Below are 71862 nucleotides of genomic sequence, written 5' to 3' on the forward strand. Positions count from 1 at the left end.
GAGAGGTGGCACTAGAGTCAATGATCCATGGTGTGGAGGAAGAGGTAGCAAGAATGTACCATCACCTCAATGAGCAATAGTAGCAATCGATGCAAATGTCTTGATTTGTTGAATCCATTCTTTTAACTAATTTAATTCGTCTTTAAGACAAGCTAACTACCACCAGTTATAGAAGCAAGGTTGGCATCAGAAGGTAATGCTGCTGTAGAACTCTGAGCAGAGGTGACAGTAGTGGCAGAGAGATGTGGAGCCCATTCCGGCCTACCATACTTTTCCTAACATATATCAATAGTATATTTTTCTTACCATAATATGTACATTGACGCATGACATGGTTATGTGGCAATCCTCTGCCTCGACCACCACCACAACCTCTACCAGGAAAACCAGTACCACGAGACCATGACCACGACCACCACTAGTTGAACAAGAACACAATTATCTTTGGTGGAAGTAGAATCAGATTTGGTGAAGGAGGGAGATACAATACGCTGAATCCAATAGAAAGCTTCATTCATGGATGGAATCTTCTCGCCTGCAAGTATCTGGTTTTTTGACAGGTTGAAGATCAAAGTCCAAACCGGACAAAAATTTAGCCACTAAGGATTCAGCACGTTAAGACTTCAAGCCTTCAATATTAGTAGACAAAACTTGATACACATTGAGTTCCACCCACATGCCTTTTAAAGAACTGTTGTAATCACTAGCAGATTTACCATTCTACCTGAAGGAGAAAAACTTCTCATATAAATCGAATACCCTGGACATGTTTTTGCCTTGCAAGAAACTCTTTTTGAATTTGTCCCAAACACCTTTGGCTGTGGTTTTGAAACATAGCATATATATCCGAACAGAGATAGGACATGAGGCAAATCCAACAAAAGGTGGGCTCAACGGCCAGCTATAGATGGGTAGGGGTTAGCTTATTCCCAAACGAACCAGTCCATCCATCGAAGCTTTACGAGCAAGGGAAGGTAGGTAGGCCCGGCCCCCATACGTAGTTTGATTGTTCCTCACTATCCACACACTGTGCTATTAGACTCCAACGTAGAAGAATTGTTTTCCACAAGGTCCATGGGACCCCCTTTTTTTCTTTTTTCAGGAGAGTTTGTTACGGTCAGCATGCAGACCAGCGCGGGTGGGCGCCACAGCTGTCTTCCTCCATGTGATATCATGCAACAGGTTTGGAACCCTTATTTACACGATTTATAAAATTAGAACCCGGTCAATCGGAGTACCTCTCTGTAGCACAAACCAACCGATCGAGATGTATCGTCGAAGAGGTCGTCGATTGGAGTACCCCTCCTTAGTTTGACGCTTTTAGGCCTCCAGTCAGTCAGGGATTGACATGACACCGGATTTAGTGGGAATTCATTCAGAGGGTGGTCTACGATCAGCTCGACGGCAGGGAGAGAGTGGTCTATGATCAGCTCAACCATTGGGAGAGAGTGGTCTACGATCAATTGAGATCCAGTGTCTCGATTGAACACATAACACAGAAGCAAAATCTGATCTAACAAGTCAGATAAATCTTATAACCAATCAGAAGCAGAAGTATAACATCTGATAACAAATCAGAAGCAGCAGTAACTGATAGGGTCTGAGAACAATCAGACCCTCGGGAATGACTGGGCATGACCTTTTGTATACTAGGATTGAAGAGCTGGGGAGAAAGACTTCATGGAATATATAGGCCCACTTCTCGACTCGGAGTTCCGTTCGCTTCTATCACTATCGATTCGGGACATGGAAACACTCTTTATAAAAAGCAAATCCACTACTCCTCCGGAGCCCGGGGTACAGTGCCTTCATACTAGGCAAGAGTGTCTAATTCCTCCTCCCCCATTTTCTGAATCAGTACTCATGCCCAGTAGTTAAGAAAAAAAAAATCAAGGTTATCTGAGAGAATAATCAGAATTGAGTGATTTCAGAAACCAAGAGATAAGAGGGCCTGATCTGGTCCAAACTCTGATCAAGGGCCTGACCTTTAAATCCCCAAAAAGGAGCCCCGATCTGATGGGTAGATATATATTAAGATGGAAAATCCAAACCTGCCAGAAAAAGGAGTAAAACAGAGTACTGCCAAGCTGGTGGAGATGATCAACAGCATCCTATAAGATGCTTGGATTGGCTTGAAACAACTATCGAATGTCCTTTGTATAAGGGCCATAAAACTCCACAATATGGACAGAACTTGTGGCTTGATGCAGAATAAAACTCAAATCTGTCCGAAAAACAGAGTACCGCCATTATAATACTGAGAAAACCTTGATCTTGCATGGATCTTTCAATGTAAAAGCCAGATATGGGTAGTAAAAACCAGGAGACCTTAGTTCATCTTGATATATTCAGCAACCAAGGTCTTAAAAAATTAGATATAGCAGCACAGATGTTGCAACAAAGGGGGGGGGGGACACACTTAGTCGATTATCAAAACCAGAATCTGAATGGGGAGTGACGATCAACCTTGCTCTGATACCATGTAATAATACCAGAGCTCAGTAAACCAGCACCAAAGTGGAAGAAGATGAAGTGGAGAGAGAGAGAGAGAGTACATGCTCTTAGTAGGAACCCTACTAAGAATAGAAGTTTAGTTACAACGAAAACAAACTACTTGCTAAGCGTAAGTCCTAAGAATAAAAGGAAACAATAAAGGAAATAAAGCTAACTAAGCTAATAGACAAGGAATACCCCACGGTACACTGGTCCATGGACCAGCACCTTATGCTATACACTAACAATACCCATTTACAAGACCACCACACCTTTCCCAAATAATTAAGCCCCAAAAATCTGGCACCATCAAACACCAAATGATTTTCTTTGACTATAAATGTAGGAAGCTCACAAAATATTTAGTTTCAAAGTCGATTCTGGATATCATCCATTGCATGGGAAATAGCAAAATATCATACCCTTACCAATCGTCAGAGATTGATCCATTCCTTTGACAGCCAACTATTGGTGTCATGGATTTGGTTAACATCAGAAATTCTGAGTTCTTTACCATTCCTAATTATTTAATATTGTATTTGAATCTTTGGAGTCCAAACCACCAGTGATTCTCCACTTTACAGTTGGCCTAGATAAACCTTATTAGAGAACTAGGAGTTCCATCCTCTGATATTCCAACTACAATCCCTTCAACCATGAGTATTAAAATCCAAAACAGGTAAGAGTTTAAACTTCTAACGAATGGTGGGAATCGAATAATTGTAATAGGAATTTACACCTCGAATCAATAATTTGATTCACCCAAACTTATTAACTAGGAATCCTGCGCTTTCGGGACCCCACATTCAATGACCTAAATGCAGCTAAGGAACTACTCTTGTTTCAACTTTTTAGCAGCCCACATCATATGCATGAACCATATGCTAAAATAGATCCCATTATAAATTTTAGGTTGTTTAGTCAAAAGTACACGCAAGAAAGAGGTAATAAATAATGAAATTGCAATACATATCACTACAAAGAACAAGAACCTAATGCTCCAACCTCTATGTTAGTCACCATGAGATCAGTTTCCTACATCGTACCTCCTTTCTCAAAAGTTAAATCTACTCAACATTTTGTTCTATTAACATTTCAATATGCTCCCTAATCCACAAAAAGGAAAAAAGGGGGAGAGAATTAGGGAACTGCAATGTTCGTGAAAAATCACAATCAATGCTGAATAACATTAGTGGCTGTCTGATGGAAGACCTAACTTAGGATAGATTTTGCTAAAACAATCATCCAAGTTACTAGATTCGCTTTTCAAACATATATTCAGAAGGTTGTCCAAACTGAGCGACTCAGTACTTTCCCAACTAACAAAAATTCAAACCAGACCCTAACATCAAATTCAAAAGTTTGTCTAAACCCTGACATAATTAGTGTCAAAATTACAGTTGATTTCTCTAACATACACCCAGGAAATAAAGCTTTCATCATTTAACAACTGGAATGGCAAGGGATAGATTCACATTTCAAACTAAATCCATTCATGGATTCATATCTGGACACAGGACAGATCCAAATGAATCTGATCAACTTCAGTTAGAAAAACATTGTTGCACCTTTTTGGGGTTTCTTGTTTTCATACTTCTGCTGCCCAATCTACTATAAGTAGAAATCTCATGGTGAGTAATAATAACTAATAATGCAGAAGTCATCCACACAAGTCTGACTTAGTACCACATAATTCACAAGCTCATACCTCAACTTGATCTTCCTGTCCTACTGAATTGAGATTTTCTGGGACTGTTTCCATAGTCTTTTCTTTTCCATCCTTTCTTCCTGAAGATTCTGCTAAATAAATTAATGTACTTGTATAGAACAAACTTTTCAAATGACACACATACACACACACCCAAAAAAAGAAAAAGTTCTCAAACTAACTGCACTTTAACAAGAGATATGTACTTACAACATCTTTTTTTCTATCAATGGCTTCTCTGCTTCAATTTCATCAAGGGTTTCATACCTCAGAGTCCCTGTTCTGAAGTATAAGCAAGCGGCTTCTATACGAGAGGGATTAGGTCTCAACAAGTAGCAAATCCAACTGAAAAAATGTCTGTGAAGAAATTCACTATTCGAGTAATGTAGAAGTCGAACAGTAGAACTCAATCGACCAGAATAGAGGAAGCAATTTTAACAAATAAGCTTAAAACAAGGTTAAAAATGAGCGAGCCCTCAATCAACTGGGACGAGTTAACTCGATTCATAAACGCGTAAATCCCCTTTCAACGATTCCTCTAATTTACATATGAATTTAAGAAAAATTGCAGGGTCACGAACAAGCGACCATGAAATGATTCGACTGAGTATGAGCAAATGAGCGAAGGTCCTTGGAAATGGTAAACATGACTTCGGTCTTCAGAGTGGAGTTCGGGGGGGGGGTGATTGAGTTCAGTTCCTCTGCACGTATGTGCAGGTGAGAGGCAAGCATCAGTCCCATTATTGTCATTTATAGAGTGAATAGGGGTATTTATGGAAAAAGTACATGCGGTTAAATTAGGTATATATATAATAAACTTTATGACGAAAGAATGACGTGGACGCCACAATCTTAACACAAGATCCACGTGACATATAATGGGATATGTACTATTTTAGGAACTATAATCGGTGTCGGCTCTCCGCACCGAAAACACATGCAAATCCCCAATTTTAGGTAGAAAGAAAAAACGGAAGCAAGAATCTTTACCAAAAAAAAAGAAAAAAAAAAACAAGAAAATGTGTCGATGACGGTGATCGTTTGACGGAGTCGAACATCATAACGGCGTCATGCCTCCACGTGGACCATAATTAACTAAGAAAACTCCCCACAAAGTGCACGGGGCTAGTCGGTCATGATCAAAAGTCTGACTTTGACCATTCTTTTCAATAATGGATATAATATGATTTCATAAATACCCCCGTAATGTGAAAGTTACCATGGTTTCAGATATCGGTATCATATTGTTTGATACAAACGATACGTATCAATTTTGCAAGTGATCGATTTCAATGCTATCTGAATATCACATTAGATACAGCCAAAGGGTAAAATAGTTAAAAAAAATTCAATTTTAAGGAGAATTAGGGGCAAATTTATCTATTATGACCGATTTGGGCCTATACCAATCCAATACCATATCGATTTTTAGATTGACCCGTACAAGTTCCCATCCCGTGCAATAAAACCATGGTTAAGAGGATCTTTGTCCCCTCCAGGATCCTGTTCGGTCTAATTCCCCTTGTGCCTTTAATAAGGGAGGCGCAATGACCACCCTTTCTCCACCCTTTTATTATGGCCACTAGGATAACTGGATCGGACAAGAAACTAGAGAAGATAATTTTTCGATGGTTAAGACGCAAAATCGTCAAAAGCAAAAATAGGAAGATGAGAAGATCTGATTGGGGGGGGGGGTGGGGCTCTAGTATAGAGTAGTGTTAATTTCCTTAGCAGTTACGTGACTTCATACTTCTGTGGCCCTCTTCAGATATGACGTTTGTTCATTTTTTCTTTTTTGTATGCCTTTGCTTTGGTTGGTAATGAGTGGAAGTTGGATAAGATGGTTAGACAAATGCAACAATCAAAGTCTCATCAAGAGTACTTTTATAAATATTTCTACTCATTTGCTTACAATTATTGGATTCGATGGTTGGACATAGGAATGTAAATGGATAACCGAAATCCGAATCCGAATCTGCATCCGTGTCCGTTTAGGGGCATCCGTATTCGTTTAGAGATATCCAGGAAATAATCCGAATACTCCGATTAAAATCATGTCCGAAAAAAAATCCGAATACTTAATAATAAAAAATTAAATAAATAATGATTTTGACGGTTTTTGAAGATTCAATAGGTTATAGAATATGATGAAAAGAGAATCATGATCTAAGAGATATGGATTGAGAGTGAATTGTATCCACTAGGGGGAGGAAGGTCCGGTTACACAAGGCGGAGATGTAAACGGATGGTCAAAAATCGAATCCGATCCGCATCCGAATCCGTTTAGAGGTATCCGAATTCGGTCAGGGAATATCCGACTCCGATCACATCCGATCCGAATCCGATCCGTTTACATCCCTAGTTGGACAGTTTAAACTGTTCACTACTGAACCCTAGTGGAAGTGGTTTTCAAGCTAATTGAAAGCCTTTTTTTTTTTTCCTAATATTAACATGGGAAAATTTTTCCCACCATACAGCCAAAGTATTATTATTGACTTCTCACATTTCTTTTTAATGTTTTCTCTCTCCCATATGGATTATATCATTCCCTACATTGACATTTATGTGGCATGAGGGATTTTTCTCATTAGTATTGTGGGGAACTCTTTTCTATTAAATTATTCATATTTTAACAAAAAAAAAATTATAATGATCAAGACTAATCTTCAAAAGATTTTGCTAATGTGAACCTACGATGAACTTTCATAAACCTTTATCAAACTTTCAATTTTAGACGCATAAAATACTTAAATGAAAAGAAAGAAACAAAACAAGAATTGCTTTCATGATTGAGGGATGCAAAGGCGTAGAGCTACTTTATTTGGAGTAATTATTTTATAGACAATGAAATTATTTGGGATATTTAGAATTGACCAAGATATTGCTTTCTTTCTTTTTTTTCGTTTGGTTAATACCATGATATTGCTTTCATGAGTGAGGGATGTTGATCTCTTATCTTTAGGTATTTGGTATGACTAAGGTTTTTTTGTAGATAGCAATACAAAAGGTGGAACCTTAGCTCAAACATTATGGATTTGTACTTTGATAATGGCAATGATGATGAAGGTGGAGTATCAAATCAAATTTTTTTTCTCTATTTGTAATTGATCGTCTAGGTATACTTGGACGTAAATCTTGTACATCATTCTATCCAAAAAAAAAATATTGTACATCATTTGTAACTTGTTAATATATTCTTTTGCTGACATTTATGAGAAACAAAAAGATTCAAAGGTAGTGGTGATGGTAACAATCATCGTTGATATTGATACTAATATGGTCGATCCAATTCTAGATCAAAACACCATTCAGAAAAAAAAAATCCCAAAAAACCCATATCATATAGGTCAAGTGTCGGTATATCAACCACAACTAACACGTCAATCTATTACCGATTCCTAAAACCATGATGATAGGAGTTATTTTTTTATTTCATCCTCAAGTTAGTATTTAGAGCCTACATGATGACACTTATGTTTCTCTATTTTTCTGTTTTTTTGTTCATGATAACCAAAAAGTAAGAAATCTGTTTGTTAATACTGGTTCATTTTGTTGTTCTTGGGCATAAACAAGGATAGAAAAAAATTTGTTGAGGAATAAAAAAAAAAAGAAACTCAAATTTGAAGCTTCTTTGTCTCATAAATAAAAGGAAGAAATAAGGGGAGAGTTGCTCTTTAATGAGCACATAGTTATTTTGATGAGCAAAGCAGTAATTTAATATTCAAAATAAAACATCATCTCCACCGCCACCACCATCTCCACTGTCATCACCACCACCACCACCTCCACCAAAATTTTGGGTATTCAATGGCCTTTATTATTTTCTAGAAACAGAAATGATTGTGTATAACAAAAATGTTTATGTTTCTTTATGGTCCAGAAATAGAAATTATTTGTGTAATCAAATGCATTTTTTTACCCAGAAATTTGGCCCAATACTAGAAATACAAAAAGTCATTTCTAGAATAGAAACGTGGCCCAAAAACAGAAGTGTTAACATGCAGGCCCTAAATAGCTACTTTGGTCCAATATTACATTAATTGACACTAAATGAACAACCCAATTATAAACTACACCATTAGTTGTTTGCTTAGCAATTATGTGAAAAATTATATATAGACAAGTATTTGCCCCCAAATCATCAATGAAAAAAACATTATTTTAACATAAAAAGTATCACATTTATCATTCTGAATTGGAATATGGTATGGTGGGATCACTGTGATGCATGCCTTAGGGGCTAACCATGCATAAGAAACAGAAGGGGGCAAAAAGTAACATCCCAATTAAAACATGTTTGATTAAATATATTACTATATTAGCCTGTTACATACATTATTAAATACACTTAGAAATTTTTTTATTATAATTGATGGATTAATTTTACCAAAAAATAATTGATAGATTAAAGTTATATACAATGTTTTTTAGTCCAAATTTGTTTGTATCACAAACACCTAAGAACGATAAAATGAAGAAATTTTGAGGTTTCAACATTGCTTGGCAAACATTTATAGATAATGTTTTTTAATCTGCTATAGAAAGCACTCCAAAAGAAAAGGCAGAATTCATCTTCTCCCCTAAGGTTTATCTATAATATAAAGATTTCATTTTATCACATCTTTAAATAATAATTAACACATGATAGGTGCATGCAAAGATTCCATTTTATCACATCTTTAAATAGTAATTGACACATGATAGGTACATGCATTGGGGCATAAAGTTGATGAACATGTTGTTCAATCACTATTTCCCTTTTTGGTAAGCTTGTTCAATCGCTGTTCATAAATTATCAAAATTCTAGATTAATCTTATGCCCTTGTATTATGTATTGTCATATAAGTTATAAACTAAATTTGGAAAGTCCTGCAAGTGAAATTAACATGAATTTAACAAGAATAATTGATAATCAATGTAAAATATACTCGTGTATGGTAGACTATATAGTTGAAATAAGCCACTTTACTTTTCCTTTTAAAATTTGATTTTAATAAATTCATTTGAATATCTTTTTCTTTTTTTTTTTAATTGGAACTACAATCTGATCCAATAAGAATATGTAGTGTTATTGCAATCGACTGTAATGTTTTCTATGTGAATGGATTATGCATCAATCATTGTGTGGGTTGGGATTAGTAAATGAATGTTGATTGGCAGACCTTACTGGATAGAGGCTAAAGCCCAATTGAGAGTGATCTCCTAATGGGTATTATTGGTTTGCTATAGAGAAAGAATTAATAAAAGCAGATTCCTTAATCATCTTGCCTCCCTTAACTCGTCAGACTTAGGTTTTGTGATTGTGTTGTAAACAATGATAATGGATTTTATTTCTTATCCAAGAAAAAAAATAAAAAAGATAATAGTTCCTCCTCTTGCAGCGAGTCCATGCATTATGTCTATGGAGTGGTTTTTCATGAAGAGGCTAAGTAATAATTTACATTTATCCGTCATTGTTGACAAAGTCAAAAGAAAAAAGTTTTAAAGTTCTTATCTCCAAAGGCGGGAACTGGAACTAATGGGTTGAGTTGACCAGCAAGAGTCGGATTACATTCACATTTTTATAGTAAAATTAGAAAATATAAAAGAAAATTTTAATTTATTAGAATTAATTTTGAAGTAGTTTTGATACATGATAAGTTGTGTGGAAACCATTTGATTCAAATTGAAAAAGCTAAAAGAAGAAAAGATAAACCTAAAATGATTCTAAGAGAAGTGAGAAAAAAAATGCATAATTTAAGACTAATAACAAAGATGACTTTGAATAGAAGTCTAGAGATGTAAATGGATCGGATTCAGCTCGGATAGTGCTTTATTCACATTCGCATCCGATTAATTTTTGGACAGATTCGGATAGTGCTAAACGGATATGAACATGGATATGGATCGGATATTTTATCTGTTTACATGTAAATATAGCTTTTTGGATAGCTATAGCCTATCCGTATCCGTTTAGCTTTCGAACGAATTCGGATAGTACTAAACGAATACAGACACGGATATGGAAACGGATTTCGACTATTCATTTACATCCCTAAATAGAACCCTCATTGGATAAAAAGAATTCATGAATCTAATTAAGTTGAAAAATTATATACACACCCGATTAGTTTGTGCCGTCTTACATCGTTTCATATAACTTTTTTTCTCTAATAATTTCTCCCTTCCATCCTCTCAGCCTACCTTTGTTGAATGAACCAACATCGCCCCTTCATTGGTTCACTGGTCCACTTGGGGATTTCGGGTGACACGTAGATTGAAGGAAAAATATCACATCAATTTGCTTGCCCGTCAATTTCCTCAATTCCTCTAATAGAGGGAAGTGGATCCCACCTCGGGCAGGGGTAGGGTGGTTATTTTCGCCCCCCTTATTAGATGGAATTGAGGAAATTGAGGGGTAGACAAATTGAGGGGATAAAGATCCAAGGCTGATCGTGCTGTTGCAACAAAATGGTTTTGAATCGATTGGATCAAAACGATTTAGGCCAATTCCGATAAGAGTCGGCAATGACCATTCTCCTGATTCCGATTTTTAAAATCCCGGTATGAACTAAACTAGCAGGAAAGAACGTTGACGAGGGCGAGCACGTTTTCTTTGACCCATTTATTGACCGGAGGGTGGTATTTAGGAGCAAGATGAAATTCCGTGCCACGTCAGGTGACAACAGCATGGTAACACGTGGGTTCATTTCATAGCATATGGTCCCACGTCACGGGGGATGAAAGTTTGATGGCTGATGAAACCTCCGTCTACGTAACTAACCACAAACCACGTGTACCTCTTAAAACCACAACGGGAATACGAGAATATCACTGACTTTGACCTCAATATCTTCGAATTCACTTAAATACCCCTCAGAGGAGCCTTTCTGACTCCAATGCAAAAAGAATGCGGTAGTTATGTCAATTCACCACAAGAAACCGCCATATCAAGCCGAGGTGTGAGGAGCCAGACCAGACAGAGAGCCGTTCGTTGACTGGCCAGCCGACAAAAGCCATCACGTATTCACGTTCAGTATCGGAATTGGACCACATGGTGAGAATCTGGTGGTCCCCACCTCCTTGTTATTAAAATCGTTGAGTCTCGGCCCCTCTTCGTCTATATAAGAAAGTGTTTCTCCTACGGATTATACGAAAATCATCTCTCTCTTCGTCTGTACAGAGACTACAAAGTACAGAAACAGCTAGTTAGGTGACTCGTGCTACCTTCTTCTCCATTTTCTTCTTCTGAGTGAGAACCGACAAGTGATCTTCAAGCTTTATCGAAGTAGCTAGCAGTTGCAATCATGACTGGCGGGGGTTTCGCCGGTTCGGCGACAGCCGGTGTTGAGTTTGAAGCTCGGATTACACCGATCGTTATCATTTCATGTATAATGGCTGCCACCGGTGGTCTAATGTTCGGCTACGACGTTGGAGTTTCAGGTTTCTTTCTTTATTTCCTCAGATCCTTATGTTCTACTTTTGCTTCTTCTGTTCTCTGTATTTTTATAATTCTCTTCAACGTTTCTTATAATTTTAATTTGACTTCTACAGCAGAATTTGATTTTTCTTTTCATTATTTTTTAGAGGGGAAGTATTTTTCCGTGTAGGATTCTGAATGAAAATAGAATAGTTTTTGAAAATTTTGATATCGAAATTAAGCAATAACAATGAAGAGAAATTAAAATATTTCAATTTTCCAGAAAAATAACATATACCAAAAGTTTAACCAGGAAAAGCATCTTTTTTTCCCCAATTTTTTTTGGCGGAAACCTCCCTTTATATGAGAGAACAAAATTCAAAATTTGATTCTGTTTTAGAGTTAGAACCTCAAGTGAAGTGACATAAGCTTTAGATAAAAAAAAAGAAAAGAAAAAAAAAGTGAATTAAGCTCTGTTTTGGTAAAAGCTCTGCGTTCTCCAATTCACCAAACCAAAAACAGACATGTACTTTTCACGAAGAAAACGTTTCATTTGGAAGATAAAGAATCGCTTTTCTGTGGTTTTTTGAGATTCAAAAGGGAAGAAGGAAACACAAGAGCAGCGATTCTCCTTCAACTAACTTAATTAATCAAGTCTTAAATCAAAAGAAAAGAAAAGAAAAGGAAAAACTCTTTTCAAGTCTTAATTAGTTAATTAATCCTGAAATACATACAATTGCAGCATTAAAAAAAGAGAAATTGAAATCGTACTGTGTGTACCACTAATGCGCGTTTCCATAATTTTCCGTAGTCTTGTCGTTCTTTTTCCGTCATTATCCCTACTACACCCCAACCCTGTGGGCCCGTGTGGCTGCGTTAGATGAACGGATTGCTTTCCGTTTTCAGCTAACAAGTTCAGAAGGGCAGTTTGGTCAGACTAGAAAACTTTTGTAATTAAGGGTTCCCTGTAATTAAACATGTTTATTAATTTTAATTTTGTTGTTGCAGGTGGTGTTACATCAATGGATCCTTTCTTGAAAAAATTCTTCCCAGTTGTGTACCGAAAAACACAAGACAAAAACATTGACAGCAATTACTGCAAATACGATAATCAAGGACTGCAGTTGTTTACTTCATCTCTATACCTTGCTGGCTTGATAGCGACCTTCTTTGCGTCTTACACTACAAGAAGGCTCGGCCGGAGGCTCACTATGCTTATCGCCGGAATCTTTTTCTTAGCTGGTGTCGCCCTAAACGCAGCAGCGCAGGACCTCGCAATGCTGATCATAGGAAGGATCCTTCTTGGGTGTGGGGTCGGTTTTGCTAATCAGGTTTGTTTAATTATCTTAATCCCACACTCTTTTCTTCTATTTGGTGGACTGTCCACTTCGCCATATATAGATATATCCTAATTAAACACCACTCAATGAAGCCCTTTATTGGGAATGAGATGCAGCGCACGAAATGACCATCACACCCCTGATCATTTTCATTTTTCAAGGGTGCGGTGGGTCATTATGCACAGCCAGTGTCTGAGCGTAGGGATGGCATGTGTTGCACGACCGGATGGCGTTCTTTTTCGTATAATTATATGATATTCTTAAAGCATAAGTAACATAGCAGCATCTCATAACAATTGATAGGATAGAATGAATGGGGGGGGACACTATAGTTACTAAACTTGGAATCCAGCTCCATGCCGATTCTCGATTCTGATTCTGATTCATTCAAAATTGGTCGGAATCAACCTAAACCTTAAAAACCCTTTTGGGTGGCTCTCATCATGTGGGGTGCCACCCCCACATGGGTAGAGGATCTGAACTCTCATGGATCAGCTACTCTGGATCGGCTGGAATCGGAATCAGGATCATTCTCGACATAGCAAACATCTTACCTGCTTTTCACTCGTAGAAGTGAATTCCTTTCGAAATTTAATCAAACGCGGCAGCTGTGGGCCGGGTGTGGCCTTGCTTTGCTTTTCAAAGCATATAATTCTGCTCCTAATATGGACCACACTCTTCCAACTCCAACCAGCCCTAAAGAATATCTAGACCCTGGACCCCAAAAATGGCTCCTTTACTTCCAACTTTATTGGTTGGTGAAAACAAAATTTTCCATCATCGAGACACCTTTTATTTGAAAAAAAAAACTGTCATGAGGGATTGGTTTGAATTTTGTGTTGGTCACTTCCAAAATCGATATGATATCAATACGCTCTCAATATGGGACCGGCTATATTAAACAAATTTATCCCTGATTTTTTTTTTTTAAAAGGGTTTCTAACTATTTTACCTTTTGTTTGTACCATTTCATTGATATGGTACATATCCCGATGGTTGACTGAGCACAAACCGGGATGTGTGTGTGGCACAGTCCAGCTCTTGGACAAAACCGTATACTATTCCATGTTCCTGATGTTTATTATGCATAACTTCTGATTTAAGACCCATGTGGAATGCTATTAGAGGAGAGTGGTTAAGTTGCCCAAAAGGTAACCAGGAGAGATAAGGTTATAGCTAATAAACCTCATGGGGACCATCTTGGGTGGTTTTTAAGACGTGACTTAATTGATTGACTATTAAGGTTTCTGCTCAATTTCTGTTTTTTAATAAGTGAAGCGGATTTTTCAACCTTTTTTTTAATTTATTTTCTAAATGACTAACTTAGAAGGGAATCTTTGAATTTTGAATGTTGTTGATTTTTCAACAGGCGGTCCCTTTGTTTCTATCAGAGATAGCACCTACAAGAATACGTGGAGCATTAAATATACTTTTTCAACTAAATGTCACCATCGGGATTCTCTTTGCCAATCTTATCAATTACGGAACCAACAAGTAAGCCATTTCATATCTTCCCTTCCCTCTTCCTCATCAGATATTTTAATTTCTTTAGTTTTATTAAGCTGTTGACTATGTACTTCATCCGAATTTTTGCTTCTTAACTCATTAGTAGTTACGACTGACCATACGTATTAAACTTCATTTATTCCATGTAGTCAACTTTGGTGCTCATCGTTTACCAAAAAATTTTTGTTGTTTTTTTTAGGGCACGATGACACTTGGACCATAAATAACAACTAGTCCTATTATCTGCTGATGAAGAGATTACATCATTTACACAAAATTAAATATCTAAATACCAATTTCATAAGCATTTACCCTTTGGAGATACCCTTGCATGATTTGTTTTCTTATTTTTAAATCTAGGTTGATATCGATACCTGGTCGATATTGCTTTTAAGAAAAATCAAAGATATGCTTGATTGGTATTTCATATAAATTTTGATGGTGACCAATACCCAATTTAATATGGTGCATTGAAACCATGTTTGGGAATAGAATAGGGTAGGAGTCTGGAAAGCATGAGAAGTATGTGTGTGAAGGTAAACATTGTTAGTAAGACTTGTAATGCTAGAAAGCGAAAAAGGATTTCCAATTCAATTACCTAACAAAATAAGTGGCTTTAGAGGGATTGTTTCATGTAAAAGCCCTTTATAGGTGTAGGTACCAATTAGAGGGTTTCTATCAATAAGTGGGACCATGTGTAGTGATTACAAAGTTGGGGAAGGGATTCAGGAAAAAAAAGAGGAGCTAGAACTTAGACAGAAAATTTATGACTATAAATCTATTAACATAATCGAATTGTTAAATAAAATGGGGGCAAAAGAACATTACTTGGTCACACGTGCAGTGTGCAAAGTTACTGTCTTGTTTTCAACAGTAACAAACTCAGTCTTATCCGAACGTAATGTAAAATTACTATTCTGCTTTCATGAATTAAAAACCATCTATATTGATACCATTGCATGTGTTCTCATTGGCCTTTGTGCATGTAATCTTTAACTGTGATGCCTTAGCATTTTATTCGTCTCTGTCGTTGTTCTCTAGATTTTGGCTGTAAGCAATTCCCCGGGCAAGCATCAATCATCGTTAATTAACATTTGTCCTTGTCTTTGTAGAATCAAAGGCGATTATGGTTGGAGGATATCATTGGGGTTAGCTGGAGTCCCAGCACTTCTCCTAACTGTTGGAGCCCTCCTTGTGGTCGACACTCCTAACAGTCTCATAGAGCGTGGTCGCTTGGAAGAAGGTAAGGCAGTCCTCAGAAAGATTCGTGGCACTGACAACATTGAACCTGAATTCCTTGAACTCGTCGAGGCCAGTCGTGTTGCCAAACAAGTCAAACACCCTTTCAGAAACCTCCTCAAGCGTAGGAATCGTCCTCAACTTATCATCGCAATGGCTTTACAGGTCAGTATCACTAATAATTGTTCGGATTCCACGCAAAAGCAATAATCCCACATCAGATATGAATAACCCAATGTTAAAGCATATAAAGACTTGGGCAGGTAATTAATTTCTAAGAATGAATGGTACCCAAGTCCTTCATGCCAACATAAACCACATTTTCAATTTTGGGTAGCCGCGATTGTGAATCCCCATGTATTTTGATTCCCATCAATGACTGACCCGATAATTAATCAAACCTAACATCTTATTTTGTTGTTGGTTGACAGGTCTTCCAACAATTCACGGGCATCAATGCGATCATGTTCTACGCTCCCGTGCTATTCGACACACTAGGTTTCGGTAATGATGCATCCTTGTACTCTTCAGTTATCACAGGAGCCGTCAATGTCTTGGCTACTATCGTCTCCATCTACTCCGTCGATAAGTTGGGTCGTCGTGTACTATTACTAGAAGCTGGTGTTCAGATGTTCATCTCGCAGGTGCTCATAGCAATAATATTAGGGATCAAAGTCACAGACCACTCAGACAACCTTGGTAAAGTCTACGCAATTCTGGTAGTGGTGTTGATTTGTACCTACGTCTCTTCGTTTGCTTGGTCATGGGGTCCACTTGGATGGTTGATACCTAGTGAGACATTTCCATTGGAGACACGTTCAGCTGGACAGAGTATTACAGTTTGCGTCAACCTTCTCTTCACCTTTGTGATTGCACAGGCTTTCCTTTCCATGCTTTGTCACTTCAAGTATGGGATTTTCTTGTTCTTCTCTGGATGGGTACTTATCATGTCGTTCTTCGTGTTATTCCTTGTTCCTGAGACTAAAAATATCCCAATTGAAGAAATGACTGAAAGAGTTTGGAAACAACACTGGCTCTGGAAGAGATTCATGGAGGATGACAATTACATTGCAGATTTAAATGGTGACACAAAGAAAGATGGAAAAAGTTATGGATTTGATCCTTCTTCCCAGTTGTAAAGCTGAAAACAAGAAGATTAAAGACAAAATGGAACCCCAACACAGTAGACACGATCGGTCTCCCTCATTATATTGATTAGAGAGTGAGTTTTAGCTTGTAGTATATTTGCAGATGTGGCAAGCAATAAGCTTAAGCAACTGCATTTTCCCTTATTTCTCATGATCTGTGTGTATTAATTTTATTGTTTTATGACTATACTAAAGACCACAAAGAAATAACAAATGAAGTAAATGAGTGGTTCCTGGAGGTTCCCTCTAGGGTAATCTCCACTATGAAGTATAAACAGCAAATCCATCCGTAGATTTCTGTATTTGGCAGCTATATTGAACCTTTCTCATTGCATCATTAATTGTTCAAATCTTGATTATAATTAAACTATATTGTCAAGTCAAGTGTGAAATTGTGATTGAAACTTACCTGGCCTTATGAATCAAGGGTGTACAGCTCTTTCACAGACTCTCTCCTCATCCCTGTTAGAAAAAATAACACCCAGAATGACGATTTTGCAGAAGAAAAACGGAGAGAAAGAGAAGAACAAGTAAGACAGGACTTACGTGGTTCACCCCCAAGAAGGAAGGTTACATCCACGATCGAGCGATAGAACGATTACACTATTTCTGTGAAACAAAATACAAACACCTCACTCTCACATCTCTCAAATGGATAACAACATCAAAGCAGAAAACCCTAACCTAGAAAGTACAGAACTGCCCCTAGAGATCTACCCAATCTGGTTTGGACCTTAACCAACATATGTTGAAATACATATCAAATAGAAGATTTCAACGAAGATGAAACAACCCGCCGAAGAATCATCATAGCACTTTCTGGACTGGAATCAGGCTTCACCAATAGCACTCCTGTTTCCCCTCGCACCTTCCCATTGGAGGGGCATGCAGATACCAAACCCACGTGCCAATCCTTTGCTATAATTGAATTTGACTTCAAATTTTGAAAAATTTTCAATCTACATGGTTCACTACCCATATTATGAGAAGAATCGCCACAATAGCCCCTCACTAATTTTGAAAATACAAGGGCGGAAAATCCATTAATAAATTTATAAGAGAACATTTTGCTTATAATATGGATTACAAGAAGGTCTTCTGTATTTATAGAAAGGATTAATGCTTCAATCAGGTTGGAGAGGAAAAAAACTAATATTTTAACTTCAAAACGAAAAAAGATGGAAGAAATCGAATTGGAAGTACAAATAATGCAGCGGCTAATTAAATTATAAAAGACTGGGATGGGAATTGGGGATTGAGGAAGAAAGACTCTGTTGATTAAACTCCTAAGTTCTAACAATTAAAAGAAAATCTCATGAATTGATTGTTAATTTCTTTATAAATTAAAAAAAAATTTAATTGTTCTAATGAATGGATTTATACCATTCAATCTATGGAAGTGGGGTGATCCCCTTGCATCTCTTTAATTTGGTGAAAGTTTTGGTAAATTTTGGTGTCAGTTCTTTGTTCTTCTGGACCATTTTTTTGCATGTGTATGCTGAGAAATATGTCCTACTGGACCTGGGCCAAGTTAAAGGGTATTCATTCCTCTATGGGTCAGAATGGGCCTCAATAAGCTTGGGCTCCGTGGATGGCGTCCACCACCTCCCCAACAGTTAAAAAAAAAAAAAAAAAAAAACAGAAAAACAAAAGAAAAGAAAAGACTGAGGCTTCAACAACCTAACAAAGATGAGGTTTTAAAGGTCTAACACTAAGGGTGGCTTTGGTTTGATTGCCATTTCCATTCCTATTTCTTTAAGTTACTTTTATTTCTACAAGTGTTGGTATGATTTCTGGATCCTATTTCTTAAAAATAAAAGTATATTTAAATAAAATTTTGAAAAAATGTCAGGAATTGTTTCTATTTTCTTGGCCATAAATCGTTTCTACCTATATATCCGTTGTTGTAAATTGTAATGCACATGTTTTAAGGGTAAAATGATAATTTCATCAATTTTAGAAATAATCTGGCTAACAAACAGTGTTTTCCTCCCTTCTGTTTGTCCACCCTTCACTGGATTCTACAACTCTCATCTCTCTCTCTCTCTTTCTAATTTTCTTGGGGGTTTTTCTTCCCACAACTACACTTAGTGAAATATAATGTTTCACTATTTGCCACATGGTAGTGCATAGATTAGTCCATGTGATAGTCTATATGATAGAAGACCAGACAAGCAAGCATCTCATAATTTGTACAATTTCAGCTTAAAATGAGTAGAGGATGTAGCTAAAATTACAAAATGTGTCATTTTGTATTTTATATTTATCTCAATTTGATGCTATTTTGGTAATTTTACTAAAACTTTGAATCAGAGTTTGAGCAATTTTCCTTGATTACTTTGGACTAAAATTTGGCCATTGAAATGTATGTGGGGTTTTTTGTCATATAGACTAACCCATGTACTGCTAAGTGGCAAAGAGTGAAGCTTTATACTTTCACTAGGCATAGTGATGCCTAGAAGAACTATTTTTTTAATAGAAAAATAAGACTTTCAATAAAAAAAATATTAAGGAAAGGAACGCTGATTGGTCAAGCGGATCTCGTGCCTAGACATAGGAGGCGCACAGGATTAACATCCTATTCCCCATGAAATAAAAAATCCCATCAATGTTGATGTCCATGCGCACATTCTCATTGGTCCCCGTACTAATCAGAATTATCGTCAATAAGTTTACAGTGCTCATCTGGGAAATAAGAAAGATAGATGATAGTCTCCACATCTCTAGAAGATATAGAGGCAATATAATCAGCAGGTTGATTAAGCTCCCTCCAAATATTATGATATTAATCCATCTTTTCAAATACTGAACTGGCCATGGGCCATTCACAATCCTCTTCAAAATATCTATAGCCAACTTTGAATTCAGTCGGCTAGAGATCTTCTAGAAATCTTTTTCTAGAACTCAACAAATAGCAACCAACTCCATACCTACAACAGAATTGTCATCACCAACACCCACATAGGCATAAATGGGAATATAAGTCGCATAACTAACCAAACCCCCATAAGATGCCCTACCCTCATAGTGCAACACAACTATATCTACTGGCAAGAACATCCATGAGTAGGGGTGTAAGTTTGATCCTGTTGACCCGAACTCACCCTGAGCCTGAATATGGTCTGGGTTGAGATATGTTTTAATTTTTTTCCCCCATCCTTAAATCACAAAAATACTTCTTGTTTAATATTAATTAATAAGTAAGAATACCACCACCCTCATAAGTTAGGATTATTTTAAGATATGTTATCAGTCAAAATTGAAAGACAAAGAAAATAAAGAGTTTGACCTTAAGTCTCATGACCTTGGGTCTTAAAAATTATATAATATATAAAATTAGAATGTGAATTTGTTCTGATTTCAACGGTTCCTACTTGGTAGATTTAGAATCGAACCAATGATTTATCAGTAGATCCAGAATCAGACCAATAAACTATTAGGTGGGTTGATTTCGATCCAAAATTGACACCCATAGTTTATTAAATCTCCACCAAACCCATGCCTAACCCAAGTGGCCTCACCAATGACATTTTCCATTTATTATCTACTTGGAGAGAGAATAAATGAATGACATTACCCCATTTCACAATAGTAAATTGATATTAAAAAACACAAATGGTTTCTACTCTCCAGACCTACCGAATAGAACAGACAAAAAGGTCTAACACCAATATTCCTCCCTAGGAGTTGACCCTTTTAGGCAAAGCATCTCTAAGCAATAAAAGATTGCCTTAGAATTTTGCCAACAAATCAAATTGCATAAGTCCAATCTACTTTACCCGCTTTATCGAAGTAACTACCAAGCTGATTTAATGGTGAATAATCAATAGAAGTACCTTTCCATACCACCTAATCAGCATATGAGTGATGGAGTTTTCTCAATTTTGTTAACTACCTCTTTCTCCAATAGGTCAAAAGAAGTCGAAGGATACACCTTCTAGGTGCCACCTAGGGGTGTAAGTTTGGTCTTATCGGCCCGAGTCTGTCTTGAGCTCGAGTAGGGTTTGGGCTAAATTTTTCAACCCTGAAGGCAAGTTAAGGTTGGAATTTTCAAGCTCAGGATATTAGGTTCGGGCTGGGCCAGGGTTGAGACCTCAGACTGAGCCCGGTCCGGTGTTGGGTTATGTTTTACAATTTAGTGTTTATATATTACAATTTTTCTAATTATCTATTGGTATAACAAAAAAATCCAATTATTTATTGAATGAAACTATTTGAAATTTTAAGTTTGGATTAAGTTTTTTAACCCAAAAAAAGACTAATAGTCAATTGAGTATGAAATAAACCAATACCCAATCACATGTTTCTCATAGTTTTAATGAATAGGACGGAAATGAAAAAAAAGAAGGGTCAGTTAGGGTCAATCTGGGCCGGGCTTGGCTAGACTGAGCCGGGTAGGGTTGGGCCTAGACTGAGATATCTCAAGCTGACCTAGGGCCGAGTTGGGCTTGGACTGAGCTAAGAGGACTTAAGATTGGGCCAGGGCAGGGAACTGGAGGATAGAATTTTCCCTGTTTCACCCCTAGTGCCAGCTATTCCACCATAATCTCATAGATTTTGTACCAAAATTTGTCCATCTCGTATGAGGCTTTGCACCAAAGGTTTCACGTGATTCCTGTATGTCAAAATCTTTCGCCACACCCATGAAAATCTCCGCGAAGGCTTCACAGGACTTGGCTCTTGTGCAGCTGTGGTGGGAGCTGCACTGTGCAGCTTGAAAAACCACCCCAAATACAGGGTGGAGGTGGTCATTTCACATGTGGGGCCTAGGTGGGACCCACCTGTGAAATGACTACCTTACCCTTGTTTTTGCTATTGTTTAGCGGTGCTGCACAGGTGCAGCTCCCGCCACGGCTGGATAAGATCTTTTTCTGGCTTCACAAGACAATAGAGTCATCTTTAAGATATCTATGGTGGACCCATCTTACCCATAGGCTGTCTTTCTAAGATGCTATCCATCAAACCTGCTTCATAATACCTACAACATTCATGTCCTTGATTCGTTCTCTCTCGTCTCTTGACTTGTTGGTTTTTTTTAAAATTAGGCAAGAACTTTTTGCAAAAGCCACCAATGGATTAAGCAGCTATCATCATTGAGGCCATGGAGCCATTTGGATCCTTTGTCTTTTGTAAAGGAAGGATTTCGACGAGGTCATCATAGAAAGAGAGAGCAAGAGTCATCGATGGTGTGTTGCAAGAGACAATAGCAGATTCTGAAAGTGTATTTGCTGTTGTTGAAGTAAATAGAGACGAGAGGGCAAAGAGAAGGCATGATTGTGTCTTAAAATCTTTGAAAATTTTTTTAAACCTTTTTTGGTTCATTATACCAAATCTTTTTGGTTTCCATAATAGAGTTGGGATTAATAAAGAACAATGATGGAATTAAATAAAATTATAGGTGATGTTCATGCTTCATGCTATGTAATCTCATGAATCATGCCTTTGTAGTCATGAACATCTACTAATAGTGAAGCGGCCGGAGCCATTGGAACTATGAATTCAAATCAACTTGCAACGCTTGCAGGAGTCTTGGGCACTGGGTACGGCCTTTTTTTTTTTTTTTTTCCAACGTATCCAAAAAAATATAAAAATAAAATAAAACAACTTGCATGAGCTAAGGTTCTATGGTTTCTTGTGTGATTGAAATGTAGTTCACCTTTAATATTAAGGTTACAAAATATCGCATGGGCATGTGGAACCTGTTTCTCATCCTTGAATCTATTTTGTCCAATAAGTATCAAATAATTTTTATTTTGACTCATAAATTGTTCTTAGAAAGAATTTATCAAAAGAAAAAATCTTGAGGATTGCTAGCATAGCTGACTTCAGACTAGTGTAGTTTAGCCTAGTCCCTACGAGGTTTTGAGTTTGAGACCTATTCCTAATCGTCATTTAGTTTAGGAATTACCACACTCCCCCGCCCCCCACCCCACATTTTTTTTAAAATAAAAAAAGAAATCTTATTGTAAGTTGTTTGATTACAACAAGATTATAACCTTACTTTTTGCTATTTGTACGTCTTATTTCCAAAAGTGTGTATATTTAATTCAGGGTAAACTATTAAAAATGGTTTTTTCAAACAATTGAAAGTCATTTAATGAAGTTTATATGTGAAAGGATAAGATTTACCTCTAAATTAAATAAATTTTGGAAAGACTAGAGACAAGAAAGGTGAAGTTGCAATTTCTTAGTTCACCTAACAACAAGGTACATACCCTTATAAAAAAATATGATAGAAACAAAAGTAGAAATCATAATGCAGAGATACTATAATTGAATCAAATAACTTCCCTCTAGAGTCAAGGGTGTCAATCAGTTTGTTTTTTTGGTTATTCGGTTCAATTTTGGTTCGATTTAAGATACAAATGTAGAAAGTGTCTTATTTCCCTCCTGCGTTGGTGTAGGACCACACTCCTGGACAGAGAACGCACTCCCTATTTTAAAAACCACAAAGTGAAACGATATACTAAAGAGAAAAGTATCTGAGTTCTTTTCTTGATATTCTCTATCCTCCTTCACCCTATTGTAGAATCGTAATTGACCCCTTATTTGGTGAAGTCCTCCATATCACTAGCTCAGAGAACCTTCTTTTTACCTAAAAAATTCAAGATCATTTTTTTGGTAAACAAAAATGCAGTCAGATTGACATAAATGCCAATTCAAAATAACATAAAAACCCCTGCATCCCTTATTTGATGGAGTTGATGGAAAAATCTCCCGTGTAGGAACACCTTCCCCATCGTTTTATAATGGAAAGTTATTATGTATTTTTTTATTTCTCTCTTCTCTTCTCTTTGTATTAAAAATGAGGTACTAGGAGAGTTTATTATACTTTGCCTAAAATATTCCAAATTACAAATAGTAAAGTTATGATTGAAAAATTAGATTAGTAGGAGAAGTGTTTTATGTATCGATATGAAAATCGACCATTACCATTGAAACAACTAGGGTAGGCCATCGATATGTCATCATGGCATTACCCAAAACTCTCTTGGACCCAAAGCCAACCCACCGGCCCACCTTACCTTAGCCTTTCCTTTCAAGTCTTTCAACCCATAAAGACTAAACCCTAACAACTAATTCAAGGTGTTTACCAAAAAAAAAACCAACTAATTCAAGGTGGACAAGAACTGCCAAACCAACGAACGTGTTACAAAAGTCCAAACTCAATGGAGACTCCCAAGGCCCTTAGATTCGAATCAAGACTTTGATACCAATTAAACGGTTGATGATCCCTTTAACTCATTAGAACATGGGCCATGACTCTCCTGATGCTTTTTTCTGCAATTTCATTGGAAGATTAGATGTGTCCCTACCATAATAAATAACTTCCAGCCTTCCAGGACCGATCATGAGATACTGGCGGATTTGAAGTACGCAACAACACGAGTTCCGTGACTTCTGTGATTCTGTCTCGCGTGTCACTTCCGCAGGATATCCATAAAAAGATTAAGGGTATTATTGTCCAGTTGTTAAAATAAAGCTGTCATTTTCTTTTTTATATAAACGGGGAAATTGGGAAACTGAAATAGAAACAGAGTGAGAGGGAAATTCTGGTGGGAAAAAATAGAAAATTCTCTCCACTTTTTTCGAGATGCGCTTTCTAAACTAAACTCGGAAATCGGAATTGGAATCGGTAATCCGACGCTCGAAAAGCTTTATATTAACTCCTTTCTGCAATTCCTCTTCGCTACTGAAGCGTTCCTCTACCACTCTCTCTGTGGCAGAAACCCTTTTGTCTGTGTTGTTAACTGTGTTTCAGAGCCATGGCTTTTGCTCAGAAAGCCATGTTTATGTTCTTCTTGGTTATGGCTGCTGCTTTGGAGGTCTCCTTGGGTGCTGTCTACAAGGTTGGGGATGCTAAAGGTTGGACTACTCTTGGAAAAATTAACTACACTGCCTGGGCTGCCAGTAAGAACTTTCATGTTGGTGATACCATCCGTAAGTTTCAACTAATTCTCAAACGAATTTACTATATGGGTTTTTGTAATTTTGTTGCCTATTTCTACTTGTAATGTGTTTGATCCTTCAACTTTATTTGTTTGCTTCTGCTTTATCGTTCTATTATATTTGTAGTCTTGGTTTCATCTGGTTCTGTGCTTAAATTCTTCGCTTCTCCACTTTGTTTGCAAATGCTCTGTTTTCCTTGTTCAAGCTTTGCAGATGGGTATGATTTAATGTCTATTTTCTTTCTTAGTTTTTGGTGTTCTGTAGCCTTTTTGTTTCCGGATTAAACCTTATTTGTTTTCTTTCCCATCTTCATGTTTGTCTTTTCATCTTCCCTTACTCATCTTTTCAGATCTTCTCTCAGCCAGTTTCTGGTCGCATTGTCCTACCAACTTAATCCCTAACTGTTCTCTTTCTTTCAGATTTTTCAGTGGCTCTGGTTCTTTAGTTTTGTTTTAATGGTAAACTTAATCCCTCTGGTTTGCTTAGTAAGACACAGCCGAAACCCTTCTTTTGATATGCCTTTGTTCCCCACAAATCAAAAGAGGGATGAAAAAGGAAATACAGAGACGATTCGGAGCTGTAAATCTTTTCCCAACTAGTTATTATATTTGGTGGAACATGACACGCACACACAGTTGCAAAAACAAGCTTTTCTCATGGAACCTGTCTAGAAACCCCCTTCCCCTCTTGCTTTTACCTTTTCCAAATTCCGACCACTCAGTCTACACTGTGGGCTCTACAGTAGCAAATATGTATGTGTTTATGCCCTATATTCACTTTTATCTTCTACGCTGTTCTAAGTTTACATCATTACATTTTTGTTTTTTTTTTTTGTTTAATGTGAATTTTGTGCGCACATGCTTTGTCGACTGCAATGTGAACTAATTAATCTGAAACTTTCTGGTGTGGCCATGGCCCCTTCCCCTTGTACACAAATCATCTTTTCTACCATTACCACCACCACCTACTGAGGCATCAAATCCACCAACTATTGTCATTTAAAAGTGGCAATGGGTCATGTTTCATTTTCCTGTACTCGTGCACTAGTGGGTCAACATACCCTTTCCTTCCATTATTCTTTTTCTGCTTCCTTTTATGGTGGGTTACGGCTTCCAACTCAGCTGTTGATGTCGCTAACCACTGTCCATCTTTAATGAAAACCCGTGAAGGAATAATCTCCAATTCCATGTTTTCTTATTGGTTTCAAACTCAAGAATGGGACCTCAACCTACCATCTCAATTTTATTGTAGTATTTAATGGAAAATGCTATATTTTCTCCTACTCACTGGTGGAAGAAATTGGTGTATAGATTGACTATAGATGATAAAAATGGGTTGATTTATTGTAGTTAATTTCATAGGAATCTCAGTCATTGTTCTTCATTGTGTAACCTATATGAATTGTTCTTCACTGGTGGAAGAAATTGGTTTGTACGTTGAGTATAGATGATGATAATAATGGGTTGATTTACAGTAGTTAATTTCATATGAATCTCAGTCATTGTTCTTCATTGTGTAACCTATATGAATTGTTCTTCACTGGTGGAAGAAATAGGTTTGTAGGTTGAGTATGGATGATGGTAAAAATGGGTTCGAATGGGTTGATTTGCAGTAGTTAATTTCATATGAATCTCAGTCATTGTTCTTCATTGTGTAACCGATTTGTGGTTTTTCTGTTGGTGTCAATGCCACCCCAACTCTCTATAGATTTCGAGTACAGCAAGCAATTCCACAATGTGATGCAAGTGACACATTCGGATTTCCAAGCCTGCAATGTTTCATCCCCAATGCTCACATACGCCACTGGCAACGACTCTGTTGTCATCAAGAAGACTGGCCATTACTACTTCCTGTGCGGTGTCCCCGGCCATTGCCAGCTTGGACAGAAGGTTGATATCCGCGTTCCCAAGTCTTCTGTAGCCACGGCCCCTTCTCCATATGGTTCTGCTTCTTCCCCCATAGCTTCCACTACCTCTTCACCTTCTGGTGCAGTTGCAGGGGCTCCTGGGCCCTCTCAGAAAAGCAGTGCTCCTTACCCTTCTTCCAATGGGTTTGTGGGTAAGCTTGGAATGGCCTTGTTGGCCTTAGCTGTTTCTGTTTGTGTGTTAGATTACTAGGAGAGTTGGAGATATTCTGTTAGCTTATTGGGTTTTACATTGGGCGGATGCATCTGTTCTAGTGGGAGTTATTATACTGAACATTTGTAGGTGGATATTTGGTCAACTTTTACCAGTTTTTGTTTGTGATTTGGATTTCACAGAATTCTTACATTATGTTTGTTCCATAATCCATCTTCTTGGTATTAATTGGATGGAAGTACATTTAGAGTGGATGTGAATTTTTTTAGCACTAATCCCTTTCTTCGGTTCTTCCTCAATTGGTTTTAGATTCTTGTTTTTTTAATTGTGTCAATCATAATAGATGAATCCATTAAATTTAGCTTTCTGAGGTAGGAAGAGTAGAACATTCAACCCTGCAACAACCAGAACTGAAATTTCTCATCAAGTGATAAATATAACAATGTTTCAGTAATGAAGAAGAAAATCCAACAGGACAGAACTAGAAAATCCTGGGGAAAAGGGCAATGTTTGGTCCCAAACAAAGGGAAGAGAACAAGTATACATCGACTGAGATTTCTTTCACTTTTTTTGAAAACGAATACTTCAATTGAGATTTCTTTCACTCTTTTATTTCAAGAAGGTTTGTCTACTGTCCTAAAAGATAAAGCCAGTTCATTGGTGGACAAAACATCTTATCCTGGGCTGGTTGATTCCATTATTCTTGATAGTCTTATTTGTTGCTGGTGTATTGAAATTTTTTCGTTGGACTACAATATGTCAATACGTTTGGCCTGATTTGGTAAATTTGATGGGGATGATTTCGAGATCGAAAATTGTTTGGTTTGATTTTTGCATTTTATTAAAATTAAATGAAAATAAAATTTCACTGAAATTTTGAAATATGTGAGAAACTCTTTCAATTTTGAGATTGAAATTGCATTTACTTTTGCTCCTTAATGAACACGTGGTTCCGTTCTTCTCGCATGGTCTCACAATCACCACCACTCTCTCTCAAATTAATATAAAGAATCTATTATATGAAATTGAACTACTGAATGGTTTTCTTATTCTTGAAAACAATTTCAATTTCTTATAAAAAATCTTTGTTGATTATGTTATGAACTTCAATTTGAAATTGAAAACATTCCAAGTCAGACTGAAATCCTATTTGATTTGTTGCAGAAAAGATTCCTCTATGGCCCACCCTAACTCCTACCCTAATCATCTAATGTCAGATATGCCAATGGTGTCAAAAGATGTCACAAATTGTAAGCGGTAGGGGTTGGGGGAGAAGGGGGGGTGGGGGGACCAGGTGGTAAGGAATGGGGTTGGAGTTGGAAACCCGAGAGCCAATGGATATATAATATATCTCTGTGGAATCATTCCATGTGATCCATATTATATAGCCCATTTTGAATCCGAATCAGCTACCCACATGGGGATGGGTGGGGACAGATCTGAACCCATGGAGAGGCAGATCCCACACTCCCATGGAGGGTTCAGATCTGTCCCCACCCATCCCATGTGGATAGCAGATCCAAACTCAATGGTAGTTACCAAAAAAATTTATTTTGGTATTTGTAGTGGGGACCATTTGATCCATCTGTTTCTTAATCGAAATTGCTACTGGGTCTTCTTTACGGTTAAAGCACATGTGCTTGCTGACTGAGCAATAGGAGAAGCTGGATTCAAACGCTGACTGCACAGTTCGTCTGTGGACCTGGTTTAAGGGATCGGCTGATTCGTTTCGATATTGTTGGAGACCGATACTTGGTCGATCTTGTGTCGATGGATCGGTAATACTATCCGATCCAGATCAATATGGACCGATATTGATTACTAAAACCCTATTGTGGATTCAGGGTTTGAATCCCTGTTTCTTCCAATTTCTCGATCTTTTTTTTTTTGGTAGAAAGTAGGGCTATTCATTCATATGCGCCCAACGCCAAAAGAAAGAAAACAAGAAACATAACGCAGATAGTTGATATGTGATACACAAGGTTTCAAAACTGACAATATTCATAAATCAGTGAGAGACATATGGTCCTGACATACATATCATAGACGGGACCGGTCGGGGGAGGGGATGGGTAACAACCACATCCCAAGAAAACTCGATGCAAATACAACTTACATAATGAACCGTATGCACGAACATGCCATAAAAAAAGAATACATCAGCAACAAACAAAAAGAAGACATCATTTTTTGTGCCGCATGCCAACTCACTATTGGAGGAAGAATCACCACCCCACCTTCGGTGTTGGGACTCTATTCTCCTCATCAACTCTCACCTATTGTTTGGGGCCATAACTATCCCTTCCCTTGGTCATCCGACTTTGTAGATGCCCACGTTGAAGGTGAGGGAAGACTCAAGTCCATTTCATAAGAAAAAATGAAAAGAAAATTTTGTAATCATTCTATATTAATTAATGTATTTAAAATTCTTATCATATTTTTAATAGAAAAGGTTTGCTACGGTGTCAGAGTGCAATTTCCCATCTATGAGGAGTGGAAAATCGAATAATTTATTAGGGGGTTTTAATGATGCGAAAAAAATGTGGTGTTCGACTATCCACAAGTGTGAGATGTGATTGGCATATGCAAGAATCTGCACACTGGTGTTGTCATAATCTTTTTTTTATATGTTTTTTGGGTCAAGTGCACACGCAGCTCAAAAGGATTAATTGACTTTTCAAGCCGCAGAGTGCAAATAAACACAAACACACATGCCCCACCCACCCGATGTGGGACTAATAACAAGCCATATCTTTTTTTGGTCAATCTTTTTCCCATTTAGTGATTATATTTTTTTTAGATGTAATTTTATTTGAGTGTGTACAAGTTGCAAATTGGATCCTCTGCTACTGGCTAGCCGTGCGGCCTCACACAGGTAGGGCTTGGACCCCACTCGGATAGGGTGCTCGGGCAGTTGGTGAATCGGTCATTTCGCCCCTGCTTGTGAGATGCTGCACGTCAGCCCGACAGCAGAGGATCACGATCCGTACAAGTTGTTACTATATTTTTTTTTATCCTCTATGCAAAGATATGTCAATATAAGAAAAGGTCTACTATATGAGAGAGAGAGAGAGAGAGAGATCATCCCCTTTCCCAGTGGGTTCATAAATACCCTCTTAAGTTTTCGTATTTTACAAAAGGAAGAAAGTTCCTTGCACAGAGAGTGTGCGCCTTGCGCTAAAACATAGAGGAGACGAAATGACTGCCTTGCCCCCCTTGAAAGGCGGTAATGATCATAGTTAGCAAAATCGTGTTTAAAACTCCATTTTAAACATGTTCCCCTTTTTCTACCGTTTTAAATGCGTTTGCCGTTTATTTCCCAAACATATGGGAAAAACACTCTAAACGGCAAACATTTCCATTTTAAACGCATTTAAAACACGTTCCCGTTTTGTTGGCATATTTTTTAGATCATAGACTGGTTGAACAATGACTTAATTGACTATAGCTCTCTCTATCGAACTCCGATCGATCTGATTCTTTTGTCAACATAAAGCTAATTCGAAGGACTATACTTCTCATGCTATCACCTTTAACTCATGTTCAATGCATGCACCCTGAAATTGAACTACAAACCGATACATCTGTTGAAAAATGATTTCTAAAGCGATGATTCCAAACTCGAACTGGACATGCATCATGTTAAGAGTGTGTTGGTTGTGTAGACAACAATGAACAACACCATAGCCTCGCGACATTGTTCAATAGGACATTGCACATTTTTTTTTTTGGTGTATGAATTTGGAATTGTATTTTGAATGATATTCAATGATATGTCTTGGAACTTATAATAGATTTTGAAATAAATATATACATTAATGTTGTATGTTACAGTTGTTTTGGAACATTGATACAAGTATTCAGGTAATAATTTTTCAATTTCTATGAGTACACTGCTTTCCTTTTTTTTTTAATTAAATCTACGCATTTAAAACATGTTAGAAATCTGAACAAAAAAAAAAGGAGAGGACTGAAAGATGGCCTGAGTCGAACGAAATCGTTCTGTCCTTAAGACAATATTTGTACCCTCCTAATCCTGCAAAGGGTTGCAGCAAACCTGCCTCCCAAGATAAATCAGGCGGACTGTTACTGATTGCAGGGACAGTAACACTGTGAAGCTATCAGAGATTTTTTGATATCTGGATTGAGAGAATTCGTGGCCCATTTATAGGCCCACAAGGCCTGTTCGGATGGGTCACACCCATTGGCTCATATGGCTTGACCTGACAGGTCATGACTATTGGGCTGGGCTCCCTTGGCTGTTCGTGTGGGCTGCAACTCTTGGGGTCAATGTTAAACCAAAGGTTGCACTCCCTCTTTGATCAGCCACCGATCCAACAGTCGGATCAATCCTAAGCACCCTTTGATCAGACACCGTCGATCCTGAAAAGATTAAGGCGACATACTGCGAAGTGCAAAGTGCGCCATCAAAGCGCCACATTGCGCCTCACGCACGAGCACGTGCACGTGCACATGCGTACGCTCTTAGACGGTTACCGTCCTCACTCGCAAGCGCACCGTACAATCTCTTCTAGCATTACATGTGATAATAATAACTACTTACTACTAACACATATAAACCCAATGAACTTTTCTTTCATAGCCGATGTGGGACTAAAAGTCCACATCAATATTTTGAAAAATTTCAGCAAAACACGTACTGTTTGTTTCCGTTATTTTGTCAATTTTTTTTACCGTATTGTTCAGAGATGAAGAGGAGGGGTAGGGGGGAGTGAGGAGAGAGATGATGTGGGAAGATGAGGTGGCCAGTGGGGAGGGGGAATGGACTTACTGGAGAGGGGAAGCCAAAGCTGGTTCCTAGCAGAAGCATGGTGAGGGGGTGTGACAGGGGTGGGATTGATTGCAGGTTGTGAAATGGTAACGGAAGTAAAAGCCCTCTTATATGATGGCAAATAAAGTGTTTGTGTGCCAAATTTCATTTTATGTCGTTGGCATGTTTGTGTCCCTCTTTTTACTTTATAATATCGGAGAGGGTTGAGCACGTCGTTGGCTTTCCTAGTACTAACAGTTGTATCCAATGGAGAGGGTGGGAAGAGAATGGTAGGGAGTCATTTTCATAAGGGGTGGGAGAGAGACAGACTCAAGCTGGGGATCGCGTCGATATGCCAACCTTTACCCTTATTTGAGCGATAGAACGTTGTCCAAGTCTCCAAAGCCTGCATGTGCATGCTCCCATTGGCCAATATGCTTGTGCAAGCTCTAGAGGCTTAGGCAGCATTTTATTGCCTAAATTGAGAAGAAAAAAAAAACATTAGCTGGTCATGTGGCTAGCGTGGCTCTTCTTCTTAGACATAAAACCACCATTCTCCAATGGAAAATACCACCCTACCCAAATGGAATGGTGAAAATCTCATCCAAGCCAATGCTTGTACATAAGCTCAGCTAATGTTCTTTTACCCACACTAACCATGCGACCAATTAGTGTTATTTTTCTCAATTTTTAAAATCTACACTTTATGAATTGAAAAAAAAAAAAGATTTTCGATTAGGGAGTACAGAACGTCGGGAGTGGGGCCTGCTTAATTATTAGATAAAAGATCCTACAAATGAAAAATGGGGCCCAAGATCTAGAGATAGCGATTTAGACAAACGCAAATTTGGTGCAAGTTTTGAGTCGAAGTCATATATATATATATATATATATATATATATATATATATATATAATATAATATGACAGCAACAGAGCAGGTGAAAGCTGAGAATGAATTCGAGGGAGGGTGGTTTTGGTCCTTCTGATTTGTTGGACCGCATTTTTTGTTGTGTTCCCAATGTACCATACAACAACACCAACAGCAACAGCAGCAAGCAAGCAACAGACATCTGCATGCTCACTGACTCACTCATTCATCCTTCCCTTCCACACCTCAAATTATTGCGTGCTCCAACTTCCAACATTAAAAAACACAAAATTCCACTCCATCATCCACAAACCTGTCTGCATAGTTTGCATTGTCCCTCCTATGAATATTTTTCCTATCAGGTTTCTTGCTCCATCCGGTTGACCGGTTCTATCATACGGGCGGAAATGACAACTTAATCATACCCGGGTGGTGTGTTCAGGTAGTTAGGTCGTTATTTTTGCCCTCTATGAAAGGAGTTGGACAACTGCACCTGACAACGAATATGAGAGGATAATGATCTTTATCCCTTATCCCTCCCACGGATTTAGGTCTCCATTGATACGTATCGCTGATGCTGGTACCCATGTAGAGATACGATATGAATTGATTATATCAATAAAAAATGGTTTGTTTTTGAATTTGCATCCGATATGGGTTGATACAATCCATATTGGTACCATATCAGAATTGGTAATGATCAATATAGACAACCACAAAATAGTTCAAGAAATCGAAAGTAAACTGATCGAATCAGTTTATTTGAATTAGAATTGGATCGCAATTCCAACCATTCTCCTTTAGATCATTTAAACAAGGGAAAATAATCCTATCTGGTTCCATGATTCCTGTACCCAGACACAGGACTGCGTGAAAAAATTTCATTCAAACAAATCCCCCTATCCAGTGCGGTTCTACACAGATCGAGGGTATTATGAGAAACATACTTAAATCCTATAAGGGTTTGTGAACCCTTGGATGGTGTGGTGAAGGAAAATTTTCATGATGTAATTGAGGGGTATTGCATAATCTACTAGTTAGCAAAAAGATTTACAATATTTATGTTTTACAATCATAACTTACAATGTTCTAAAACTTTACCAAATCTCCATAGAGTAAAAAAGTTAAAGAAATAACTTTAAATGCTTGTGACATCATTCTCTCTCTTCTTCTTCCACTGAAGAAACCACCACCACCACCACCACCGCCACCCACCCCTTCCTTCCTTCTCCCGCTCTCTCTCCCCCTACCCCCTCCCTCCCCTGTGGAGGGGAGAGGGAGGGGAGGGTGAGGGAGATGCAGCCAAAGGACAAGCCAAGGGCAGGGGAAGGGGAGTGGAGACGGTAAGCTGGAGTCCGTACTTAATAGAAGCAACGTGAGGGGGTGCGATAGTGGAGGGGGATTGTCTGCATATCAAATTCCATTATATTTAGCTAAAGTGTCTATCCCCCTCACTTTATTTTATAACAAAGAAAAATTTCTCCACTGCGAGAGTGCAATTTCTTTCTCACATAAATTTTATTATTATTATTTTCTCTCTCCTACTCTGAATATGTGAGTTCCATATGAATGATACCTTATTCAAGATAGCCTTTAATGTGCCATGCAGATTACTTCAGTCCACACTCCACTCCAAGAAGAAGAAGAGAATCAAATAAAAAATATGAGGGGCAAGATCTTGAGATAGTGCTTTAGATGAATTTTTTTTAAAAAAAATAAAAATAAAAATAAAAATAAAAAAAAAAATTAAAGTCCACAAACAGAACTCAAATCAAATTGAAAAAACAGCATAACATTAAGTTAGAAGGCCTCAGCTGGAGGTCACAGCTCATTGGAATAGTGGGTTTTTGATTAAAATCTCTCAATGTGGATTGAGCAAGGATGAGCAGAATCTGGTCTATTGGATTTTGATTACAGGAAAACCCATAAAAAACTTAATAAATTTATCTTCATCTTCTTGCTTTCATTTCATTTTCATCATTTTCATCCATGAATTTCTTCCAAAACTTGTGTTGCTTCCAGACCCTCTCCACCATGAGATCAATAGGTACATTCTTTGTTTCTGGGATCAAGAAGAAGGCAAATAGCCCCATGACAACAATCCATCCAGCAAAGAAGAAGAAGATAAAAGCTTTCAAGTGGCACAGCAGTGACAAGAATGCTTGAGCAATCAGGAAAGTGAAAAGCATGTTTGAGCTCACTGCAAATGCAAAACCTGCAGTTCTTGTCTCCATTGGGAAGGTTTCACTAGGTATCAACCAACCAAGAGGACCCCATGACCATGCAAAACCCATCACATAAACACATACCAACACCACCACAAGAATTGCTTGTCCATGCCCAAGTGTATTGCTATAGCTCTTCAAATGTACTTGTAGAATTCCCCCAATTATACTCTGCAAATCACATAAATTATGTTTTAATTAAGTTTGAAAGATATAGTGATGAACCCAAAAAAACAAAAAACAAAAAAAATCCCAATGCACAAGACTCCCACTACTGTAGACTCTGGGAGTGGGATCCCGCGAGCCAGAAGTGGGTCCTGAAATCCATGGATGGTGAGATCCATGGGGATAGAGAATCTAGACATCTCTGGGAGGGGGCAAATGTACGCAGCCTTAAACCATGTGCAAGAGAGGTTGTTTGCAAGTTTTGAACCCTCAACCAACAGGATGCAATAGTGACGAAACCCCCCTCCCCCCCCCCCCCCCCAAAAAAAAACCCAGTGCACAAGGCTCCCGCTACTGCAGAGTCTAGGAGTGGGGTCTCGCGAGCTAGAAGTGGGTCCTGCAGTCCATGGATGGTGAGATCCATGGGGATAGAGAATCTAGACATCTCTTGGAGGGGGCAAATGTACGCAGCCTTAAACCATGTGCAAGAGAGGCTGTTTGCAAGTTTTGAACCCTCAACCAACAGGTTGCAATAGTGACGAACCCCCCCTCCCCCAAAAAAAATCCCAATGCGCAAGGCTCCCACTACTGCAGAGCCTGGGAGAGTTGGGATCAGCAAGAAGAGAATCCGGACTCGTCTGAAGTTGGGATCAGCTCATGGGGTGGGGTCCTGCGAGTCAGAAGTGGGTCCCCAAACCCATGGATGGAGAAAAATTTTGCTGCTACAAGGCTGGAAGCCAAGGAAATGAGATCTTAAAGGGTATTTTAGAAAATACCAAAACCTAGGAGGGTATTTATGAAACCCAAAAGGGAAGTGAATTATTCCATTTCCTTGGCTGCCAACATTCCTACTACAAGTGTAGCAGCAAAAATTTCATCCCATGGATGGTGAGATCCATGGGGATAGAGAATCCAGACTCCTCTGGAAGGGGGGAAATGTACGCAGCCTTAACCCTGCGCAAGAGAAGCTGTTTGCAAGTTTTGAACCGGAAACCAACAGGCTGCAATAGCGACTATATATTTAATAGCATGTGTGATGGAAGACCAAAATTAAAGGGAAGAAAAACATAAAATTTACCTGTGTGATGAACATCTGAACACAAGCTTCAAGAAGCAATACCCTCCTTCCAACTTTATCAACAAGAGAAACAGAGACCAATGTACTAATCACATTCACAAGACCAGTAATGACTGATGATAATAAGGCAGCATCATTCCCAAACCCAACTGTTTGAAAGAGGACTGGTGCATAGAACATTATAGCATTAATCCCTGTGAATTGTTGAAAGACTTGCAATAAGATTGCTATGATAAGTGGTGGCATGCTTGATCTCTTCATGAGTTTCATGAAGGGATGCTTCACTTGTTCAGCCACCTCACTTGCCCTTACAATTTGCTCAAACTCAGGCTCAACATCTTCCACACCCCTAATCTTCTTAAGTATAGCTTTCCCTTTCTCATACTTCTTTCTCTCAATTAAGCTTGTGGGAGTTTCTGTAATATAGAAGGAACCTAAGAATAGAACCAAAGCTGGTGCAGCAGCAATAGCTAAGGATAACCTCCAACCCCATGGATGCTTCTTTGATGCAAAGTAGTTAACTAAGTTTGCTATCAATATCCCAATTGTTACAAAGAGCTGGAATAGAATGTTCACAGCACCTCTATGTTGAGGTGGGGCTACTTCAGACAAGAATAGGGGAACTGCCTGCAAGTGATAGGTTTACCCAAAAATAAAATTAAAAATCATGTGTTAGATAGAATAAAAATTATCTCCTCCAGTTCCCTGCCTGCCCAGTTCCCCAGTGCCTCTAATAAGGGGCGAGGGGACCCCACCCGTGTAGAGTATTGCGTCCCCCTTGTTAGAGGCACTGGAAAACTGGGCCAAGCAGGGAACTGAAAGGGATTAACATAGTAGATGTTTGAAACTTAAAGTAGAGTAGATAAGGCTGTGTTTGGTATGCATTCTGGAACCAAATGGATTCTGGGTCTAGAATGCACTCGCTGCGTTTGGTTTAAGGCAGGGTTTGGTTTGTATTCTTGAAATGCATTCTAAGTCAATTTCGCATTCTTGAATGATACAAATAGTTGTTATTATTGCCCGAGAATGCAAAATCAATGTAGAATGCATACCAAGCACAGCCTTAAGCATTCTAGGTCGATAATGCATTCCAAGAAATCATACCAAAGGCAGAAAACATTGAGGTTGAGAATATGAGATGACAAATAAATAAATAATGGGTCGGATGTCTAAGATCATGGGTGGAAGAAGATGGTAGTGTTTGGTATGATAACTTGGAAAACCTACTAAAATGCATTCCAAGAATGCATATCGAATGTAACCTAAAATAACCTGATTCTTCTCTATTTTTCTCATTTCAGAATATGTTGAAGAAACTTTGAGTAATTCTGGGATAGAATGTACCTCATTACCAAAACCAACACCAAAGCCAAAAAGAATTCTACCAAAGATCAACATAATTTGGTTGATACCTCCGGCCGTCAAGCCGGCTCCTGCAATGAACAACAGCGAAGCCCATCGAATTGTCCACTTCCGGCCGGCAATGGTGCACACCCTTGATGCAGCGAAGCTAGCAATGAGAGCAGCAAGATACAAGGAAGAAGTAAAGAGTTGGAGAAGTTGGTTGTCATATTTGCAGTAATTGTCCTCTTTTGCATGGAGTTTCCTTTCATAAACATCTGGGAAGAATTCCTTCAAGAAGTCGTCCATTGCTGTCACCCCTCCTACAACATGACAAGCATTTTACCCCAAAAAAAAAAAAAGTGACAAGCATTCACAGGCAGGAAAGGAAAATCAGTAAGTAGTTGTAAGAGGAGTTAAAAGCCTCTACTACTAGTTAAGAAAAAGATTCAATTAACCTATATAATCCTCATATATATGATCAACATAATGATTCTATAACACTTTCATAAAAAAAAAAGCTACGCTGTGTGCGTTGGGTGCGTGGGTTTAGACCCACATCGGGTGTGTGTTGTGTATATATATCTGCCATTCCACGGTCCTAAAAGTTGGTAACCTTTTGGGATTAGTGTGTGGTTTGTGTGATTACACTTTCATAAAAAAAAAAAAAAAAAACACATAATGATTCTATAAAAAGACAATACTTGAGAGGATAAAAATACGCCACTACCCATGTTATAACAGTTGAATTCTTAAGTGACAGTGCACTACACTTGAGAGGATGAAAATCCATCATAGGATCGGCCTAACTTTCCTTTGGGAAGATTACTTGGAATGGCCTTCAAATTTGATCTCTTTCGATCCTATATATTCTATATTCTAGGATGACCATATAATGTGTCGCATGATCCAATAACTCTACGAAGGGCTAAGAAAAATTTTAAGAAACAAAATGGTAAAGAATATGAAATAGAAATCAAACATAGTGATTCTAAAGCTAACTTAGGAAATCAGTCGTGTAGCACATGCATATGCGGGACCAATAAGAGGGCACACAGGGGCATCAATATAGATGTGATTTTTTATTTTATAAGAAACAGGGAGATACTTTTACGTGCTCCTATATCTAGGCACAGGATATAAGGTTGAATTAAAATATAAAGCTGTGATGAGAATTTGGGCTCATCGTTCACTCCCACCCTCTATATTATATAAAATCGAATTAAAATATCCAATCAGAGGGTCAGATCCCATGTTTAAAGAGATACTCTCTTCTCTCCAGTCCAAGAGAGATCTTTCCAAGATTCACCAATCTCTTTCTGTTGGAACCCTGGAAGAAGCCATAGCCATTCAATCGATGATCTCACATATCTTATATAACCATGAAAAAGTACTGTTTGGATCTACAATATAGAATTTAAAGGAGAAATCTATACAGAATATTAGAAGAAAAATGAGATCTGAAAACTAAACCATTTTCTCCCCAAAAAAAAAAATTTTAATTTTTCATTACAGATGAACCAAAAGAGTAGAGAAAGTGTAACTAGAAATGAGAAATTAACTCTATATAATATACCTGAAATTCCAATATCATAACCAAACATGAGCCCTCCAAAGGCCGCAATAATCCAACAAACTCCCATATAAAAAGTGAACTTCGACTTGAAAGTGGCCGGCGGCAAATTCCCATTCTCCATTTTGCCTGCTTATGCTGTTTTGGGCTAACTAACTAAGAAGAAGAAGAAGAAGAAGAAGAAGAAAATCTAGGGAGAGAGAGAGAGAGAGAGCAGTGAGGGAATGTGAGAATAACACTTGGAATGAGAGATTATGTAAATATAAAATTGAGACCCCACCACCAATCCATTGGATCATGGAAGTTATCCCCAATGGTCGGGCGAGATCTCAGCCGTGCAGAGATTTGGTCCTGCACGACAAGCTCAGTGTTCTTAAGGATAACGATAGAATTGCATGGAAATATGGAGAGGTTCTTGCAAAGGGTACGTTTTAATTTTGGAAATTGATAAAAAAACCAAACGATTGATTGGAGGATTCAGTCAATTTTGGTGTCAATAATAGGCAATCGATATTATCTGACTTCCAACCATAACCGGCACGGTCAAACATTAATGACTAATGTAAATAAATTTTCTCGGTCAAAATTTTAGTTAAGACAATATTACCATTTCTTTTCCACTTTGGGTCTGAAGCTTTTGCCTCTATGAGAAAAAATTTTGCTTTCAAAGAAATGGAATAATTCACTTTTCTTTTGATTCACAAATATTCTCCTAGGTTTTAGTATTTTTAAAAATGGAAAAGGAACGTTAACCCAGTGTTGTGCTTTGGCGTGTATCTGTACCCAAACACAGCCCAGCATAGGCTTGTAAATGGATTGGATTTGGCTTGGTTATGGATCGGATGTGATAGGATTTGGATATTTTCTGGCTGAATACGGATATCTCTAAACTGATTCGAATGCAAATCGAATTCAGGTTTTCAACCATCTGTTTCTACCTTGTGTAACCCGGACGTTCCTCTCTCTAGCCGATTCAATTCACTCTCAATCTATATCTCTTAGATCATGATTCTCTTTTCCTCATATTTTAAAACCTGTTGAATCTTCAAAAACCCTCAAGATCATTATATTTACTTAATTTTTTATTATTAAGTATTTGAATTTTTTTTTTCGAATGAATTTTTATTAGAGTATTTGGATATTTTAATGGATATCTCTAAACGAATACAAAAGTCCCTAAACGGATACGTATGCGGATTGAATTCGGATTTTCGGTTATTATCCATTTACATCCCTAATGGCCAACGTGAAAAGATCCACGCACACCTCCTTGAAAAAGCAGGTACATGTCCACGCACAAGACCGATTAACGTTCTTTATTCCTTTCAAAATACCCTTTTTAGATTCTGTTTCTTTGGCTGTAAACCGAATAGTAGCAGCAAAATTTCGTCCACTCTGTGATGTGATATATTATTATCTCATTTTTTGGAATTCCTTTTGTTTGGTTTGTTTCCAAAAGTTAAATACTAAAATTTTCTCTTAAAAAATAATTTTTTTGGGGGGAAAGTTTTTATGCAGGACCACATGAGAGAGACAATGGGTGTGAAGTCTCCACAGTCATCGATTCGGCAATTTCAATTGGTTTTATATATGTACCGATCCAAATGTGAGATCGGTTTCGATTTTCTTAATGGTTTGTTATCAATTTATTTTGATTTTTTGATATATGATAATAAAATAATGTAAAAAATCATTTTTATTGGTTTTCTTTCTTCTGATTGTCATGGGTTTCCATTGGTTTCGGTTTAGATAAGGGAATCGATTCAATTCGAGTTTTTCTGTGGGCTCATTTAAGATTTGATTGATTTTTGAAATCCCTAGATTTATGAAAATTCCATGCCATATGGGTTCACGCTAGCAAAACCCTCTATTAATATTAAGAATAATTTATTATCTTTTATACTGATAAAAATTCTTTTTTTAAATTTTTTTCTATTGTTACTCAATCGGGTCGAGTCAAAATTTCGAGAAACCTGATCAAAACTCAAAAGTTACGTAGACTTGGTAAGGGTGAAAAATGATGTGACTTGGTGATGAATCATCCGAGTCAAGTAAGACTTGGTTTTTTTACTCTAGTCACTATTAACTGGGTGAGTTTTGCCAATTTTTAAAATACATAAATGACCACTTAAGTAGATGAGTATTGAGTGAATACATCAATAAATGTAATAAATAATACTTAATAAATGTAAAATTACAACTTAAACATACATGTAAAATAGCGAAGACCTAACAAAGGAGAATATCTCCTGCAATTCTCTGCCTGGTACAGTTCCCTAGTGCCTCCAATAAGGGAGGGGTGTTGGACCCCATCCGGGCAGTGTGCTCGGATAGGGGGTAGGGTGGTAATTTTTGCCCCTTATGAGAGAAATTGTAGGAACTGTACCGGTCAGAGAATCACAGGGGATAAAGATCCACCTAACAAATACTCCTCAGTCTGTTGACTCCCTTCCTTCTCCACAACCGTTCAACTTCCCATTGTAACTTTGCATCTTTCAAAGTTTAAGCACAATGAGACGTATCAATTTGGAAACTTAAGGTACAGTGTTGCTTGTTTTGATGCATTTGCTTTGAGTTCGTGGGTGGGACAACAATTTATTGTTTTTAGATAAAAAAAAAAAAAGCATGACTCTCTTCACCAGGTTTTTTAAAAAGCAAGTCGAGAAAAAAACTTGGTTTTTCAACTATGGTTTTTTTCCTTTTAATTACTAAGGGAGAGGATTGGGTATGCCGATGGCATTCGATAAACAGAGGCGTCAATCAAAAGGTAGTGCACAAGAGGGTAAGGGGTTCTTTTTCAAAGGAAGAGAAGAGAGGATGACACATGTTAGGCACCCTGATGGCAGGCCCATCCTTTTTCTCTCTCTCTTCCCTGTCTTTTTTGGCTCTAAAAAGACTCGAAATGAACTAAAAATCATAGTTAAAGTGCTGATTTTATAACAACTAGTCGATCGGTACATCCAACCGGTCTGACCGATTGAAGTACCGACCTAAATTGTTGTCCAATAGATCGATCACTGGTAAAAAAAAGTGCGATAGAATATCAGAACCAGCTGGACCGATTCCCAATTGGCTTGAGCCGATTGGCTATTGGGGCTAAGTAACACCTGAACTAGTTGGACTGGTTCCCCTACTCTGCCTGACCTCTGCTCACTGTTTTGGTTATAACTTGGTCGATACACCTCGAAATAACTTGATTCTTTTTATCTTAAAAGCTGACTTGAAACCTACGTTTTTCTTGTTTTAAAATTTCCAAATTCTAACTCTAAGGTCCTCTAAAATCCATGTGAAATCAATACTTCATCTGAGACAATGCAATTTCTATTCTTTCCTCTTTGGTGTGGAACACCAATAGGGTCCACAATCACATAGGGTTATTTTAATTTTAATTTTTTTTGGTAATAGGTTATTTTAAATTATTTAATACTTGTAAATGATGAAAATTCACATTTACCTTTATTGTCAAATCTCCTTTGTTGACCTTACTCGAACCGGAATCCATCAAAACGAACCCATCTAAGTCTGATACTAAAATTAAATACTTTTTCTTGGAACAGGGTATTACAATTACCCTCCCCCTATTTATGAATCGTGGATGACCATCCCTCCCATGCACAAATCCACTCCCCTTTAAACAAACAATGGGTTTCGCTTGTAAAGTTGGCAACCTGTCTTTAGGCAAACACATGAAATCTATTGATTTTCTTTAGGCAAGAGATTGCCTAGTCACGTAACCCATGCACCAGCATGGGGGCCAATGAGAGCATGCGTAGGGGCATCAACATAGACGAGGTTTTTTATTTATTTCATAGGAGCAGGGTGCTAATTATGCATAGTCCTGTGTTTTGTGCAGAGGCCACTCGACTAGGCAACATTGTTTTTCCTTTTTTTTTTTTTTTTAATAGATGTACCCCAAAAAGAGTTGAACTCATAACCTGTCAACAAATGAAAATGCTAAATTAATGGGAATCATTAGACAAATAATGGTCTCATTTTCTAATCTTTAGATATAAAGAAAAGGAACAAGTTTCCCTCCCTCCATGATGAATGGGAATTCATTTGCTGTGGGTGTGGGATAGGCGGGAGAAGGCGTCGAGAGAGTATTTTTAGAACATACTAAAATTATAGGATGTATGAACTGTCCTCTATGACTGGAGGAAAACTTTCTCCCAAAAAAAAATAATATATTAATAATCTTGAGAAGGGAAAATCCTGTGGGTGTGGGGTTGGGGGTGTTCAAGAAAATCTTAGATTGATTGAAATTTCATATTCGTATAAAAAAAGATTAAAAATTTCATATTTAACACCATTGAAGTTTGGAATAATTGTTCCATCCAATCTATAAACCTCCCGGCCAGCTTCTCTCTGATTCTTTCCGTCCAATCTGCACAAGTTGCGCTTCAACCAATTGAGATGCAATCATCCCCTCTTCCAATGATGCTTTTGGATATTGTGATGAAATTGGATTCACTGATGTGACCATCATCAACGGAATTATGGAGGGCTAGGTTTTGAACATCATTAATGGATGTTTTGAATATCTGAGAATATCTGAAATCGATTTTATTTTTCAGGGTTCCTCATTTCGTTTGAATGGTGAGAGATCTCAGGACTTGTTCTGGCCTATTGGAAAAGACACTGACAATAGTTTTTTATTTTTTCATTTCGTCGAGTATTATGGTGGCTGGTGGAGGTTTGTAAAAGCCGATGGCAGCGATTGAAGTTTAGTCTAAAACTCTCGCGGATTTCTGTTTTGCGGTGGCTTGAGGAAGAAAATGGGGGCAACCTTGTCATTTTCCTTTTGTTTAAGGGCTTTTCAGTTGACCGTTGATTTTGAACAGCCCACCCCCCGCGCAAAAAAAGAAAATTCCTGTAAGGGCATAACACCATTAGGTTAAGGGGATACGTGAGTAACTATCAGAAATGCAAGGAGGTTCGCATATTTGTCAGAAAGGTCAAGGGAGGTCAGCGTAATTTATTCTTTTTTTTCCCTTTAAAGTATAACATTTGTTTTTCCTATGGGGGTAAATAAAATCTTGTCGTTTCACATAAATAATGCATTAAATAACTTTCAATTTTTTAAAATATCCTTTTTCACTAGCATTAAATAATTTTGAAGAATAAAACAAGGGACAATTAAAAAAAGATTATAACTTCTTATTGGATTAAAATTTTCTCCAATTCCTTGATCACGAGTTTGTGCAGTTGGGATTGAGAGGTTGACAATTGGTAGATGCAACATCCAATGGTTCAAGGTCGATTGAGTCAAGTTTTTTTTGCTTTCTTTTCGAGCTTGGTACCGTTGGATAGGAGTGTCAACCGTTCGGGCTCGATCGGGCTTCGGGCTATAATCGGGCCTTAAACAGTGCAGAACCAGGCTATGGACCTGTTTAAATATAAACGGGTTTTAAATAGTCAGTCCATTGGGGTGTACCCTTTTGCCACCTCTTTTTTGTCTTTTCCCATTAAACTAAATATTCCAACTGTTTGAACATGGTCGATTCATGAGAAATAAGTTGAAATAGTGCAACTCGTGCTGGCCCATTTCCCATGATATAAATTTAAGCTAAACTTTACCCCCCCCGCCAAAAAAAATAATAATAAGCTAAAAAAAAATCATAAAAATATACCCAATACATCAAGCCCACCCCAACAAAATGTAATATCATAAAAATATACCCAATACATCAGCCCAGCCAAATAGAAAGTTAATGTCACAAACAGATTTGGGCCAATAAATCAAACAGGGCCCAAGCCCATAGCAAAGTTTACAAGTTAAAGGGTCGGGCTTTAATCAATTGAGCTAGGTCGGGCTTGGAATTGATCGTTCCGGTCAGGCAACGACAGGCTAGGACCCTACACCGGGACCGCTCGATTAGTAAACGGGCTGGGCTAGGCTTTAGTTTTGGTCAGGTATGCTGAGCCAAGCCGGATCCCGAATTGACACCCCTACTGTTGGATATCGTGCCTACCAAATGTCAAGCTCTCAACCCCGAACTACACATGGTTCTAAGTATCGGTATCATTATGTACCGGTTTTGCTAGTCATCGATACTGATACCATGTCGATACCGTATCGGTAGCACAATACAGACAAGAGGTAAAATGGTCAGAAAACTCATTTTAAAGGAAATTCAGGGGTAATTTTGTCCAATACGGATCCACATCCTCTACTTCCAAAGTTTGTACTTCCATCCTACTTCCACGAGCTCCTATTGCGCCACCTGGCCTGACATGCATCCAATGGTTGAGATTAAAAAAATTCAAGACTTTTTGAAAACCTCATGAGATGGTTGTTTGAACCACTTTGAACCCTAATCCAAATCCACCCGACCGGTTCAAACTCAACCGAACCCATTTCACTCAAACCAAACCCATCAACACTCATCTCTACCTTTCTCAGCAATCCCATGGCGGTGCTACCTACAACCCCTTCTTGCTTAGAATTAACCATGTCAATTCCTGGGTTCACTCCATCCTCAAGGAAGAGCCCTCCCTCCCTAAGTGAAGCTCTCGTCAGCCGGAATGACCAAAGCTCTCCGATCAATCTTTTGTTTCCCTTTCCATCCATCGACATTCTTAATCTCTCGAATCTGGATTGGCCAAGGACCGTAGACAAATCCTGTAATGCTTTTCACCTTTTAAGAATTATAATTTTTTTCTCCTTCTTGCAAACGAAGATGGAACTGAAATTTGTATTGGAAACCCTTCCACCATTAAACAACAGACTACAATAGAATTACTTTTGGTGAATTTTTTTTCAAATTATTCGTTATTGCATCTGGTTTGTATGTTTATTATTGTTTCTGAACTTATTTCTATTGATTTTGGGGCTTTCAGGGTTAATTTCTGGTCTAATTTGTAGAAATATTTTGAGGGTATGGAAGATAGCAGCATAAGTGGGTGGGTTTTAGCCTGAATAGGAAGGAGTTGATCAATCTCATAGATATGGAGGTTCCAGCGGGTCCAGACAAAGAGCACTGAGAGTACCTCATGGAGGGAATTAGTTGCAAGTGAAGAGGATCCAAACGAACCAAGACAGGGTATTGAGTTTGATTCTGAAACAATGGATAGGCCTGAAATCAATATCGAAGGAAGAACCTTGGAAGGATGGAACACTCCCAAAATATGGCCTACATTAATGTCCAGACCTTGAGTTGCAGAACCTGAGAATAATCACAGGATTCCCAAAAGCAGGGTGATGTAGGATAGGTTAATCAGTTTGCTAAAACAAGTTTCAGTTGGCAATGATGGAGAAGCCGTGTATGGAACACACAGCAGCAGTGGCAAAGGGGATCTTGATAGGTGATACTTCTCAATAAAATCACTGGTTGCAGGTTTAATGATATAGAAAATAAAGAAGAAAAATATAAGGAGAAAGGGAGAAGGGACTCTCACCACATGCTGTCTCCCTTCTTATTCACTTCTGTTGCACCCTTAAAAAAAATATATAAATAAATAAATTATGCAGATCATTTTAAATGACATCCGAAATCACAACAGCAGAGGATCCTGATCCATGCACATGGGTGCCTTGCAAGGGAAACTGTGTGATTATGATGACAATGGTGCCGCATCATCATCATCAACCATGTGATCTTTACAGATTTAAACGGATCAGGTACAGATCTCATACGAATCAGATGTGATCAGATCCAAATATTCTATGATCGAAAAAATTATTCACAATTTATTTATTTATTTATTAATTGGATATTCATTCGGATAATTTTTTTTCCGGATTATTCAAACATTTTTTTCTCCGGATATATCTAAATGGATACAGACGCCCCTAAACGAATGTGGATTTTATCCGCATTTGGATCCATGAATATCCAATACCATCCCTTAAAATCTAAGATCTCGATGAAGATGGTGCCATCTCTAGCTTGCTCTGTTTCTGATCCTCATCTGGATCTTCATCTTGCATATATCTCTTCCAGTACCAGTGTTTCTTCCACACTCTGTCGATCATACCATCCACCGGCAGGCCCTTGGTCTCAGGAATCAAGAAGAAACCGAAAAGGCCCATGACCAAGATCCAAGCAGCAAAGAAGAAGAAGATACCGGCTTGCATGGCGCACAGCATTGACAGGAATGACTGAGCTATGATGAATGTGCAAAACATGTTAGAGCTCACACCACAAGCAAACCCTGCTGTTCTTGTCTCAAGAGGGAAGGTCTCACTAGGAATCAACCAACCCAAGGGTCCCCATGACCAGGCAAAGCTCATCACGAACAAACACACCAGCAACACTATAATAATGGCTTCTTTATGCCCTAAAGATCCTGTGGGCTTTAAATCCTTCACTAGAAGAATCCCAATAATACTCTGCACCCAATCACATTCAAAATTTGTTAAAAAATTTCATTCCAAAATTTGGAAAAACTAAGAATTTGTGACCAGATAAGTAAGTTAAGTACCTGGGAGATGAACATCTGAATGGCTCCTTGAAGGAGCAAAACCCTTCTTCCAGCCCTATCAACGGCATAGATAGAAACCAAAGTGCTAAACACATTAACTAAACCAGTGATGACGGCTGATAGCAATGAAGCATCGCTCTTAAAACCCATGGTTTGGAAAAGTACAGGTGCGTAGAACATGATTGCGTTAATTCCTGTGAATTGCTGAAAGATTTGAATGAAGACGGAAATCACCAATGGAGGACGGCTGGGACGCTTCATGAGTTTCCCATATGGGTCCTTCACTTGTCTAGCCAACTCGCAGGCATGAACGATCTGATCGAATTCCGAGTCGACATTTGCTGTATCTCTGATCTTCATGAGTGTAGTTCTCCCTTCTTCGAACTTCTCACGTTCGACAAGACTGGTTGGGGTCTCAGTGATGACCAAGGAGCCCAGGAGAAGAATGACTGCAGGCACCCCTGCAAGGCCTACAGCTATCCTCCATCCATGAGGATGGACCTTGGACACGAAGTAGCTCACTAAATTCGCTACCAGGATTCCTATAGTCACGCACAGTTGAAACAGAATGTTCAACGCCCCTCGGATATTGGCCGGAGCGATTTCCGATATGAACAGTGGAACAGACTGCAAGTGATAATAAATAAATTATTAAGGATGAGTTCTACCCAATTAGGTAGTCCCTAACAAGAGTGGTGAGTTTTTTTACCTAAGGAAATAATACCTGATTGGCGGAACCTACACCAGCACCGAGGAAGATACGACCAATGACGAGCATTGGGAGGTTGACGGCGAAACCGTCTAGAAGAGCACCTACGAGAAAGAAGACAGCAGCTAAGCGCATGGTGAGGCGTCGACCAAATTTTTTACAGAGAAAGGACGCCACAAAGCTGAAGACGAGGGCGGAAATGTACAAGGACGACGTGAACAACTGCAGGAATTGATTGTCGTATTTGCAGTAGTTGTTCTCATGTGCTTTCAGTTTTTTTTCGTATACGTCATGAAAGAATTTCTCCAAGAAGTCATCCATGGACGTTACTCCTCCTGTATTATACATTTAACTAATCAGTTACTACTACTACGACGGTTAATTTTTACTTTTTTTTATTAAAAAAAATTGAGAGAGTGGTGGTTGCAACAGAGCTACCCTGTTACCTGCGCCCAGAAAGAAATTGGGTTTAGTACAGAAAAAAAATCTGAATCGAATTAATCATCGAAATTCAAAATTGGTACTAACTAAACTGAGTTTTCAGGCTAAATTAGCCTAAAGAATTCGGATCAATATCTCTAGAATTTCTCCGGGGTCGCCGCTTCTGCTCTGCTCCAGTAGAGGAGACCGTTCGGGTCCGTCTTGCCACCGCTCGACCATTCCAGAAGACACCGTGAAGAAGAGATCGAGTCCGATCGACCTCCCTGCGCAAGAAAATCTAAAAACCATTTTTCCTCTTGTACCCAACTCAAAGAATGCCCTGAAACCCATCTTCTCTCTTCTTTTTTTTTTTCCGGCACCTCCCACCCACGACCAAGCCATTGCGGCTATGGTGGTGGTACCGGGGTTGGTTCGTGCATTGTTTCCGGTGACTCCGCCGGAGAAGAAAAAACTATCGATGCTAAAAATGATCGGCAAAATCATTGAAGCAAGGGGAAGCTGGTAGTCTGGAGCGGCTGGAAGCTCGCACAGACAAAAAAGGGTTCCAGCGGCCGCCGTCATTGATAATTAGAGTTTGGCTACCGGATTTCACCGATTTAACCAGTTAAAAGGACTAAAATAAATAAACGATTAGGATTTAATATAATAATAAATCAACGTTTTAGATTCTTGATTAAGAATCGATTACCTGCAATTCCATTGTCATAACCAAACATTAAGCCTCCAAAAGCAGCCATTATTGCACTTATAATCACATAAACTGTCGTCTTCCCTTCGGCGTCTGCCCCGCCAGTTACCACCATTGCAGCCGGCATTTTGGACTCTCAATAAGAGATTAGCAATATTTCTTGTTTTTCTTTACACTAAGAAGAAGAAGAAGAGAGAGCAAGGGAGACACGAATTGGAATAGTTGTTGTTTGGATCATTTTTTAGGTACGAATAGGATTTTTTCCTTTTTGAGACCCCACCACCAATCCATTGGATCATGGAAGTTCATGGAAGTTATCCCCAATGGTCGGGCAAGATTTCAGCCGTGCAGAGATTTGGTCCTGCACGACAAGCTCAGTTTTCCTAAGGATAACAATAGAATTGCATGGAAATATGGAGCGGTTCTTGCAAAGGGTACGATTGATAGGAGGATTCAGTCAATTTTGGAGTCAATAATAGACTGTAGATATTATCTGACCTCTTACCATAACCGGCACGGTCAAACATTAATGACTAGTGCACTTAAATTTTCTCGGTCAAAATTTTATTTAAGACAATATTACCATATCTTTTCCACCTGGGTCTGAAGCTTTTGCCTCTGAAAATTTTTTTTGCTTTCAAAGAAATGGAATAATTCCCTCCCCTTTTGATTCACAAATATTTTCGTAGGTTTTAGTATTTTCAAAAATGAAAAAAGAACGTTAATTCAGTGTTGTGTTTTGGTGTGTATCAGTACCCAAACACAGCCCAGCGTAGGCTTTTAAATGGATTGGATTTGGCTTGGTTATAGATCGGATGTGCTCGGATTCAAATATTTTCTGGCTGAATACAGATACCTCTGAACAGATTCGGATGCAGATCGAATTCAGGTTTTCAACCATTCGTTTCTACCTTGTGTAACCCGGATGTTCCTCTCCCTAGCGGATACAATTCACTGTCAATCTATATCTCTTAAATCATTATTCTTTTTTCCTCATATTTTAGAACCTGTTGAATCTTCAAAAACTCTCAAGATCATTATTTACTTAATTTTTTATTATTAAGTATTCAGATTTTTTTTTTTCAAATGGATTTTTATTGGAGTATTCGGATTTTTTAACATATATCTCTAAACGAATATAGAAGTTCCTAAATGGATACATATGCGGATTGAATTTGGATTTTCAATTATCCATTTACATCCCTACTTCCCAACGTGAAAACATTCACGCACACCTCCTTGGTAAGGCATGTACATGGTCAGGCACAACACCAATTAGCGTTCGTTTTTTCCTTTCAAAATATCTTTTAATCTTACCATATGAGTCTTCATAGCAATCTCATGACTAGGATAATTGATTCTATATCATTATCATAGGAATAGATTAGGATCTTTCCATCTTTGTTGGGTGATTGATCCTTGCATTCTTCGTATACATATTGCCTATTATATCAATAAGATACACACAAAAATTCAAATCCCATATTCTATGTTATTTCCTTAACATGGTATTAGCCTAACCGATTTTGGGTTTTCTTTTTTCTCTTCATCATGCCTGGAGATGATTCATCTTCAACCTCCACGGCCATACTTGCCACCACCACCATAGCAATACCTGCTCATTCCCCATACTTCTTACATGCCTCTGACCAGCCATGCACTGCCCTCGTCACCCTTGTCCTTAATGGTGACAATTTCCCGACTTGGCATCGTGCCATGGTCATGGCGCTGGAGGCTAAGAATAAATTGTAGTTCCTTGATGGTTCTTTGACCAAACCAGCTTCTGATTCTCCTGATCTCCCGCACTGGACCCGCTGCAATAGCATGGTGAGATCTTGGATGTTCATTCCATTGTTCCTAATATTGCTCACAGCATACTTTGGATCGACTCGGCTCGTGATGCCTGGCTCGATCTCCATGACCGTTTTTCCCAGAAGAATGCACCACAGATTTTTGAAATCCACAGGTCCATCTCCACTTTGAGTTAGGGTCTTGACTCCATTTCTGCATATTATACTAAACTGAAGAGACTTCGTGACGAGCTTTCATCATATAGGGCCATGCCCACTTGCACTTGTGGTACTGCTGCCACTCTCCAAGGCTATGTCGAGTCTGACTCCTTAATGGATATTCTGCAAGGTTTACATGAATCTTACTCCGTTGTTCGCAGCCAAATATTACTTATGGATCCATTGCCTACCATTGCAAAGGCATATTCTCTTCTATTGCAGGAAGAACGTCAGCGGTCGATCTATTCCCTTCCATCTTCTCAAGTCGATCACGTCGCTATGGCTGGAGGTCATTCTAAAGGTTCCATTGCATGTTCCAATAAGCCTGCTTACCATTGTGATTTTTGTGGCAAGGATGGTCATTCCGAGGTGTGCTGCTTTAAGAAACACGGGTACCCTGACAATTGTAATGGCCGCTCTACTCCTAAAAGCACCTCAACACCCTGTTGTCTTGCTACTCCGCGTACTCAATCTTTGATAGTCGTGACCTCCACCTCTTCTACACCAACCTTGTCTGCTGCCCAGATCGAACAGCTATTGGCTCTACTCCCTGTTGGTAATACCCATCCTCTCACAAATCTTGCAGGTAACATTTGTCTAGCATCATCTTTTGGTTCTTCTCCTTGGATAATTGATTCTGGCGCAACAGATCATATATCCTCTAATTTATCATTATTTTCAAGTGTTTCTAATCCCATTTCTCCATTACCTATTACCTTACGTAATGGTACTCAAACACCTGTTTTTCATATTGGTACTGTTATTTTATCTCCCACTTTAACACTTGAAAATATTCTATACGTTCCCACTTTTCGGTTCAATTTACTTTCCATTCCCAAACTTACTTCTACCATTTCTTGTGAGGTTACTTTTTCCTCTACTTCTTATGTATTTCAAGACCCTCGATCAAAGTGGATTTTTGAGATGGGTAAACAACATGATGATCTTTACTACTTGGACGTTCACCAATGGTTGATTGCTGCAGCCTCTGGAGCCTCATCCGATTTATGGCATTGTCGCCTAGGCCACCTGGGTTCCTCTGTTCTCCCTTCTTTAAAACTTTTGGATCTAGACATTTTTTTTAATAAACATTGTCCTTGTGTTAGCTGTCCTCTTGCTAAGCAGAATCGTTTACCTTTTCCAACTAGTTCCATTTTAACTACTGTATGTTTTGATATGGTTCATCTCGATGTTTGGGGACCGTATCGTACGCCCTCTTTATCTGGGGCACGATATTTTTTAACTATTGTCGATGACTTTTCTCGCAGCACTTGGCTTTATCTTATGCAAACAAAAACTGAAGTTCCAACTTTGGTTCAAGCCTTTTTTGCTATGATTCAAAAACAATTTGGCTTTATCATAAAAATTATTCGTTCCAACCAAGGTACTGAATTCTTAAATCATCCCATTAACCTATTTTTTCAAACATTAGGGGTTATCCATCAATTAAGTTGCATTTTAACCCCACAACAGAATGGGGTGGTGGAACGTAAGCATAGGCACCTCCTTATTGTTGCCCGGGCGCTCCATTTCCAAGCCTATTTACCATTACAATTTTGGGGAGACTGTGTGCTCACTGCTACCCACCTTATCAATCGCCTACCCACTCCTGTGTTGCATGGCAAAACGCCCCATGAGTTGTTGTTTGGTACGAAATCCAATTTTTCTCATTTACAGGTGTTTGGTTGTCTACGTTTTGCTTGCAACACTGCAACCCAACATAAGTTTGATAAACGGGCCTCGCCCGGGGTTTTTCTTGGCTACCTATTTGGGCAAAAGAGCTATCAAATTTATGATTTGGAATCAAAGAAAATCTGGTATCCCGTGATGTTATCTTCCATGAGTCTATATTTCCATTTCAAACCGCCTCTTCACCTACACCCCTGGTGCGCCCCATTGTGACTACTGAGGTTGATGAGGATCGATGATTTAGAAATTCTCAGTACCCCCCTCCACTTCCTTCTAACCCACCACCATCTACCCAATCTTCTTTGGATGCTTCCCCTACTTTACCACCATCTTCCATTCCTTCTTTACCTTCTACTCGTCCCCAACGCAATCGGGTTCCACCCAAGCATCTCGACGATTACCACGTTTCGTTTACCCCTTCTCAATTACCCTCTTCGGCATTGGTCCAAGGTACTTCTCATCCTTTACGCAGCTATTTACAGTATCCCTATTTTTCTCCAAAACCCGTTGCTTTTCTTTCCTTCCTTGCTAGCACAAGTGAACCTGCAACCTTTGCCGAGGCCATGAAATACCCACAATGGCGTGATGCAATGTAGGCTGAAATTGCAGCCTTATCTGAGAATAATACATGGTCTCTAGTTCCTTTGCCTAAAGGGAAAAAAAACCAATTGGGTTTAAATGGGTGTTCAAGATCAAGCGACGCTCTGATGGTTCCATAGAGTGTTATAAAGCTCGTCTAGTCACCAAGGGATACAACCAAGTGGAGGGCATTGATTATCATGATAATTTAGCTCCAGTTGTCAAGCTAGTGACCGTCCGCACTCTTATTGCTATGGCTTTTGTCCATGGTTGGTTATTGCACCAAATGGATGTACACAATGCATTCTTACATGGGGATCTTGAAGAAGATGTCTACATGACACCTCCCCCCGGTTATCGTCGCAAGGGGGAGAACATTGTTTGCAAACTTACCAAGTCCTTATATGGTTTAAAACATGCATCGCGCTAGTGGTTTTCTAAATTCCCCGGCGCTCTTCTACAATTTGGATTCTGTCGATCTCAGGCCGACCATTCCTTGTTCATATTACGGAGGGACAGCGAATGCGTTTATATAGTGCTTCATGTGGATGATATCACCATCACTGGCACCTTTGCTACATTGATCAGCTCTGTCAAAGATTTCTTATCTTAAAATTTCCACATCAAAGACCTGGCCCTTTGAAATAGTTTTTGGGCATTGAGGTTGCACGATCTTCTAAGGGGATATATCTTTCTCAACGAAAATATGTTTTAGACATTTTGATAGATTGTGGTCTCATGGGTAGTAAACTTGCGGACATGCCCATGGAACAGAATTTGCACCTTACGGATTCGAATGGGGATTTTTTACCGGATCCATCAATTTATCGCTGGCTCATTGGTCGCTTAATCTATCTCTATCACTCGCCCTGAGATTGCCCATACGGTAAACATTCTGAGTCAATTTATGCACCGACCTCACCAACCGCATTTGGATGTCGTGCATCGATTGCTTCATTATTTAAAGGCTACGCACGGGCAAGGCATATTTTTTTCTTCAGCTACTTCACTCCAGCTTTATGGATACTGTGATTCCGATTGGGCCACGTGCCCTATGACTAGACGATCAATGACTGGCTATTGCATCCTCCTTGGCTCTAGTCCCATTTCGTGGAAAAAGAAAAAACAGACTACTGTGTCTTGTTCCTCTGTCGAAGCAGAATATCGAGCCATGCCCATTGCAACTTGTGAGATATCTTGGTTGACTACTTTGTTGACTGACTTGGGGATATCTCCAACATCCCCCACACCTCTATATTGTGATAATCAGGCGGCCATTCACATAGCTTCCAATCCTGTTTTTCATGAACGCACCAAGCATATTGAAATAAACTGCCATGTGGTTTGTGAAAAATTTCAACAAGGCCTTATTCATCCTACTAAAGTTCCCAGTTCTGACCAATTGGCCGATCTCTTCACTAAATCACTTGGCCGAGAACCGTTCCAACAACTTAGCTCCAAGTTGGGCGTTTGTAATCTGCACGCTCCAACTTGAGGGGGAGTCTTACCATATGAATCTTCATAGCTATCTCATGATTAGGATAATTGATTCTGTATCATAATCATAGGAATAGATTAGGATCTTTCCATCTTTGTTGGGTGATTGACCCTTGCATTATATATATTGCCTATTATATCAATAGGATACACACAAAAATTCAAATCCCATATTCTATATTATTTCCTAAACATTTAAATATTTTGTTTCTTTGGCTGTGAACCGAATAGTAGCAGCAAAATTTCATCCACTCTAGGATGTGATATCTAATTACGGAAATTTATCGCCCCTAGTACTGGGGGGGGTCCTAGGCGCATCGTGTGGCTGGACAACACCCATGTGTGCACAGTGGGCCCCACCTTGCACACATGGGTGGTGCCCAGCCACACGATGCGCACAGGACACCCTAGTACTGGTAATTACCTCATTTTGTTTGGTTTGTTTCCAAAAGTTAAATATAAAAAAAAAAAATCTCTTAAAAAGTAATTTTTTTGGAGGGAAGGTTTTTATGCAGGGCCACATGAGAGAGAGAATGAGAGTGAATTGTCCACAGTCGCCGATTCAGCCGGTTTTAGTCAATTTCAATTGGTCTTATGTATGTACCGATCCAAATGTGAGATCGGTTTCAATTTTCTTAATGTGTTCTTTTCAATTTGTTTGTTATCAATTTATTTTGATTTTTTGATATATGATAATAAAATAATGTAAAAAATCAATTTTATTGGTTTTTTTTTTTTTTTTTTTTTTTTCTGATTTCTACGGGTTTCGATGAGGGAATCGATTCAATTTGAGTTTTTCTGTGGGCTCATTTATGATTTGATTGATTTTTTAAATCCCTTTCTACCAAAAAATAAAAATTTATTTTTGAAATCCCTAGATTTATGAAAATTCCATGCCATATGGGTTCACGCTAGCAAAACCCTCTATTAATATTAAGAATAATTTATTACTTTTTATATTAATAAAAATTCTTTCTAAAATTTTTTTCTATAGTTGGAAAATCAGGTTTTGACTCAGCCAATTCACCCGAGTCAAGTCAAAATTTTGGGAAATCTGGTCAAAAGACACGTAGACTTGGTCAGGGTGAAAAATGACGTGACTCGATGATGAATAATCCGAGTCAAGTAAGACCTGATTTTTTTTACTCGAGCCACTATTAACTAGGTGAGTTTTGTCAATTTTAAAAATACATAAATGACCACTTAAGTAGATGAGTATTGAGTGAATACATCAGTAAATGTACTAAATAACATCTAATAAATGTAAAATTAAACCTTAAATATACATGTAAAATAGCGAAGACCTAACAACGGAAAAATATCTCCAGCAATTCCCTACCCGGTACAGTTCCCTAGTGCCTCTTATAAGAGAGGGGAGGGGGGAGGGGGTTGGACCCCACCCGAGCAGAGTGTTCAGGCAAGGGGTAGGGTGGCCATTTCCACCCCCTATGAGAGGAATTATAGGAATTGTACCGGACAGGGAATCGTAGGAGATAAAGATCCACCTCACAAATACTCCTCAGTCCGTTGACTCCTTTCTCCACAACCCTTCAACTTTCCATTGTGACTTTGCATCTTTCAAAGTTCATAAGCACAATGAAACGTATCAATTTGGAAAGTTAAGGTACAGTTTTGCTTGTTTTGATTGATGCATTTGCTTTAAGTTTGTGGGTGGGACAACTATTTATTATATTTTAAAAAAAATATGACTCTATCTGACCAGGCCGAGTCACCAGGTTTTCTAAAAAACGAGTCGAGTAAAAAAAACCTGGTTTTTTAACTATGGTTTTTTCCTTTTAACTACCAAGGGAGAGGATTGGGTATGCCAATGGCTTTCGGTAAATAGTGGCATCAATCAAAAGGTTGGACAAAGGAGGGAAAGGGGGTCTTTTTCAAAGGGAGAGAAGAGAGGATGACACATGATGGGCACCTTAGTGGCAGGCTCATCCTTTTCTCTCTCTCTCTTCCCTTTCTTTTTTGGCTCAGAAAAGACTAGAAATGAACTAAAAATCACAGTTAAAGTGCTAATTTTGTAACAACTGGTCGACCAATACGTCCAACCGGTCTGACCGGTTGAAGTACCAACCTAAGTTGTTGTCCAATAGGTCGATCACTAGTCAAAAAAAGTGCGATCGGATATCAAAACCAATTGGAACGATTCCTAATTGGCTTGAGTCGATTGGCTATTGGGGCTAACATTTCTGAACCGGTTGGACTGGTTCACCTACTCTGCCTCACCTCTGCTCACTATTTTGATCGTAACTTGGCGGATACACCTTGGAATAATTTGATTCTTTTTTATCTTAAAAGCTAACTTGATTACCTATATTTTTATGTTTTAGATTTTTCCAAATTCTAACTCGAAGGTCATCTAAAATCCACGTGAAGTCAATACTTCATCCGAGACAATGCAATTTCTATTCTTTCTACTTTGGTGTGGAACACCAATGGGATCCACAATCACATAGGATTATTTTAACTTATTTAATACTTGTAAATGATGAAAATTCACATTTACCTTTATTGTCAAATCTCTTCTGTTGAGCTAATTATTCGAACCGGAATCCATCAAAACGAACCCATTTAAGTCTGATACTAAAATTAAATACTTTTCTTGGGACTGGGTATTACAAGTACCCTCCCCCTATTTATGAATCATTGATGACCATCCCACTGGCGCACAAATCCATTCCCCTTTAAACAAACAATGGGTTTTGCTTGTAAAGTTGGCAACCTGTCTTTAGGCAAACACATGAAGTCTATTGATTTTTTTTAGGCAACAGATTGCCTGGTCGTGTAGCTCATGCACCAGCATGGGGACCAATGAGAGTATGCGTAGGGGCATCAACATAGATGAGATGTTTTTTTTTTTAATTTCATAGGAGCAGAGTGCTAATTATGCATAGTCCTGTGTTTTGTGCAGAAGCCACTCGACTAGGCAACATTATTTTACCTTTTTTTTTTTTTTTTTTTTAAAATAGATGTACCCCAAAAAGAGTTAAACTCATAATCTGTCAACAAATGAAAATGCTAAATTAATGGACATCATTAGACAAATAATGCTCTCATTTTCCAATCTTTAGATATAAAGAAAAGGACCAAGTTTCCCTCCCTCCATGCTAAATGAGAATTCATTTGCCGTGGGTGTGGGATAGGCGGGAGAAGGCATCGAGAGGGTATTTTTGGAACATATTAAAACTGTAGGATATATGAACTGTCCTCTATGGTTGGAGGAAAACTTTCTCCTAAAAAAAATTAATATATTATTAATCTTGAGAAGGGAAATCCTGTGGGTGTGGTGGTGGGGGTCTTCAAGAAAATCATAGATTGACGGAATTTTCATATTTTTATAAACAAAAACGATCAAAAATTTTTATATTTAACACCATTGAATTTTGGAATAATTGTTCCATCCAATCTACAAACTTCCCGGCCAGCTTCTCTCTGATTCTTTCCGTCCAATCTGCACAAGTTGCCCCTTAACCAATTGAGATGCAACCATCCCCTGTTCCAATGATGCTTTTGGATATTGTGATGGAATTGGATTCACTGATGTGACCATCAACGGAATTATGGAGGGTTAGGTTTTGAACATCATTAATGGATGTTTCATCGAATATCTGAAATCGATTTTATTCTTCAGGGTTCCTCATTTCGTTTGACCGGTGAGAGATCTCAGGACTTGTTCTGGCCTATTGAAAAAGACATTGACAATATTTTTTCATTTCGTCGAGTATTATGGTGGCTGGTGGAGGTTTGGAAAAGCCGATGGCAGCGATTGAAGTTTAGTCTAAAGAATTTTTATCTCGTACAATTTTGACACCCTCAAATGGGAGTTGAAATGACCACTTACTCACTGCTTGGACACACTTCCCAAGGCAATGGGTAAGTGGTCATTTCACTCCCATGTGAGGGATTGTAGGGATTTTTTATTTGGTAGAAAAAAATTTTATTGCAAAGGGGGACAAGTTGAGCACAAGGCATCTTGGTTACATAAATCCAAGAGCCAAGGAGTGGAAGACTGCCAAACTGTCCTACTTGTTAAGGACAGGGCTCTCCTGGCTAGGGTGTGAGCAACAGTGTTAATCACCCTAGGAATGCAAGCAAAAATACAAGAGTTGAGATTGTCAGCCATAGTCCTAATATCATGGAGAACTCCATCTAGCTCCAGGGGGGTACTGTGAGAATTACCATTGAGCAACCTGATGACCATGTCGTTGTCTGACTCTATAATAATCTCAGAGACTTCCTGCTCCACAGCCCAAAGTAAACCCAGCCGAATAGCAGCTGCTTCGCCCAAGTTTACACTGGAGAACTCCATTCTATCAGAGATTGCAGCTACAGGATCACCCAAATAATTCCTTGCAACGAAGCCGATTCCACCCAAGTTGGTATTCGCCAATGTCGCAGCATCACAGTTCAACTTGATGACTTGGTGGAGGGGTTTTTGCCACGCCTGAAGCAAAATTGTCTGATCTTCCTCCAACCGAATATCACTCTCAAATCCATAACGATCTCTTCCAATTCCTGCCAGGCCTTCTGAGATTTGAAAAAAACATCCACTGGACTCCACTCTTTACCATTAAAGTATAGGTCGTTTCTAGCCAACCACAAGAACCAGCATATAAAAGAGGCTAAAGATAGAACTTCTCTGCTTCTTTGTTTGGAAGGAAACTTAAAGTTCTCCCAGTTCTGCAAAAATAGAACTATAGATGGCGAAGTATCATCAGTCGGGGTGATGAAATTGAGGTCGCTCCCAAACCAAGTGGCTCTCGCAAAGGGGCACTCCAGTAAAACATGGTTAATAGATTCCTTTTCATATCCACATCTTCTGCAACTTGGATCAATAGAAATATTTCTCTTTGCCAGCCCTGCCCCTGACGCTACTCCTTCAGCGCAACACCTCCACAGAAAGTTTTTAATCTTCGGCCATGTCCTACATTGCCAAATACGCTTCCACACCGTGGGAGGAATTGCTTCCCACTCCTTTCTGTTAGACGATGAAGCCTGGCCAGCCGCAAGATGGTCTCGTTGATTGACCTGAGTGTGGTAGGCAGTTTTCACAGAAAACTGCCCATTTCTTGCACCTCCCCACACCTGCTTGTCATTCCTCGGGAATATGTTGAGATGAATTTTCTTGATGGCCGCTATATCCGGAGGGTGAAAGAACTCTCTCAGTAATTCCTCCTTCCAAACCCTATTAATGGGATCAATGAGCTCTGACACTTTGCTTAAATTGCAGTTCACCGGCTTGGGATAACGGGTTTTCAACGTGGGGGAGGAGGGAATCCAATTATCTTCCCAGATCTTTATATCAGCTCCAGTTCCAACTTGCCAAAGTAAGCCATTTTGTAACACCTTCCTTCCAATAATAATTCTTCGCAATGCCCAGGAGGGGCAATGGCCCACTGTAGCGTGAAGGAAATCAGAATTTGGATGATAGATGGCAGCCCTCTCAAAGAGCTCAACAAGACTTTTATTTGTCTCATCCCTAAGAATTCAAACCCGGAATTGGCTGAACATTATAGGCCCATTAGTTTATGTGGGGTGGCGATGAGGATTATCTCAAAGGTGATGGCAAACAGACTCAAATTGGAACTCCAAGGTATCATTTCCCTTTACCAGTCTGCCTTTGTTCTTGAAAGATTGATTTCAGATAATATATTTATTGCCCATGAACTTTTCCATTATATTAAACATCAAAAGAAGAGTAAGAGGAAATTTTTGGCACTCAAACTTGACATGAAAAAAGCCTATGATAGGATGGAGTGGCCGTTTATCAAAGCTACCCTTCTTGAAATGGGATTTTGTAATGCTTGGGTGGAATTAATTATGAAATGTATTTCCTCGGTTTCTTATTCTTTGCTTGTTAATGGTTCAGAAAGAGGTTCTTTTGTTCCTTCGAGGGGGATTCATCAAGGAGACCCTCTCTCCCCCTTCATTTTCATTCTTTGCTCTCAGGTCCTTAGTACTATCATCTCTACAGCAGAAGAAGAAAGGCTCATCCAAGGAATTCGGATTAAGAATCGAGTCCCAGCCATATCTCATTTACTATTTGCAGATGATTGCCTCCTATTTTCTGAATTGAAGCTGCACCACATTACTTCCCTCAAGGACTGCTTGGATATTTATTGTAAAGCAAGTGGACAAGCGATCAATCTTCAGAAATCCAGCCTTACCTTCAGCCCGAATACTCCAGTGCGCTTTAGGAGATGGTTTTCATGCATCGTGAAGGTTCGATATGGTGAGGGGCCCTCCACGTACTTGGGATTGCCTTCGGAGATAGGGGTGTCCAAAAAGGAAGTGTTTAAGGAGCTAAGTACTAAATCCTGCAACCGCATCAAAGGCTGGAAAAATCAGCTCTTATCACATGAAGGTCGGGTTGTGCTCCTCAAATCTATAGGGTGCTCCCTCTTGAGTTTCGCGGCAGCTCATTTCTCTCTTCCTACCTCACATCATGATGATCTGAGACGGGCCATGACTAATTGTCTTTGGGGACAAAAAGGGGATGAGAACAAAATCCATTGGATTTCTTGGTCGCGTCTCTGTCGCTCAAAGGAAAAAGGTGGGTTAGGTCTCAAGGACCCTATTCTACAAAATAGGGCGCTCTTATCCAAGGTGGCTTGGCGTCTATGGTCTGACCCTAACTCACTTTGGGCCCGTTTTCTTGTAGGGAATTGGAGGGTGTTAGAATTGTAGGTGATAATGATCCCTAAAAACCCTCACGAATTTCTATTTTGCGGTGGCTTGAGGAAGAAAATGGGGGCAACCTTGTCATTTTCCTTTTGTTTAAGGGTTTTTCAGTTGACCGCTGATTTTGAACAAACCACCCCCCCTAAAAAAAAAATTCTGTAAGGGCATTTTAGGCACAACAGGTCTTTACTAACACCGTTAGGTTCAGGAGGTACGCGAGTAACTGTCAGAAATGTAAGGGAGGTTCGTATATTTGTCAAAAAGGCCAAGGGAGGTTAGAGTAATTTACTCTTTTTATTTTTCCCTTTAAAGTATAACATATTTTTTTTCCAATGAGAATAAATAAAATCCTATTGTTTCTTAAATAATGCATTAAATAACTTTCAACTTTTTAAAATATCCTTTTTCACAGGCATTAAATAACTTTGAAGAATAAAACAAGGGACAGTTAAAAAAAGATTATAACTTCTTATTGATTAAAATTCTTCTCAATTCCTTGATCACCAAGTTCGTGCAGTTTGGGATTGAGAGGTTGACAACTGGTAGATGCAACATCTAATGGTTCGAGGTCGATTGAGTCAGGTTGTTTTTTTTCTTTCTTCTTGAGCTCGACACCGTTGGATAGAGGTGTCAACCGATCAAGCTCGGTCCGGATTCGGGATATAATCGAGCCTTAAACGATGCAGAACTAGGCTATGAGCCTGTTTAAATATAAATGGGTTTTAAACAGTCACTCCATGGAGGTGTACCCTTTTGCCACCTCTTTTTTGTCTTTTTCAGTTAAAATTAAGGGTAAATTACATATCACCCCTTATTTTCAAATAAAACTTAGATCGCCCCCTAGTTTTTGGAAAAAATTCAAATCACCCTTTGATTTAGGCCTCAATATGACAAATTAATCCCTACTATTAATTTTATGCTGTTAAGCAATGATGTCAGATAGTTAAATAAATTTAAATCCCTAAATTACCCTTGACCAATGTTGAACATGAAGGGTAGTATTATAAATTTAATTCTAATGTTTTAGTTTAAGGGTAAAATAATCATTTCACACCAATAACTAACCCAGACTAACACCATTACTCTGCAAAGGGTGATTTGAGTTTTTTCAAAAAATCAAAAGGTGATCTGAATTTCATTTGAAAATTAGGAGATGACTGTATAATTTACCCTAAAATTAAATATTCTAACCATTTGAACATGACCGATTCATTACAAATAAGTTGAAATGAAACTCATGCTGGCCCATTTCCCATGATATAAATTTAAGTTAAACTTAAGATCTTATTCTTCCCCTCTCCCTCCTCGTGTTATGAGCCTTTTGTTTTCCCTCTATTTTCTTCCTATCTTCTCCTTTTAGCTTCTCTATTCACATCCTGTAATCTGATTGGCCACACCCTCCTCGTTTCTCACACCCTTCTTTTGCTTACTTAAATTGGTGAGGAACTCTAGCGGTGATCGCGTGGTACTCGTGGGTCTTTCCCTTTCTTACTCTCGTCCCACTTATGTCTTGTCCTTCCCTGCTTTCTCTTTTTCAGTGTTTCTCCTTTTCATCTTCTTTTTGCTCCAGTAGTTGCTGCGGACTTGTGCTGGTTTGGTTTCGTCGTTTTCGTCACTCTCAGTGACGTCATTGTTTCCTGTTCTTCGCTCTGACTACGTTGAGCGTACTTTGTGTGCTTTGCCGTCACGGTTTGTGTGACGACACTCTCCCGCCTTGCTTCTGTTTTCGTCCTGTATTTGGGCGTTTTTGCTTCTGGCTTTTGTTACTAACCTGTTTCTCCTCCCTTTCTTTTTCCTTGTTCCTTTTTTCTCACATGGTGGATCCTAGTATGTCTCATTCTATGAGTTCGGTTTCTCGATCTGGGCCTCGTTAACGGAACCAGCAATCTCGTCCCTCTTTCTGGTTTGTGGATGACCGCGCCCCTCACTTTTCCATATGGGAATCGAAAGCTCGCCGGGGACTTTCCCTTTCTCTTTTTGGGGAGGGCCTTAGTGCTCGATCCTTCCATGGCTACGTGGTGGGTTTTCCTAAACCTAAGAAGGAAGAGTTCTGTGGTTTCTTGGGGGACACTGTGGGAACCTTGTGGAGCCATATTGGTTAAGTGCTTTGACAAAGGGAGTTTCTCAGTTGAATGCCGCCTACCTTCACAGAAAGCGGGGATCATGGCCTCCTCTCCGTGGTGGTTTGATAAATGTCTGCTCCACCTCGTTGACCACTCGGTGGATGATCCTTACTATGTGTTTGAGAGGGATTTGATTCAGGTTTGGGTACATGTCCTAGAAATTCCGCAAGAGTGTTTTGACAGTAACCATCTTCGCCAGGCCTTATCTGACATTGGTGATGTGCGTGAGATCATTCTTCAAACTTCTTCGTTGGGGTTACCTCCTTTCACGGCCCGCGTCAAGCTCACTATTGGCAACGTAAACCTATTGTCACTACGGCAACTCCGATAACCCTCTGACTTTCGACTCCACTGTTCTTTTGGTACTCGGTGGACCTTACACTTCTCCTATGACCTCTCTGTTCTCTATGGCGGAGGAGCTTCAATGGCTACCCCCGGAGTCCTTTACCACTCCACTTGCACAGTTTCCACGGCCCAATTGGATGGAGCATGGCACCCCGGCTCCTCAATAGGCTTTCATTAGTCTTCGGGGAAGGCAATGTGGTTTACTGGTTCTGACTCATGTTAACACTAAAGTTGATGTTCTTCTCACTCACACATACTTCATTGCGCTCACTATGGATTTGGACCTTGGACCACAGATTTGTGTTATCTTACTGTATGCCCCCACCTCAGGCGGCTGTACGAGTTGCAGTTTGGGAAGAACTCTCCTCCTTCCTTTTTTCTATTAATAGGGCTTTTGTTCTTATGGGCGATTTTAATAAGCTGATCTCACCCCTTGATAAATTCGAAGGATTGCCTTTCTCTACCCACCCATCCTCACAAGCCCTCCAGAGACTTATCTCGGATAACCAGCTGGAGCCCATTGCCCCCTCTTGGTTCACGTTATTCTTGGTCCAATAAGCAAAAACCCCCTAAACTCATCCTGAAATGCCTCGACCGAGCGCTCTTATCCCATAGTTGGTCTTCATTGTTTCCTCTTTCCTCTTTATCTAAACTACCATCGGTAGGATTGGACCACAACCCCATCTATCTTGATACTAACCCTAACAAACTCTCTTTTAAAAAACTGTTTCACTTCCAGTTTGCTTGGTCTTTCCACCCTGCTTTTTATTCCTACTGTGTCGTGGGCGCAGTTGAGTCTTGACCCCCTTCCATGTAAGCTTAGCGCCTTCTCTAGATTCCTGTCACAATGGAACAAATCTATTTTTGGCCACATTTCGACCATGAAATCCATGTATCTGGAATAGTTCCTCCAAACTAAGGACTTACTATCCACCACTGACAACCACACTGATATTTCATCATCTTTACACAGCCTGACAACAAAACTTCACTGGATTTCTACGGCTGAGAAATCTTTTTGGTTACAAAAATCTAGACATGACTTCATTAACGGAGAGGACAGGAATACCAAATTTTTCCATGCATTATCTAAATGCCACCTTAGGAAACGAACTTTAACCTTTTTTTTGGATTCTGATGGGAATAAGATTGAGGATCCCAGACTAACCTATATCTTCTGTTCCTCTAACCCACTTGATGCTAGTTTTATTGAATGCCTGTTCACCCCCACTATTAAGGCTGATGCAGCTGATGCCCTGACCTTAACCCTTGATTTTGCAACGATTAAGAAATGTGCATTTTTAATTGGGGCCTTTAAGGCCCCTAGGCCTGACGGTTTTCAGGCGTGTTATTTTCATCATTGTTGGGATATTATTCGCAATGATGTCTGTCACTTTGTCCAAAAATTTTCCCTTTCCACCACCCTTCCCCCTGGTTGTAACCATACCCTACTTTGTATGATCCCTAAGAAGGAGGGTGCAACCTCCGTGGCTAACTTCAGACCTATTAGCCTTTGCAATATGAGTTATAAAATTGTGGCGAAATTGCTGGTTAATCGCCTAAAGCTTTTTGGCCTTCTTTCAGTTCCCCTTTCCAATCGGCTTTTGTGGCTGGTCGTCAAATTTGGGATAACATTGCCATTGTCCAGGAAATCTTTCACCACATGAAAAAACACCGAGGTAAAACCGGGTTTGCTGCCATCAAGATTGATATGTCAAAAGCTTATGATAGGGTTGAATGGTCCTTGCTCTCTAACCTTTTTCAGTTTTTGGGATTTAATCAAAAATGGATTTCTCTTGTTTCTACTCTTATTTCTACTACATCGTTCTCCTTTAAAATTAATGGCAGTTCTTTTGGTTATTTTGAACCCCAGCGAGGGCTGCGTCAGGGCTGCCCTTTGAGTCCTTACTTGTTCCTCCCTACCATGGAAGTTTTTTCTAGACTTCTGGATGCCTACAGGGACATTGGTTTGTTCAAAGGGATTAAAATTGCTAGAACGGCCCCGGAAATTTCTCATTTATTTTTTGCTGATGATACATTTATTTTTTGCCGGGCTACGACTTTTCCACTGTTAAATCGGTCTTTGAACTCTTCTCTGACCTCACTAGTCAGGAAATTAACTACTCCAAGAGCAACATCTTCTTTAGTAAAAGGGTAGATCCTCAGACTAGATGGACCCTTTGTGTCTCCTCCAAATGAAGGAGATGCCTACAAACACCTCATACCTAGGTACTAGATTATGCCATTCTAGGTCTAAATACAAAGACATTCTACCTCTAGTGGATAGGGCAAGATCCAAACTTGCTTCTTGGAAGGCCAATCTTCTTTGCTTTTCCGGGCGACGGGTCTTAATCCAATCAGTCTTGGCTGCCACCCCGGCCTACCAAATGAGTCATTTCTTGTTTCCCATTAAGACTTGTCATGACTTAGATACTATTTCCCTCCGCTTTTGGAACAATGACCTTAGCCATAGAAAGCACTGCCACCTTGTTAGCTGGGATAGGATTTGCAAACCATTGTCTGTCATTGGCCTTGGCTTAGGAAGTCGGCAACTCAGAACAAGGCACTCATCCTCAAATTGGGTTGGTGCTTATTATCTGAGCCAACTTCGATTTGGGCTCAGGTTTTAAAGGCCAAATATTTCCCTACCCCGTCCTTGTTTGATCCCAAGGTTGCCCGGAAAAGAAACTCTTGGACTTGGAATAGTATAGCACATATTATACCTGACCTTAAGAACATCTCTTTCCGCAAAATTGGTAATGGTTCTTCAACTTCTTGCTGGTATGACCCTTGGATCCCAGATAGACAAGGTACGTCTTTTCCCTTGGTGATTCATCCCACGCCCAATTTGCATTTGGTTTCAAATTTCCTAGTAAATGGTAATATGTGGGATCATCCCAAGTTGGCGGCATGTTTTTCCACAAACAATATCAATGATATTCTTGGAATACATATTTCTCATACTAAAGATACTTGGAGGTGCTTTTTGACTAAAACTGGTAGATTCTCCACCAAGAAGGCTGCTAGTTTTTTAACCACCTCCAATTCTGCCATCTTTGCTGCTCCCAAATGGTGGAATTTTTTTTGAAAATTGCAAATTCATCCAAGATTTAAATTCTTTTTTTGGCGTGTTTTACATGCAGGGATTCCCACTCGAGGCATTCTTTTGAAATGGATGGCTATCGAGTCTCACTGTGTTCTCTGTGGCTCTTGTATTGAGTCCATTTGGCACATTTTCTTATTTTTTGATTGGACTAAGCACGTGTGGGCTTCTGGTCCTCTGGGACTAAGAACTAAGCATTTCTCTGCTCCCTCTTTCATCGATCTAGTTATCTCTCTGCATGGCTCTCTTCCTCAGGATAGGGGTTCTCTAGTTTGGTTATTTTCAGTTTTTATTATCACTTGTTATTTCATTTGGGTTGTAAGAAACAAAGTTTTAATGTGTTATGCTCCTGCTGACTCTATGGTGGTCATAAACAATGTTTCTAGATGGTTGATGGATTTGGGGATTACCCCATCTAAACCAAGCCTTTTAAGCCCATCCCCTATATTTTATAATGCTTTCATTAGCACCTATTAATTTCAAACTGTCTGGCTTGCTGATCGCAGGAATTTTTAAACCAGATCTTAAATTAGCCCGGTAGATTTATTATATTTTGGTGAATGGTCAAAGTGTTCTAACAGGTGCAGGTAGCTCTGACACAATGGATGCACAGCAGGCGGAAAAGCTGGCTTTTTGGGATGGTTGGAATGAAGGACGCCGTGTAGGTTTAGAGATTACAGACATTTGGATAACCGACAGTACAATTTTTAATATGCTAACTTTCCAATCCCAATCCCCTATATCTTGGTCGTTACTACCCATCTTCCTTAGGTTAGCTGATGCTACGCGTAACTTTTCTAATTTAACTTTCCATATGTATAGAAGTGCTTGCCAGGAACTACACTGGCTGTAAGACTATAGTTTTTATCTAAGTACTTCTTTCTATTTCTCATCGAAAAAAATTTAAGCTAAACTTAACCCAAAAAAAAAAAAAAACCAATAAGCAAAAAAAAATCATAAAAATATACCCAATACATCAAGCTCAGCCCAACAGAAAGTTATGTCATAAAATTATACCAAATACATCAGGCCCAGCCCAGTAGAAAGAAATGTCATAAAAATATACCCAATACATCAGGCCCAACCCAATAGAAAGTTAATGTCACAAATAGATTTAGGCCAATAAATCAAACAGGGCCCAAGCCCATAGCAAAGTTTACAAGTTAAAGGGTCGGGCTGTAATCAGGAGCTAGGTCGGGCCTGGAATCAGTCGTTCCGTTCAGGCGTCGACAGGCTAGGACCCTACACCGGGACCGCCCGATTAGTAAACGGGTTGGGCTAGGCTTTAGTTTCAATCTGGTATGCCAGGCCAAGCCGGGCATTGAATTGACACCCCTACCGTTGGATATCGTGCTTGCCAAATGTCAAACTCTCAACCCGAACTGCACATGGTTCTAAGTATCGGTATTGTATCGACCGATATGGGCGATAAGTATCGATTTTGCTAGTCACCGATACCGATACCGTATCGATAGCATGGTTCAGACAAGCGGTAATATGGTTAGAAAACTCATTTTTAAGGAAATTCAAGGGTAATTTTATCCAATACAGCCGATCCAGGTTAATACCGTATCGGTATCATATCGGTTTTGCGTGTTACTGATACCCGTTCCAATACCATGCACTAAAACCATGGATCCACGTCCTCTACTTCCAAAGTTTGTACTTCCATCCTACTTCCATGAGCTCCCACTGCACCACCTGGCCTGACATGCATCCAACGGTTGAGATTAAAAAAATTCGAAACTTTTTGAAAACCTAATGAGATGGTTGTTTGAACCACCTTGAACCCTAAACCAAACCCACCTGATCGGTTCAAGCTCAACCAAACCCATCATTACTCATCTCTACCTTTCTCTGCAATCCCATGGCGATGCTACCTACAGCCCGTTCTTGCTTAGAATTAACCATGTTAGTTCACTCCGTCCTCAAGGAAGAGCCCTCCCTCCCCAAGTGAAGCTCTCGTTGGCCGGATAACCAAAGCTCTCCGATCAATCTTTTGTTTCCCTTTCCATCCATTGACATTCTTAATCTCTCGAATCTGGATTGGCCAAGGACCGTAGAAAAATCCTGTAATGCTTTTGACCTTTAAAGAATTATAGTTTTTTTCCCTTTCTTGCAAATGAAGATGGAACTGAAATTTGTATTTGAAACCCTTCCACCATTAAACAACACTGACTACAATAGAATTACTTTTGGTGAATTTTTTTTTCAAAATATTCGTTATTGCATCTGGTTTGCATGTTTATTATTGTTTCTTGAACTTATTTCTATAGATTTCGGGGCTTTCAGAGTTCATTTCTGGTTTGAATATTGAAATGAGGAGATGGGATGCTATTGAAATTCTCCCTAAATAATCATTCTTTTTAATAAACCAACAGTTCAACTGGATCAATGGATCGTTCTAATTTGTAGAAATATCTCTAATTTGTAGAAATATTTTGTGGGTATAGAAGATAGCAGCATAAGTGGGTGGATTTTAGCCTTAATAGGTCGGAGTTGATCAATCTCATAGAAAGCAGGTCCAAACAAAAAGCACTGAGAGTGCCTCAGGAAGGGAATTAGTTGCAAGTGAGTGAAGGGGACCCAAACGAACCAAGAGTGGGTATTGAGTTTGATTCTGAAACAATAGATAGGCCTGAAATCAATATCGAGGGAAGAACCTTGGAAGGATGGAACACTCCCAAAATATGGCCTACATTAATGTCCAGACCTTGAGTCACAGAACCTAAGAATAATCACAGGATTCTCAAAAGCAGGGTGCTGTAGGATAGGTTAATCAGTTTGCTAAAACCAATTTCAGTTGGCAATAATGGAGAAGCCTTGTTTGGAACACACAGTAACAGCAGCAGTGGCAAAGGGATCTTGATACTTCTCAATAAAATCACTGGTTGCAGGTTTAATGAGACAGAAATTTAAGAAGAAAAATATAAGGAGAAAGGGAGAAGGAAATTACATTAACATACGAAATCACAAACCCTTGTACATGCTAGTCACAGTAGGGCGACTTGAAAGGGAAACCGTGTGATTATGATGACAATGGTGCCGCATCATCATCAGCAACATGCGATCTTTACAGATTTAAACGGATCAGGTACAGATCTCATTCGAATTGAAAGTGACCAGATTCGAATATTTCACGATCGAAAAAATTAATCACATTTTACTTTTTATTATTAGTTGGATATTCATTGGGATCATTTTTTTTTCGGATTATTCAAAAAGAAATTTTCTCCGGATATCTCTAAACGGATAGAGACGCCCCTAAACGAATGCGGATAAAAACCGAATTCGGATCCATGAATATCCAATAACATCCCTTAAAATCTAAGATCTCGATGAAGATGGTGCCATCTCTAGCTTGCTCTGTTTCCGATCCTCATCTGGATCTTCATCTTGCATATATCTCTTCCAGTACCAGTGTTTCTTCCACACTCTGTTGATCATATCGTCCACCGGCACGCCCTTGGTCTCAGGAATCAAGAAGAAACCGAAAAGGCCCATGACCAAGATCCAAGCAGCAAAGAAGAAGAAGATACCAGCTTGCATGCCGCACAGCATTGACAGGAATGACTGAGCTATGATGAATGTGCAAAACATGTTAGAGCTCACAGCACAAGCAAACCCTGCTGTTCTTGTCTCAAGAGGGAAGGTCTCACTAGGAATCAACCAACCCAAGGGTCCCCATGACCAGGCAAAGCTCATCACGAACAAACACACCAGCAACACTATAATAATGGCTTCGTTATGCCCTAAAGATCCTGTGGGCTTTAAATCCTTCAATAGAAGAATCCCAATAATACTCTGCACCCAATCACATTCAAGATTTGTTAAAAAAATTCATTCCAAAATCTGGAAAAACAAAGAATTTGTGACCAGATAAGTAAGTTAAGTACCTGGGAGATGAACATCTGAACGGCTCCTTGAAGGAGCAAAACCCTTCTTCCAGCCCTATCAACGGCATAGATAGAAACCAAAGTGCTAAACACATTAACTAAACCAGTGATGACGGCTGATAGTAATGAAGCATCGCTCTTAAAACCCATGGTTTGGAAAAGTACAGGTGCGTAGAACATGATTGCGTTAATTCCTGTGAATTGCTGAAAGATTTGAATGAAGACGGAAATCACCAATGGAGGACGGCTGGGACGCTTCATGAGTTTCCCATATGGGTCCTTCACTTGTCTAGCCAACTCGCAGGCATGAACGATCTGATCGAATTCCGTGTCGACATTTGCTGTATCTCTGATCTTCATGAGTGTGGTTCTCCCTTCTTCGAACTTCTCACGTTCGACAAGACTGGTTGGGGTCTCAGTGATGACCAAGGAGCCCAGGAGAAGAATGACTGCAGGCACCCCTGCAAGGCCTACAGCTATCCTCCATCCATGAGGATGGACCGTGGACACGAAGTAGCTCACTAAATTCGCTACCAGGATTCCTATAGTCACGCACAGTTGAAACAGAATGTTCAACGCCCCTCGGATATTGGCCGGAGCGATTTCCGATATGAACAGTGGAACAGACTGCAAGTGATAATAAATAAATTATTAAGGATGAGTTCTACCCAATTAGGTAGTCCCTAACAAGAATGGTGAGTTTTTTGCGCAAGGAAATAATACCTGATTGGCGGAACCTACACCAGCACCGAGGAGGACACGACCAATGATGAGCATTGGGA

At 39.0% G+C, this 71862-nt stretch overlaps 5 protein-coding genes across 6 annotated transcripts in view; 2 read left to right on the forward strand and 3 right to left on the reverse strand.

The window, feature by feature from the left end:
* The first annotated feature begins 11374 nt into the window (after positions 1–11374).
* Positions 11375–16824, forward strand: LOC122643033 (sugar transport protein 13-like). 2 transcript variants are annotated; one of them, XM_043836660.1, is made up of 6 exons: positions 11375–11623; positions 12609–12931; positions 14310–14428; positions 15293–15298; positions 15559–15850; positions 16117–16824. In XM_043836660.1, the coding sequence occupies exons 1-6, from the start codon at positions 11488–11490 to the stop codon at positions 16822–16824; spliced, it is 1584 nt and encodes a 527-aa protein (XP_043692595.1). In that variant the 5' UTR covers positions 11375–11487. The 2 variants fall into 2 exon arrangements, with proteins under 2 accessions (XP_043692595.1, XP_043692594.1); XM_043836659.1 differs by lacking the exon at positions 15293–15298 and having other exon boundaries at positions 14310–14434.
* A 6790-nt stretch (positions 16825–23614) lies between these two features.
* LOC122644217 (mavicyanin-like) lies at positions 23615–27115 on the forward strand. The gene is made up of 4 exons (XM_043837832.1): positions 23615–23629; positions 24490–24493; positions 24586–24774; positions 26491–27115. The coding sequence occupies exons 3-4, from the start codon at positions 24600–24602 to the stop codon at positions 26898–26900; spliced, it is 585 nt and encodes a 194-aa protein (XP_043693767.1). The 5' UTR covers positions 23615–23629; positions 24490–24493; positions 24586–24599; the 3' UTR covers positions 26901–27115.
* A 7250-nt stretch (positions 27116–34365) lies between these two features.
* LOC122641681 (sugar transport protein 8-like) lies at positions 34366–39059 on the reverse strand. The gene is made up of 5 exons (XM_043834964.1): positions 38888–39059; positions 37315–37634; positions 35971–36597; positions 34446–34898; positions 34366–34413 (listed from the first exon to the last, which is right to left on the reverse strand). Exons 1-4 carry the CDS (start codon positions 39006–39008, stop codon positions 34452–34454), a joined length of 1515 nt encoding a protein of 504 aa, XP_043690899.1. The 5' UTR covers positions 39009–39059; the 3' UTR covers positions 34366–34413; positions 34446–34451.
* A 7680-nt stretch (positions 39060–46739) lies between these two features.
* On the reverse strand, positions 46740–49273 carry LOC122643773 (sugar transport protein 8-like). Its single transcript, XM_043837355.1, has 4 exons — positions 49147–49273; positions 48033–48352; positions 47309–47935; positions 46740–47216 (listed from the first exon to the last, which is right to left on the reverse strand). The coding sequence occupies exons 1-4, from the start codon at positions 49271–49273 to the stop codon at positions 46740–46742; spliced, it is 1551 nt and encodes a 516-aa protein (XP_043693290.1).
* Positions 49274–70511: 21238 nt separating this feature from the next.
* LOC122643774 (sugar transport protein 8-like) overlaps positions 70512–71862 on the reverse strand; it is a 3989-nt gene continuing 2638 nt past the window's right edge. The window contains exons 2-4 of the mRNA XM_043837357.1: positions 71804–71862; positions 71081–71707; positions 70512–70988 (exon numbers count right to left, since the gene is read on the reverse strand). The exon at positions 71804–71862 is cut by the window's right edge and continues 261 nt beyond it. Coding sequence (XP_043693292.1) covers positions 70512–70988; positions 71081–71707; positions 71804–71862 — 1163 coding nt within the window. The remainder of the gene's footprint in view (positions 70989–71080; positions 71708–71803) is intronic.

The sequence above is a fragment of the Telopea speciosissima genome, chromosome 10 (assembly GCF_018873765.1).
Source record: "Telopea speciosissima isolate NSW1024214 ecotype Mountain lineage chromosome 10, Tspe_v1, whole genome shotgun sequence".
NCBI lineage: Eukaryota > Viridiplantae > Streptophyta > Magnoliopsida > Proteales > Proteaceae > Telopea > Telopea speciosissima.

Excerpts from the sequence above, each read along its gene's own strand:
- LOC122643773 (XM_043837355.1), bottom strand. The coding sequence starts at position 49,273 with ATGCCGGCTGCAATGGTGGTAACTGGCGGGGCAGACGCCGAAGGGAAG. Across the intron at positions 48,353-49,146 it reads TTATGACAATGGAATTGCAG|GAGGAGTAACGTCCATGGAT; the intron begins GTAATCGATTCT and ends TGTATAATACAG. Across the intron at positions 47,936-48,032 it reads GTGTAGGTTCCGCCAATCAG|TCTGTTCCACTGTTCATATC; the intron begins GTATTATTTCCT and ends TATCACTTGCAG.
- LOC122643033 (XM_043836659.1), top strand. The coding sequence starts at position 11,488 with ATGACTGGCGGGGGTTTCGCCGGTTCGGCGACAGCCGGTGTTGAGTTT. Across the intron at positions 11,624-12,608 it reads CTACGACGTTGGAGTTTCAG|GTGGTGTTACATCAATGGAT; the intron begins GTTTCTTTCTTT and ends TTGTTGTTGCAG. Across the intron at positions 14,435-15,558 it reads ATCAATTACGGAACCAACAA|AATCAAAGGCGATTATGGTT; the intron begins GTAAGCCATTTC and ends TTGTCTTTGTAG.
- LOC122644217 (XM_043837832.1), top strand. The coding sequence starts at position 24,600 with ATGGCTTTTGCTCAGAAAGCCATGTTTATGTTCTTCTTGGTTATGGCT. Across the intron at positions 24,775-26,490 it reads TCATGTTGGTGATACCATCC|ATTTCGAGTACAGCAAGCAA; the intron begins GTAAGTTTCAAC and ends AACTCTCTATAG.
- LOC122641681 (XM_043834964.1), bottom strand. The coding sequence starts at position 39,008 with ATGGAGAATGGGAATTTGCCGCCGGCCACTTTCAAGTCGAAGTTCACT. Across the intron at positions 36,598-37,314 it reads GTGTTGGTTTTGGTAATGAG|GCAGTTCCCCTATTCTTGTC; the intron begins GTACATTCTATC and ends TATCACTTGCAG. Across the intron at positions 34,899-35,970 it reads TTCAGATGTTCATCACACAG|AGTATAATTGGGGGAATTCT; the intron begins GTAAATTTTATG and ends TGTGATTTGCAG.